This window comes from Pholcus phalangioides, unplaced genomic scaffold (genome assembly GCF_987345545.1).
Source record: "Pholcus phalangioides strain wild (caught in Gottingen) unplaced genomic scaffold, Ppha-v1.0 ptg000011l_1, whole genome shotgun sequence".
Taxonomy (NCBI): domain Eukaryota; kingdom Metazoa; phylum Arthropoda; class Arachnida; order Araneae; family Pholcidae; genus Pholcus; species Pholcus phalangioides.
In genome coordinates this window covers 60,082,754-60,154,842 of record NW_028301604.1, presented here as the reverse complement: position 1 = coordinate 60,154,842, position 72,089 = coordinate 60,082,754, and the positions used below count along the sequence as shown (strand labels likewise).

The 72,089-nt window shown below is 34.0% G+C and overlaps 2 protein-coding genes across 2 annotated transcripts in view; one reads left to right on the top strand and one right to left on the bottom strand.

Annotated features, from left to right (window-relative positions):
• The window catches only part of LOC149080644 (uncharacterized), a 30,167-nt gene extending 187 nt beyond the window's left edge, over positions 1-29,980 (top strand). Inside the window, exons 1-3 of the mRNA XM_089239812.1 lie at positions 1-251; positions 25,136-25,319; positions 29,827-29,980. The exon at positions 1-251 is cut by the window's left edge and continues 187 nt beyond it. Of these exons, the coding sequence (XP_089095938.1) occupies positions 108-251; positions 25,136-25,319; positions 29,827-29,867 (369 nt within the window). The 5' untranslated portion in view covers positions 1-107 and the 3' untranslated portion in view covers positions 29,868-29,980. The remainder of the gene's footprint in view (positions 252-25,135; positions 25,320-29,826) is intronic.
• Positions 29,981-33,252: 3,272 nt separating this feature from the next.
• Positions 33,253-56,537, bottom strand: LOC149080643 (monoglyceride lipase-like). Its single transcript, XM_089239811.1, has 7 exons — positions 56,337-56,537; positions 48,296-48,402; positions 46,785-46,921; positions 43,828-43,938; positions 42,352-42,522; positions 37,041-37,172; positions 33,253-33,466 (listed from the first exon to the last, which is right to left on the bottom strand). Exons 1-7 carry the CDS (start codon positions 56,426-56,428, stop codon positions 33,368-33,370), a joined length of 849 nt encoding a protein of 282 aa, XP_089095937.1. The 5' UTR covers positions 56,429-56,537; the 3' UTR covers positions 33,253-33,367.
• Between the last annotated feature and the right edge of the window lie 15,552 nt (positions 56,538-72,089).

The following is a 72,089-nucleotide window of genomic DNA, read 5'->3' as shown; positions in this document are numbered from 1 at the left end:
AGGTTTTTTCATATTTGCATAAGGCAAAAAAAAAACAAAAAACAAACCTACTTTGGTTCTGTTTCGTTTTCGTTTTTTCCCTTTTCTTTGCTTTTTCAATATAAACAATGATAGACCGCATAAGTATTTGTTGTTTCGGTCTTATGGTTATTTTGACGATCGTATTAGCCAAGGATAAAGATATGAAATCAAAGAGTTTAATCGACTATTTGGTTCAAAAGCCGATTTTCTATGCTGGTGAAATGAGAAGGGTAAGTAATATCTTCTCATATTTCTATATCTTTTTTAACGGTAACTAATATTAATAATTTAAAATATTTTGTAGGGACATGTTTTGATTTTTTACTTTATTCAGAACGTTGTATTGATTTGACAATATTTAACTGACAGCATTCATAAATCAAATATTAATGCTTTTTCTTTTTCAATTTCTCACGATGAACGTAAGTAGTTTATTTCTAAATACAGTCTTTCAAACTTCCCTCTACAGGCTACCACTTCATTCGTAAAAATTCAAGGATAGTCAATTTATTACTTAGATTTTTGTTATGGAAAATGCTGTTTAATTAAAACGAAAAACGATTCGCAAAATTTTTTTTCGAGTGCAATTTAGAAAATATTATTTTTTTAAAAATTATTTTATTAATTACTCTGACCAAATCATACGAGTATAAAATTTACTGTTATGGACAAAATTTTTCGTGAAAAATTCAGATTCTAGCAAAAATAATAGAAAAAAATAATTGAAGATAAGACCTGTGTATATGAATTTTGAATAGTTATAGTTGTCGATGCTTAAATTTCTGATTCAATGATTTGAGATATTGTGATTGCTACACATAACAAAGTAATAGAAGCGATATAAATCATTTCTTTATGTCAGACGCAATGAAAGTCTACAGAAATCTTGAATTATGCAGTAAACGTATTTCGAATTTTTCCTACATTATTACCAGAATTAAAATATTCAAGTTATTTTTCGTTTATGAAATTCTGCTCTAAGACAAACGCCTAATTTTTTTGGGTTCATAAATTCATTGAATATATTAGTGGTATGCAATAACTTAATGTTTTTTATTTCCTTCTATGTTTCGACTGTAAATTAATTATTAGTTATTAGTTTATTGTGGTTTCCATATCTTGATTTAATTATTGGGATGAGGGTTCCTGAACTTTTTATGATATCGTTTTTATCCATTTTCTTAATACAATTGTATCATATTCTATGATGATTAGAGCAAAACGTAAGAATAGATCCAGGAAAGAAAGTTACAAGCATTGAATAAATGAAATGCTATATTTATGATATCTTCATGGGTTCATAGGTTGTTGTAGAGCCTATCTTCGTAAAGAAAAATTTCGATCACTTACTCATGTGAATAGATATATACGTGGTTTTCACGTTGCAAATAGAGAGAGAGAGAGAGAGAGAGTATATAAGGAAAGTCCCTAGGCCACATTTTACTGGCGAACCGTTGATCCTAGAGGCACAATTCCAATTAGAAAATTATCTAAATAACGTGCAAAACTCAATGTCATTCATATTGTAAGGGGTTGTATAGTTATTAAAATAAAAAAAATAACTTATATACGTACACCCTGTCCTCAAACTCAGTTAGAAAGATGTTGCCATGTCTCTCTTGAGTCTCTTGAGGCCAACAAAAGAAATTCTATATTTCTAAGTGCAATATTCCCTGAGGTATTTGAATTAAAAAATCGGAGAAAAGTTGGGAAAAGAACTACATAAACTAAAGGACAATGCTTTTTTCGCTGTTTTTTTTTTTTTTTTTTTTTTTTTTTCAATTGTTTTCCAATTTTCGAATTCAAATATCTCAGTGAATATTGCTTGAGGTCTATATCCGACTTGAGGTCTACATGTTATTTAAATACTTTTCTAATTGGAAGTATGCCTCTCTAGGATTAATGGTTCGCCAGTAAAATGTGGCCTAGAGACGTTTTTTATTACCTTGTATTTGAAAGATATTGCGTCCGTTTTAAAAAAAAATCATTGCATTACCATATGAAATGAGCGCATCGTTGTAGCGACTCATCACGAAGGTAAGCTAGCTTGTAATTAAGCCAGCTGTGTTAGAAACTATAGAAAACACCCTCAGCCAGACAAGTGCTACGATCATTAGTAATTAAGAACACGGATTAGCTAACGCTTTTCAGTGTTGGAGGTAAAGAGATCTGGATGATTGAAATCACAGGGTAACCTCAAAACCACATAAAGCTCATGGGGGTGTACCAGCTTCTAATGCTTATAAAGAATAATCCGAGAGAAACCCGTCATTATAACAAATTTATCTCGAAATACGCATTGAAAGCTGGTACACCCCCAGGATTCTATAAATTTAAAGATATTCGTGATTGTTCTGTTATATTCGATTTAAAAGCAAGACTTAAAAAATCAGAATGAATGATATTTAGAATGATATATAAATACAAAGATCTTTCATTTAATCCTTGATTTCAAACTAATATAGAAAGATTAAAAAAAAGGAAAAAGAAATAGTTATTTGGAAAACACATTCAATGTTTCCCGAATGGAATTCCAATATTGTAAAATACGACATTTGATTTGTTACAATGCAAATAAAATATAAATAAATTTTGCTTTACTTTTAGAATCAGTTAATAACATCGTTTCTCCGCTTTTTCTTATAAAAAGAAGGAAATATTTTCAGCAAGGAAGTTATAAAAACACAATGAAAAAGACCGAAGGGTCGATGAAGAGGGAGTAAAAAAAGATCGATAGTTCTGGCGATTGTTCCAAAGAATTCTTTCTCTTAATACATTTTCGCGGAATATGTGCAATTTGTATTTCATTGGGAGCTCATTGTACCTATTTTATAGCGTACTCATTCCATTACAAAAGAGAAGTTAGAAATGAATTCAATCATGAGTACTATGAATTTTTCTACGAACTCAATAATTTTTTCATAAAATCAATCAAGTTCTACACTTTTAGATAGCAATTTTTATGCATACTTTCACAGCAGATAGCTTAAGCAAAAGCAAAACTTTGAATATTCATATGATTTGTGTAATCATCAACAATTCAACATTCGATTTTTTGAAACGATTTCATTGAAATTGCACCAATTCCTTTGGCGTAATTAAACCAAAAATAGAAATGCGTGCATAATGATGGAGTTTTGGTGAAAAAAATTAAAAATAAAACACTTTTGAAATTTTATTTCATGGTTCCTAGTATACAATCAATCAATCAATGAATCTTTATTGTGTAATAAATTGTATCCTACAAGAGATGGCACACTGTTATTAACATTGTTTTTAAGCTTAGCAAATCAGTTTTAGAAACGGGGATGGAGTATTAGAAAAAACTAAAAAAAAGAATAACCTTTCTCTCTCAAATTAAAATAACATAATACAAATATGAAATTATAATAGCAATTTTCAAGGTTACATAAATGAGTAAGAGTCTGGTTATCCAGGTGTATATGATTTGGATAACGTAGTTCAGACCTCACCTTCTATATTTTAAGTGTATCATTACCCGAACGCTCAATAGATACCTCCATTTCCGATGATTAAAATCGGGTATTATACTCCACAAAAAACAATAATTATATCAATTTTGAGCCATCTATATTACTCAAAATTACTTCGGATACCAATCGCGGCTATTAGAATGATGTGCTGCCTCCTTCTAGATCCATAAACAATGTTTGTCCCACATCTGTGTTCCTTATTTTTCGAATAGGAAGGAAGTTGCTCCTTCTGTCCAGACCCCAATGCTACTAATGACCTTTGTAGATTCTTTGCCGGGCAAAGAAATGAATTTCTAAAACACCCTCGTTGACCGTGGAATAGAGAGAGACAACTTTGCTCTCATTCTCAACTGTCCCACATCTGGAGTTTGTAATAGTCTCTTTAAATACAAAATCGACTAAACAGGCTGTTGATCTGTAGTGGGCAGAACCAAATCTGAATCCAATAATTTGAGTATTTTATTTACAGTCCATGTTTCACCACATACGATTTCCTAATATTTAATGATAATTCTTTTTTATATTCGTTTTAAAAATTTTGTGCCGCTGCTTCAAATTATTTTTTTAATGTCTTATTTGAATAGGGCTGCATGCTTTCCGTATATCAGTTCATTCCGGTTGAGATGAATTAAAAGAGTGGGTAGGATTTTCATTATACTTCTGGTAAACGTTTTATCTCTATTTGCTTCCATTGTTTCAAAAGGTATCTATTCTTTGAGATTATTCATTATATTCGTTTCCGTTGTTTCATAAAATAGGTGATTTCAAACAAATTCCAAAATGACAAAGCAAATGCTCAGGAATTCAGGTGTTTCTAGTTATTTGAGTAATTGCATGGTTGAAGATGAAGGAAAAAAACGAAATAAAAATAAAAATGAAAACATTAGCGACCTCAATTGCTCCAGACGTTGGGTGGAGTAAAGAGAAGCTTCATGAGGTGCGCCTTCACTTTTGTTTCAACTGAAGGGGTGGTTAGCCTTGGTGGAAAAAAACCGAAGACAGGTTACACCATATTTGCATTCACTCATAGCTACTGCTCTTTGGAACCAGCTGCTTGATGAAATATGCAAATAAATGCCTGAGTAAAAGAATAAGAAAATGTGGGAAGTGGTGCAGAGTTGATAGACTGTTTGTTTTGTTGCCATATCCTCACATGACATTCAGATTTTTATACAGACAATCTCACGTCATTTGCGAATGAGTTATAAAGACCTTCACTTAGATATTTTCATTGTATGTTTCATTAATGCAGTACTAATCTGCATATTCGTATTGAATAATCAATATGAACGATATCAATTAAGTGATTTGTTCTTGTAAGAAAGATTCGATTGCAATGAGCATTATGCTCACTGCTCTGATGGTAATTAAAGTAATGAATGCCAATGCATAATAATTAAATAATTATAATAACGTCAGCTAATATCAAAGTAATAAATACTACCACGAGATAATAAATAAATAAATTTGTAATAAATAATAAATAGATAATACCAAGAAGTAATAAATGTCTTACCTTACCGAACGAATGAAAGTTTTATAAAAATTGTATAGAAAAAAGATCCCAACCTTTTAGTCTCATGAAATACTACAGTGCTAAAACATAAATGTTAAGTATGTCAAAAGTTTTCTTGATGTGCAGTTCAACAAATATTGGAACAGTAAAATTAGAAAAAAACCTATGAACAAAAATTTCATAAGATGAAAAACTAATTTTGTGGATTTCTTTTAGAATTATGTTGCTCAAATTATTATTTTTCAACGATTTAAAAGAAGAAATGAAGGATTACAAAGACAAATTACTGTGTAGTTGTTATGTTGCCTTGAATGCTCTTCCAAAGTAATTTGCAACAAATGACTATATTAAACACATTTTCCTTCTAATAAAATTAATATTTTTCCCGATAAACATAAACTGCATTATGATATGTAATCATTTTATAATGAATCATAAACTGCCTCTGGAAAATATGAACACATTTGATTTACAATCAAAAATTTCGAAACATTCGAGATAAAATTCATCCTGAAGTGGAAAATTACACAAATAACAATTTGTATATGAATTTTCAATTTTTCAAAATTAAACCGTTTTAATCATTTTTATCTGCTATCGTAGAGTTTCGAGTATTATGCGATAGATTAACGTATGTGAATTATAATTTTTTTTTATTTGAAAATAACACTGTAAGTACAATCTGATACAAAAAAACAAAAACAAACAAAAAACACATATAAATTCATAGATTAGTAACATTCACTCTGTGACCCCAAGGGATTAAGGTGTCCTTCCAGTAGGTCTACAAAAATAATCTATTGTCTGTTGGCACATTGCAACCGTCATTCATTTTTCATTTTATGTTATTTTTAAAATAATCTTTCATCTTTTTTATTTTAATGTAAAGTACCACAAAGAATTATTTAATATCAAGTTATGTGTACCTCCACTTTACATCTTATTTGTGTAATCGATATTGCATTCTCTTACTGTTATCCATCATTTGTTAAGCATTTTGTTACTGTTATCAATTATCTGTATTTATTGCATGATTTCTTCATAGTTTATATCTTTTGCAAATGAGTAAATATTGAAATTTGAGCTCATATTCGTACGGTTCATTGTATGAAAAACATTTAGTATTTTAGGGGCAATGTAACAGAAACTCTTTTTAAATAATGTTTTATTGACTCCTGGCACTTGATAAATATTCCTATATCGAGTAGATGCTTTTCATGGTTAGCCTTACATTATTTACTGTTACGAATTTTATAATTCTATATATATAGATTTGCGTTTTGTTTAGTGTGTGACATTCTGTTATATTATTGTTAGAGTTAGTACTTGTTATTACAATGATCTAATTTTATTGTAAGTACTATTTAATCCTTTATATATTTGTATCATATGCCCCACCCCAGGCACAAATTCCATATATTATTATTGGATAAATCCATGCGTAAGAGATGTTCTTTAGAAAGTTTTTATCAATCGTGTGTTTGAGTTTATAGAGGATTGCTGCATAGCTCCGAATTTTTTTCAACTATTTTTTCACACTGCAGATTCCATTTAAGATCATCCTGTATTATAATTCCTGAATAGTTATAGTCATAAACTCTTTCAATTTCTTGACAATTGCATTGCAAGCTCAATTGGCACAAGCAGTGATTGTGTATCTTTATGTGTATACAGTATATCAGTTTCATGGTTGATAGTTTTAGTTTTTAAGCAAATGGTTTTTTTTCGAGTATTCAGGTTTAATTTGCTATTATTTAGCCATATATTTATCTTAAATAGGTCCTCTTCAACTTTTTCTTTTAAACTTGTTATTTCTGAATCTTCAACATAAAGGATAGTGTCATTTTATGTTTTATAATTTGTGTATTCATCAAGGATCAATTTTGGTAGCTAAACGCTTGCGAAAAATTATTAATTAGTGCTCCCATATGAGTTAGCTCTCTTCATGCGTCAGTCACTTTCATTATACTTTCTATATAATTTTAAAAACATAATTATTTTTTTCTTTAACAAAGTCATGTTCAAGTTTTTATCGAATCTATCATGCATGTTCCAAACTTTTAAGTCGAACTCAATATTGAAAACGTGTGTACGACAGTAATAGATAATTCATTCCAAATACAATGATGTATATATTTTTTGATAAGTAAAAATATACTCATTCTAGATTGAAACCCATGTGTATTTTTGAGATATTAATCCCTGATTATATGCTTTTATCACAAATTCCAAAAAAGTCATACCATCAAGATATAAGTAAGTTCTGTGGTTTAGTTTGAACTCGCATAGACTACGTACTAGAAAATGCTCTACCAAATGCTTTTTATGCCTATTATATCATAATATAGACATTTGTCTGCCACTCAAGGTTTGAAGGTTCACAACAATTGCACCATTTAAAAGTAAAGAAGACTTCTGCAAGACTATAATTGTTTTTGCGGTTGAAGGTCGTTGGATGAAGGTCATACATTTCTCCTTGACAAAACAATCAAATAAAGTTGTAGACTAAGATGAGGTCTTCCGTGTCCCAGAAACTTCAAGAAAATTCAGGTCTATTACCAACATTAAAAACACCACAAACAAAATATAAGTACCTAACACTGCTGTTATTTTGTTTATCCACGGTCGATTAAGTCTTTTCGCAGCTTTTGACAACAGTGATGATTTTATTATTTGTATTCTGAATTGTATATTTGTCTAACCTACATTTTTTAAATATTCTATATAGCTTCACAAACTCCCGTGTTATCCGATACACTTTGGCACAATACAGCGTGCGAAAAGTATTCTTTCCCACCTTTATGAACCACATATATATTTGATGTTTATTGAATGGTTAAGACGAAACGCAGCTAATCTGTTATAACAGCAGGTTTTAACTAAACAAAAGAGATTTTGAAAGTTCCATGCGGAGCTTTTGTGTGTGTACACGCGGTTTGTTTGTTGACTTCTGCCGGCACGTACACAGTTTCAAGAAACTAATTATTTCCGAATGCGCAGCAAAACTTGTTCATACGTGATCATTCAAAAAACGAAACGTGACGATGCTCCATTAATCATTGTTTTATTTTTTGAAACGAAGAAAAGAAAAAAATAATAATAACAATAATAAAAGTTGAGGTAAGCAACCTTGAAAACACTCAGAGGTGAAAGGATTATTCTTATTCGTTATGACTTTGACCGGCACAAGTTAAAAAGTTCACACAGAATACAAGACTGCTATCCTATCTTACGTTCGAGGAAGCAGCCAAATCATTTTCCGCATACGGCTTCTCAAATTAACCATTATTAACGAGAGCGAGTTTCAAACTATCCAACCAACATCAACAGTAAACATCACGTGACATTGAATGCAATGGACACACGCTCCAATAAATAAAAATATAATTCTCATAACTGGTTCTTCCGCTTATTCTTGCTCATCAAAATCTTCACAATGATTCTAAACGCTTCAGAATAAGAGATGTCCCTGAACATATCTCTATCATTACATCAAAATACGCTTTCTTTGTGTTGATGTTGGCAATGCTAATTTCTTTGTTCCACGGATAGATGATTAACGAAAAATTTCTTGTGTTTAAAAAAACACACATGCACACGTTGTGTTTGACTTGATTAGGCCGACCAGTTTCCATCCAACAGCTACCGATGAGAACAGAATAACGTTCTATGATGACAGTACAGTATATTAATATTATATACAGGGTGATTCTAAATTCATGAGACAAACTTTTATAGGTGACATAAGACTTCTAAAGAAGCATTTTTGGTCACAGGATGTGCGGTCGAATCCCAATAGCAAAGACGGTGGAGGGGTTTTTTCAAGAATGCACAACAGCACTTCACCAATAGCAAATATCATATTTTTCTGATGAATTTGCTGCAGTAAGTGCAATCAACCATTCGAGGCTGCAGGGTATTGTAATATGGTAGGCCTTGTAATGGTGCACTCTGGGTAACGTAAATTCTACCACAAGTCATACCGCTTGATCACTGTTTGGCATGCCCTTTATGGTCCTTGCACCAATAAAAAACAAACTCCAATCCAATCCGAAGGTGCAGATGCATTCTCAAATGGCTGATAGCGCATATTACAGCAAATCTGTCGGAAAAATAAGAGTATGATATTTGTTTTTGGTGAAGTGCTGTTGAGCACTTTCTGAAAACACCCTCTACCGTCTTTGCTATTGCCATTCGACCGCACATTCTATGATGAAAAATGCTTGTTTAGGTTTCTTATATCATTGTATAATAATAACGAATATTTAAACTAAGTATATTTTCAGGTTGTTGAGTTGTATCTACTATAAAAAGTAAATAATTTATTAATTCCACCATAAGTTGAAGTTAAAATGAAAGATAGAAATGCGTTACATAGCTTATATGATTTAGAAAATGATACGCGCGAAAAAAAAAAAACAGCCGTAGAACCTGAGAAAAAAATCGAAGATGTAAAAAATGTGTGAATAATTGGTAAAAACTCGGGTTGAAAAGGTTTTATCTATCTGAAAAAATTCATTGACACAATACAATTACATAAACATAGACTTCTATCGAGGAGAAATGACGAGATATAAAAATGAAAAATTTCCATATTTAGTGAATATCAAGCAAGAATTTGATAAACGTTTATAAGTTCACTCAGATAGTAAAACAAATTAATTCAACTTAATACATGTTGATTGGAACGAGTGCTTGATATTTTTATTGTGCAACACAGTAGTCTACATAACAAAAGCTTTCACCAGTTGTAAAACTATCATAAAAATGAATGATTTTTTTCTCTCGAGGGTTTTTTGTTTTTTTTTGAAAACAAGTTGGAACTACTTGAGAAATAAAATTTAGAACAACACAAAGTAAGAATTTTTTTTTGTCTCATTTACTGAAATAGGTTTTATGACGTTGCTGTGAGAAACTGGTATTATTTAAAAGGAGGAAGTCACACATTCCCAATTCTTTCAGGTGAACAGCGTGGGTTGTTTTTTAAGAGCTCACGTTCTGTTTACGTCTGTCGTAATATTAACTACGCTTCACACAGATTGTTTTCCCTAGAAATGAAACACAGTTCGTATTTCCCATGTGAAATTAAAAAAAAAAAGATGCTTAGGTCTGCGTTAGGTCAAACGACAGTATAGTAGAACTTTCTTTTTTTCTAAATAAAAAAATGCTAAAATTCATTTTTTCCCACCAACATCCGCGCTTCTACCAAACGAAGTCTGTACGACCTTCCAATGTAGCATTCAGGGTGCATAGCTAATATATCACACCGCATTTTACTGGCGAACCGTTGATCCTACAGGCATATTTCTAATTAGAAAAAAGTATCGAAATAACGTGTGGACCGCAGATACGGACCTCAAAAACAGCATAAATAAGGGTAAAACGCGTTTTACACTCGTTTTTATGCTGTACCTCAAACTTTTTCTTCATTTTTGATTTTAAATATCTCAGACAATATTGCACTTAGAAACGTGGAATTTTTTTTAGCCTCAATAGAGACAGAGCCACAACTTTTTAATATGGTTTGTGAGCACTGGATGTCCGTATAAAAAGTTATTTTTTATTTTAATAACTACAGCCAGGAAGTTTAAGGCACTAAAATGGTCGAAATAAGCATGCAAAATGGCACTAAAAATAACTAAAACAGGCAGTTAAAAAAATTCACTTATAATTTGAGGAAGGAAGTAAATATAACTAAAAACTAAGGTTCAAAAAAACTAGCTGAAAAATTGGTTGCACTTAACCCGTCTACTGTTATAATTAATTATAATTTCTAATAACTGATCCATTAAATTGATTTCAAGCCCAAAATAAAATGTTAGTGGACTCTCAGAATTAGCAATTTCAGGGTCACCATTACCAGACGCAGAGCCTGAAGAGAAAATGATCTGTGGAACTCCTTCGAGTTATGAATAATTCTCTTTTATTTGTTGTATTATTTGGAATAATCCTTAACATTTCTGTAGTTGAAACATTAAAAAAATTAAAATTAAAAATGTTTTAACTTTTTTTTATACTGCCACCTTTACGGGACTCCTTCAAGTGCGAGGCCCTGTGCGGCCGTATAAGTTTCACATACCTGAGGGTGACTCCAGTCAATTTAATCGAAAACTAAATATGTGAATAAAATAAATAGCCATAAATAAAATGCACTGCATTTATGGTTTAAAAAAAATAAAAAAAAACATGGGCCCTACAGTCCTGTCTGCTCCTACCCCGACTTGTGTTAGCCATGACGTCAACTGATAGCCGCTTAGTCAGCTATACATAACGCAGTCCCATGCCCGAGCAAGACATAATGTGAGGCACGGAGAAATAAAAATTTCTGGCTTTCTTAACGTGGGCTGCGTTCATCTGAAATAAAATTATTCACGTCTGACACTATCCGGTCAAAGCAAGTTAATGCATGGCAACATCAAGTTCCCTATCTCTTATTAGATCACTTATTCGCTTTTAAATGGTGCTGGAAGGGGAAAGGACACCGACAGCTAGAAAATAAATTTAAACAAAAGCATTATTTTTTTCTCAATGCTTAAAATATCTAAGTTCTACAGAATGTGGCCTCTGAAATTCACTAATAAACTTAAAACTATGTTAAAATGGGCATTTATGACAGGGAATGTTCAAAAAAGGAAATTTTATAAAAAAGTTTGAAAATAGGCAAAAAAAGCATGGCATTTTGCCTGAACTTCCGGGCTCTATTAATAACTATACAACTCCTTACAATATGAATGACGTATATGAGGTTCACACGTTATTTGGGTACTTTTTCTAATTGTAAGTATGTCTCTAGGTTCAACGGTTCGCCAGTAAAATGAGGTACAAGATATCAGTTATGCGCCCTTTATGACTCATCGTTGTTTTCTTGCTAAAATAACCTTAGAGGCAACTTCCATATCTCAAATGTTGTCACCAGTGACCTTAAAAGTCATTTAAGTGAAAATAACTATTTCTTAAAGTAATAAAATTCAAATTTTAATGCAGTTCTTAGGTATGAGCTGTCATACTTGGTAAAAAAATTCTTCATGTTAAACAAAAGAAATCCATAATCTTACGACCATAATTGACCGACTTACGATACTTTTATAAATTTTAGGCATATTATTTATTAGAAAATTCATCATTCCAACCAAGCTTTAGAAGACAGTATCTAAATTGAAATTTAACAAACAATATGATTTTGTCGAGATTTAATTCAATCACGTTACATTTGGAATTTTGATTGACCCCTGATAATATATATTAAATTAGTCAAAATTATTGTCTTGGGAATAGTTTTGTGCAAGATTTTCGGAAGACTGGCTATATCTAGAGATGGTGATGATTCAGGAAGAAAATTCAAAAATCGATTTCGAATCGTATACAGGGATTTAAAAGGATGTATAGAGCCTCAAAACTCGCATATAAACTAAATGTATTGAAGTAATATTACTTTCCAATTACATAACCACCTTCTTTGGGATTCAAACTATAGTAAGAAAAAGATTCGGATTGCAAACTTCAAGGTAAAAAATAAGAATGCAAACAAAACATTTTAACAAATTAGTAAAATCACAGCCACACATGCTCTACAAAAAATTGTAACATCTACCAGCAAATTCAAAACATAAAAGGAAAGAATATGACCAACCTTATGTGCAAAGTGATTCTGAATTTTCATCTTCAAACTGGCTACAGTAATGAACGTTTAAAGTACCCTTTGCACATAATGCAAAGCTGTGCATTTTTGAGGGTTAAAACACCCGTATCTCGAATTTCACTCTCATTCGTTGATTTTTGCGGCCGGTAGAGGCTCGTACACCGGCAGAGTTATTTTGTGAGCACCCTGTAATCTGCAATATTGCCATTTGATGGTTAGTTCAAACATTTTGATGGGTTTTTTTTCTCGTTTACTCCACAGATTAAACGCTTTTTAATATGTGGTAAAGGGTTACTTTTATTTTATCAAAAAAATCAAAAAGGAATAGAAAACTGAATGCATTTTTTTTACAGTCCGTCTCAAAAGTTCAGACACTATAGATTTTTTACTGCACCATGTGAATACCGTTTCAAATTTCGATTTCATTTTTTTGCTGTGATCAGAATGGGCACGGAATTATATGTGTTATGGAGACAAATGGTTCAGTGTCATATTTAGTGATGAAAAATAATGGAACTTGGATAACACCCAGATGGATAGTCTTCCTACTGGTACGATCTTAGACCGGAACCAAGAAATTTTTCAAGCAGATACCAAGGTGGAGTTTTGTTAATAGTATGGGCAGCCTTTGATTTCAATGGGCAGGCTTCCTCAACTTTTATGAAGGCCCGTAAAAATTCTGAGGCTTACAAGAACACCCTCGAGACAAATTTCTACCGATTGGAGAAGATTTAGAAGGACCAAAGTGGACTTTTCAACACGATAACGCGTCTATTCACTGATCAGCAGCAGAGAAACAGTTCCTTGATCATGAAAATGTCTCGTGAAATGTTTTAGATTGACCAGTGATTAGTCCCGACTTCAGTCATATGGGGCATACTTACAAGAACTGTGTGTATAGAAACGGCAAACATATTCGACTCTTGATGACTTGAAGAGATCTATCGAGGAAGCCGATGGCATAATATTGATGCTGGAATGCTGTTTAATTAACTTAATAAGACCCATGGAGGATCGTGTATTTGGCGTTATCACAAAAAAACGGTCTATCAACTATTAAAGGCCTGTAATTTTTGTAAATCTGAATTTTCTCTAAACTTTTGAGACAGCCGTTTTTTGTATTTTTGATATTATACATATTAAATGGAAGGAGCCTATTTTCAAAAGGAAGCATTTCCACTTTTGCTAAATTTATAGAAGTAAAAAAATGTATTCCTCCAGAATACGTTTGCTTTACAAAAGTAGAAATAGCTCAATAGATAGTATATGTAAGTGGTAGAAGAATATTCAAATACTATGTTTCTTGATCAACATTCAAGGGAGTCATCTACATTTTAATTTTGGAAATGATCCATTTTGAAAAAAAAATTAGTGGCAATGTTACCTTTTGATTAAAATTGAAAATTTATACGTTACATGTTAATTCCAGAAGGTTTTACCCATCACAGGATGGTACCCTTACTGCCCTTTCGGCATTAAATTTTAACGGCCAATATTCCCAATCGGGAGGATCGGTTTTATTAATTCGAATAAAATATTTTTTTTACATGAAAGTAACACTTGATTTTTTTCTCCAGTGGGTGAGTTTCCGAAATTAATTTACAAAAAAAAAACCCTATTATTTTCAGCACTTATGACATCAATTTAATTTGTTTAAATCATATAGTTTTGAGGAAAAATAAAATTTAAATTTTCTGTTCTAATGTTGTTTCTATGGACATGGGCAAGTCCAGAAATCATACAAGGAAATTTTTTTTTCATGAACACTTTATGGCTGACATCTCTAAACCAAAGGATCAGAAGTGGAAATATAGTAGGAAAAAATTAAGAAAATCAATATGAAATCTTAATTTGGCCGGTAAAAGGTTAACATAAGAAACACAATCATTCTACAGTGGAACCTCCCATAACAGACACTCCTGTTAGTGAACACCTCTACTAGCGGACACTTTTTTTGAGTTACATCAACGAGACTGAATGTATTTTACTATCTATTAACGGGCACTCCTCGTTGCCGGACAACATATTAGATCTCATGGGTGATCGTTATCGAGAGGTTCTACCAAAAAATGCCGAAGTGAATGAGATGGATATGTTCCCTTTTTTGGTAGAAAAGACTAACTTTACGTTGTGATTTTTACCAAAACTATTCCCATAGGAATGAACCCAATTGCATAATCTGATAGAGCTCATCCTAAAAAATCAGAAACCGTTGAAAAATGAATTTTGAAAAAAAAAGGAAATGTTCCTTTTTGAACATTTGCTCCTCAAATGATCGTTTGTAAAAATATTGTGAACGTAAATGTATATTATGTATATATGTTACGGTAAATGTAATAAATCGGTTGTTATACATAATAACAAGTTATTATGCATACTTACCAATTGTCTTGGTAAGTTTGATAAATTTATCACTTTTTTACTGGTGAATATGCATAATACCCCCTAGTGCAATTGGTGAATTTGATAAATATGGAAAAAAATTCCAAATGAGTCTAGTATGTGTGATGAATCCAATCGGACCCCGATATAATGATAACAAATTTTACGATCATGCCCCGATATAATAATACGATATATGTATGAATTATCATGTATAGTATGCCATATAGTAGGATTTATAATGTTTGCCAAAGATGTGACGCTTGGGTACTATGCATAATCACCGGTAAAAGTGGTAAATTTAGGAAAATTTATCAAACTTATCAAAATGCTTGGTAAGTATGCATAATAGCCGGTTACTATATATATATTAACCACATTTATCACATGTACAGTAACATATAAATGCTTAAAATGTGGCCTGTTTTCGTCACGGGACAGCAATACTTTTCTAGTTTCATGAGCTGAAGATTGATGCAAGTGTATAGGATATCATTAGATTGTATTCAAAATAGGTGACAAAAAATCTATCTGAAAACACCATTGGGTTTTATCTGTTCTGTACAGTGATTGAGATATACGAGTGTAAAATGTAACCTGTGCTTTTGGTATGGTACTGTGCAGCCCACTAATCAAATTTTGAGATGGATTCACGCCAATAGTGCGGTGGGATTTTTCATAACGATTATGCATAATTACCGGTTATTACGTATAATAACCGGATTTATTGCATTTACCGTAACACATATATTTTTTGAATGTAAAATATTCTATGAATGTGAAAATGGTTCAGGTATTGTCCATTAAAAGCTGCAAATTATACACTCCGTATTGTTATTGTTATTTAAAAAAAAAAATTCATTACATTTAAACTTTTGAGACGAACTGTACTTGCATTGCAATGCAAATATCAAAAAAAGGATGAATATCAAAGACGAGAAATAAGGAAATGCATCCCTTTAAATAATGATGATCTTCGTTAGAAACGTATCGTAATATCTTAGCGAGATGCTGATCTCTCTCCCGCTTTGATGTGGACGAGTAAGGTTATTCTTGCAGACTGCTTCATCTTCCCGTTTGACAGCTACTCGCTCGGAAAAGCGTTTTCTCGCTCGGCGTTCTCTCACATCCTTTAAGGCTAAACATTAGTCAACCTGGCAGGTCATACCGAATCCCGCTTACGGATCAGTGAGTTTGCAATTGCCTTTGAAGCGAACCGTGATACTTGAAGGTTATTGGGATCTCTTCGGCTGTTTCCGGTTTGCATTGCCCACTCGAGCGAGCTAGAATTTAGATTTCTAATTTTAGAAGCTACGTCTATTTTACTATTGAGTACATTTTCTGTATGGTTGCATAAATTCAAAAAATTACCCCGATTCAATTGAAACAACTGAGCTTTGCATACGCATTACTTCTAGTTTTTACACGAATTGAAGCGACTAAAGATAAGGAAGGAGAAGTGAAGAAAAACCTCTCGGGCAACGATGCAGTGAAAATAACTTACAATGTTTATACTCATCATTTAAAGTGATCTATGACTTTCATAAACTCTAAGAACCAAACATACTGCTCACAGGAACTACGTGCTACTACAAACTAGAACAAATCGCGACGTATTATGTTCGACCTCGATCTTTGAGAGTTAAAGTTCAGTTTTTATGACTTAGCAAAGAAAAAAAATTCACGTATTTGCACATTTTGGCTCTGAATATAACCCTAATAGCGGTACAATTTAACGACCGTTTCACGATTTTTTCGAAGGAGATACTAATGCGGCTCTTCTATGGCAGTAAATGTGATATGATGAGGTGTTACTTCTGCATACGAGAGCATACCATTATTATTACAGCGAATTCTCGCTAATCTAGCCTTGTGATGGCCCATATAGTAATCCGGCGTTTTAAGGCGGGTTTTCATCGAGAATAGAAGAGGAAAACATGTCTGTGCCCAGAAGTTTAACCTCTTCGCTTAACGGTTTTAACGGTTTTAAATAATTTTCTCTTTTTCAAGTTAAGACATAAGTTACACATATGTGTACCTAACTCAAATGGTCCTAGTAAAGATATCGATCTAAATTAATTAATCAATCAATCAATTAATTTTTTACAGGATATTTTGACATACAGTGAACAAAAATCAATAAAAAAAATTGTTTTATTCAACAGTTTTGCTTCAGATGTGAAGAGGATATTATTCAAATGAACTTTTCAATTGACTTCCAGTAATGCGGCGACCTCGGTAATCCGGCACATCTTAGTCTGATATGTGCCGGATTAGCGAGAGTCTACTATACTTCTAATAACGTGCACCAGCACTGATTTTTCCCTTCTTTAGTACAACCTCTTTCGTTTGGAAAAAATATCGCGCATTCAAAAGCTGCAAGTTCAACAGTATAAAGATTGGACGAGTTTTGCATTGATCAGTAAAAAAAGTGCACCATAGCAAACACGTTGCTTTTCTAACGATTGTAATCAAAACTCCCGTAGTAAATAAGTTGTATACAGAATGACGTGTATTTTATATACCGTTTAAAATTGACAACCCTGTCAGAATGCGTTGAAGGTTGTAACAGTTGAGAGTTGGAACTTGGATGATAAGTTTATCGTACACCGTCGGTCAGTGAATATGCTTATTGCTTGAAAATCTTCCACTTTCAAAGCATTAGGTGAGGCAGAAGACTCTAGTATGATATGCGATTCGTATGTGCGGGATTATTGTAAACTACCTTTTTGAGGATGATATTGGACGTGCAACAAATGACAATGTCGATCACTGATGTGAAATGTAAGATTTCCTCTTGGATTGGATTCCATTTGATTACAACAGGATGACTCAGACATACTTTTCCAAATCCTGTGATTTGACCTCGAATAGAGATTTAACAGTTTCGCGTCCTCTAGAATTGGAAAAAGTCTGTGCATCTAGCATACAGACGATTTGCATAATGAAGGAAAACTTGCATCAGCAGAGAAACGACCACTTTCTCACGTGACCAGCAACAAGTGAGCAACCTCTACTATAAGAGTTTTTTCTCTGCCTTTTTTGTGGTCTGTTTTATTTTTTTCTTAACACTGAAGAAAGAATTTCACATAGTTCTGAAATGCGTGTAGCTGCTATTCTCACCTCTTTTTAGGTGTTTAAAAAGAGTCTCTTACCAGTGAAACGCTATTTCACCGGATATGTTAAAACGTGGTATGTAATTCCTCCCGCCAGGCCCTTAACTATATGGGGGGGGGGGAGGCAAAGGGGGTCAACTGCCCCAGGTGGAAAATTTTAGGAGGACATTAAAAACACTTACAAAATTATTGAATTTTACAGTGGAGGGGGCGGCAAAATATAATTTTATTATAAACACTCACCGCCTTTTCATTTGGAATGATGTTGGTGGACATAATAAGCACCATGGAAGAAGAGTAAATAATCCTTTTCCTGATATAATCACAAAAAAGAACAACGGAAAAAAGCAAACACACCGAAAAATATGATTCGTAAAATTAGTCTTATTCGGTATATTCATCTATTTTCGATGTCCTTGTTTTTTGATAATGCGCACCACCCTGTATACTCAAATTATATAGAAATAAATGTTTAGTACATGATAAAAAATTATAATGTGTTTATTCATCATTCTACTATCAAGGAGTTTGATAGCTTCTCGAATTAAAATGATCGGGAAATAAAAAGAGGGTCTCTGATAATATATCAAAAGAATTACTGTATTCACGATATATAACAACAACATCGTTGTACAATTAATTAATGTACTGTATAATACACTCATGTCCATAAATTAAGGATAACTCGGAATCACACGGAAATCGAAATCTAAAGTAAAAATTTCACGTGTAGAATTATCACACACATCTGCAAGAATGATATGCAAATTTCAGGAAGATAACAGATGATGCCGATAGTACGTCACAATGACGAGAGTGTAAGAGGAGGGTATATAAGGAATGGTGGCAAAGACGTGAAATTGTTCACAATAGTTCTGTAAGGCACTCAGTGCCATAAGCGAATAGTTATGACACAGAGGACGCATGTGGAGGATTTTTTACGTGGTAGAATTATCGGCCGCCTGGAATGTGGGCGTACTCAGATGGAAGTATCCGAGGAACTTGGAATTGCCCTGTCATCTCTAGGCTTTGGCAACGATTCCAAGATAACGGAAATGTCAGTAGACGTTACAGTACAGGTCGCCCCCGAGTTACAACGCCGAATGAAGACCGGTATTTGGCAGTAACTGCCAAAAGAAGCAGACAGAGCACAGCATCCGACCTGTCTCGTCGGCTATCTGCAGCCACGGGTACCACAGTTTCAAGGCAAACCGTGTACAGACGTTTGGGAGATATTGGTCTATATGCTCGCAGGCCTGTCAGATGTGTTCCGCTCACGGCAACTCACTGTCGGCAGCGATTAGCCTGGAGTAGAGAACATGCAATGTGGACATCGTCACAGTGGGCTTGTGTGATGTTTTCCGACGAGTCAAGGTTTAGCTTGCAGTCTGATTCACGTCGGACTTTCATATGGAGAACGCCAGGTACCCGTTACCACCACGACAACATCATTGAACGCAACAGCATGTGTGGGACTTGCTTGGCCGACGAGTTGCAGCCCGTCAACCACCTCCTACATGTGTACCGGAACTTCGGAGAGCATTGCTTGCTGAGTGGAGTGATCTTCCCCAAGATCAGATCGATAATTTGATACTCAGCATGCCTAGGCGTTGTACGGGCTGTATTTCATCGCATGGGAGACATACAATGTATTAACCATCATACCAACCATGTAATAGAAAGTTTTTGTAAAGGAGATATTTTTTACAATTGCTCCAGGGAGCAAAAATCGTAGTTTTTATGAATGGTATCGTACATACACCATCGTTTTTGTTCTTTATCTTTTGTTTAATAAATGGGCTTTATGAACAAGTAACGTTTGTTTTGTTTCTGAACCTTTATTTGCCGGAGCTGGCATTATCCTTAATTTATGGACATGAGTGTATTTCCAGAAGCTTAGAAATTTAGTCACGAGGGACATAATCGTCATCAATTTTCTTTGAATAAGATATGAGAGTTTTCATTATTTTATAATTTTTTTTCGATTTTTCAAGTCCTCCAGGTTCGAACCCTGGTTGTTGATAATATTTTTGTTGAAGGGAATTTTTTTTATCATCGAAAGTAGTAAGGTACAGATAGACGAAAAAAAAAGTAGAATTTCTGGTTAATTCTGGGTTAAAGATCCTCTAGTCCCCTATACATAAAATCAACAGAAAGTGAGATAATGGAAGAAATTCTTTTGAAGACCTTGAAAATAAGAAAGATTACGACGAATATGTTTCCATGAAATGCGTGGTCGTCTCTCTGTTGTGGAATGAAACTGATTTAGCCAACTGTCATAATAATTACATTCTAGAATTTTCTATCAAGAACAAAATATGATTTATTGAAGAATTTTTCTCAATATACTGTCTATATATTTTTATTTATTCATTACGTTTCAATGACAACTTTTGTCATTTCACAACTCAATGCAATTGTTTTTATGTTAATGTTTTTAGAGTATCCCGGCTGACGCGCCATCATTTCCTGCGTATAACGATGCGGTTTTCTGTTTTGTCGATGGCTGTAATTCTTGGAACATTGTAGCTTTGTTTAGCAATTGGAAGTTGATGTTATTACGCTGGCTATAAATAAGAGATAGGACATGTTGAGACACTTTCAACTTCTTTTATTCAAATTAGCTTGCGTCATTCGTTTCTACAAACAAAAAATACAAACAATTACATTAAATTAATGAAAACATATTCCGATGAATTTTTCTAATCTCTTGAAAATATATATTGGAGTAGAATGTGCTGAGTAATTTTTATACATCTTTTTAGTATGTAATGTACAGATAGTTTTAGTTTCGTTTTTCTGTATTTTTGAAGACGGAAATGACGATCAACTGTGTATAAAAAAATATTTTTCTGATTGAAACAATGTTTCTTTATCTAAAGTACTTGGTGTATACGGCATATTCTCCGAGTTAATTATAAAATAACGATGAGCATATACTAATTGAAACCATTTGGATGAAGAAGCACCCACGAATGAAACTCATCTCAATGCGGACAATACAGAAATAACGAATAAAAATAAAATATGTTCGATACATCTAACAGCAACTCAACATTTTTGAAGAGATGTGTAACAAAACTGGCATTGTCAAAATTCATCTGTCAAAAACGTTTAAAATTATCAGAAAGATGAATAATTAATATCAAAATAATTTGTAAAAAAAAGAATCTTTTTAGGATGTTTTTTCAAGCTACCATTCGAATTCCAATATTAAAACAGCACATCACTGGCTTGTTTTAATAATATTATTGGTGCTATTAAGCACACGTTTAATCGGTCGAAACCCATAAAACTTTGAAACTGTGATGTCCCTAATAAAGAACAAACATTATATATATAAAACGCACTCACAATGTCATTGAAATGTTCTAATTTTTCACAAAGTAGATGGAACTGATATAAATTCCAATCAATAGACGGAACGTTCACTCCATAAAATTAAAGGAAAGGACTTTTTTAATTACTCTTGTAATTTCATTTCATTCACTTTGAATTTTCCTAGCAGTTGAGCACTTTCAACATTTATACACATCAAACTGAATAAAGAAAATAAAATGACAGAAGTTCGATTAAAAGAAGAAAGGAGGATTCAAAAAGTATTATACTATTTTTTTTAAAGAAAGGCATTCCAGATTTATTTTAGTTTTTCTTCTAATCTAATCATCCACGAATGCTATAATTATGTTTAATCGACTGAAAAAGTTCACGAGAAAATTGCTTTTTGAATAACATTTAATCCGTTTTTTCGTTCCACTCCTATAAAATGATTTTCCGGGATGTCCACGCTAGGGTGAAACGCAAATTGGATGAAGTGTTCCCTGCATCATACCGTATAAGAAAACGCCCAATGTTGAAGTCCTTATCTTCAGAGTTTAAATTGAAACGCCGATTCAAGTTTTAAAGACACAAATCTCGAATTGTCTTGGAAAACCGACGATAAAAAAAGTTTTAAAAATTTAGATTTCCAAGTTTGACTGCATCAAATTTTTTCCTAGTTACTATTTACGTTTTTCACATGATTAGGCTATATAAGTTTGAAAAGTATCTCCTGTTGGCTGCAGATAAAATTTTTGAATGTAAGACATAACTCCTTTTTCTAACAAAATTATGACAATCACTTTGTGGAAGTGATGCGAGTTTTGAAAAAAAAGTTTACAATTTTTTCATGGACAAAAAATTACTGTTTTTACTGGTCAAATTCATCCTCGGAGACATCAGTGTCATTGGTTGCATTGCCTTCTTTCCGTTCTTTGTAAAATCACATTTGATTCTGTCAGACATTTTCGAGCTAATTCTATCACATTCTAGCATTTTGCACTCTTTAGCGGTAAAAGGTCGGCCGTATACTTCCTGTCAAGAATGAAACAGTTCAAAGATCAGCCTTATTCTTGATCGAGACAATCAGCTTAATTATAGAGGAACTTGATTATCTACGTGATTCTTGCACCAATTGAGAGAACATTTTTTTACATATGACAGAATGCATAACTCAAATCACCAAAAAAAAAAAATGGAGACATCTCTTTTGTGCAGAAAACCCTTCAGTTATAGTAACTATAATTGTTAAGGCGATCTTCAGATTTCGAACGTAATCTCAATAGTAAGAGCTTCCCAACTTTGAATTTGATCGATTGTAATTTCAAGTAAAAGACAACTAAATAATCATTAAAAACTAGTATCTGAATCAAAAGCGTACGTTATTGTCCTTGAACTTAACCTAGCAGCAAAACAAGAGCAACAACATTTCGAAACCTCTGTGCTGGTTCATAACATTTTTGAAATGGTCGACTGGTGTGTACTCCGTCAAAACCAGTTTTTTATTCTTCCTCTTTGCACGTGTGATGACCAGACAGATGATGGAGTGGAATTTAAGGGTAATGAGGTGTATATAAGAGCTGGTATCCTGTGCTAATAAATTGTCCGGCTATCTGTCTATGACATAGGAACTCATTAAAATGAGCGTTTTCTTTTTCTTGCATTTTGAAATTTCTTTCAACGCGTGTAACGCATTAGTGAATGATTGTAGTAATCAGGTACCCAAATAGCTATGCATAAAATGCTGAAAGGATTGGCTTGAAAGCTCTAGGTTCAAGTTCCATTTCAGACATGGACGTCTCCATAACTGCGGAGCACAATAACTTTCAGCGTATAATGCATTCGATGAAATTTTCCACAAGAATCACATATATTTATTCTCGAAGATAGCTCGTAATGTCTTTCACGCCCGATACCTAAGGAAAAACATTCTTTATTTTATTCCGTATTTTATTTGCAAATGAAGCAATTCCTCTGCAGAGACCTCATTCTTGATGGAAAAAGTCAATTTTCATTCGGGTCAGACACTCAGAAAGGAAAAAATGAAAATAGGCTAATGTCATATAAATAACCTACAATTTTAGCGAGTGAATGCTATCGTTTTTATTTGCTTCATATTCTTTTTTATTTGGCTTCTATAGTATAGTACTACCATCTCAGTTCAGTATTCAAGGTATAAGATTCTTATCAAAATAGTAGAAAGCTCATCATTATCTCCAATCTTTTTATACTTTTCAGAATATCATTGCTTTGCAATAGAATCTATATTTATTATTTAGCTCATAGGTCTCTAATAGAATTTATATTTTTTATGAGCTGAAAAAAGAGCTTCTATATGAAATTATTTTTTTTATTTAATAAAAAATTGAACTTACTTGGTATGTTACATTAGGGTATATATTTTTGGACAAGCATCCACCGATATTAGTGATATGAATTTGCATATGTTTAACCTTTAACCAACCAGTTTGCCTGGTGTGGTTTCCAATTTTGTAAATGGTTACAGGGTTTGTAAATGGTTGGTTACAGCAGAATGTGTTTGATAATGTCTCTTTATATATACAAATATACAAATACAACGCCACAACAGGTAAAATGCCCAACGAGGTGGCTGAGAAAAAGATGCCCATAACAAATATGGTTGCCATATAATTCAAAAATACAGCAACCCAATTAAAAACACAATCACAAAAATTATAAACAATATATACACATGATACAATGCCCATAAAGAATATTATGGTTGTCTTATTCCAAGTATGGATAGCTTCTCGATTTACCCCAACATGTTTATCTTATTTCTTTTTAAACGTGTCAATTGTGTTACAGTTTGCTACCTCCGGGGGTAAGCTATTCCATCTATTAACAACCCTATTAGAGAAAAATTCCCTGCGACACCATAACCTCGCATTGTCCCTTACCAATCGATACTGGCGTCCCCTTGTAAAAGCAGTCGATTGGCGGTGTACTAAAAGTTCATGGTCCACGCGTAACTCTTCTCTGCACCCCTTCAACCAAGTCTATGTCCCTCTGTAGGTATCACTTTCTCTGACTAAAACTAAAAAAAATTCCCTGACCAAGACTGCTGAAGAAAGAAATCTAATTTGAAATCTTAACTCCCCAAAATTTGTTTTCTTTCCTTCACAGAATTTTTCCCTGATTTTCATCAAATATTTGCCTATTTTTAGAATTTTGCCAAATATTTTGCATTTTTCCTGACTTGCCCTGATCATTTTTCATTTCCCCGACTTTCCAGGTCATTGGGAACCCTAAATTGAAAAGAAACTGTCAAACAAGAGATTCTGCTCGATCAAATATAAAATTATAAGTGTATAAGTGTTATAATAAGTTATAAGTGTATTTGCTTAACCGAGCTCACAAACTTTATTAATAGTTAAGGAAGAAATATATATTAAATATATAAATGCATTTATAAAGTTCTATTTGGATTGAATTATTTAATTGCATTGTTTGTCTAGAATAATTTTTTTTTAAATTTTAGTTCAGCATTGAGAGGAAAGTATAACATTTACATTGTGTTGTCAAAATTATATACTGTGTTATCATTTAGAAAGAGTTTGCTAAAATTTTCCATGATTGAATAGAATTATATAAATATAGTGTGTTTTTTTTTTTAATTTTTCTTTAGACTGATCGGGAATTAGGAGATCCCTGTCAGTTCAGTTCAGATTGTATCAGTGGCTGCTGCTTGATGACTAAGGGCAATCGTCGTCGTCGATGTGCTAGAAAGAGAGCGTTGAATGAGCGATGTTCAGTCAGTCAAATCAAGTTGGATCTTTATTTAGATTACTGCCCATGTGAAAAAGGAAACAGTAAGTTATATTTTATGGAATGAATCGATAAATTTTTATCGTTGTGAAATTTCTCATTTTTATAACACTGGACAACAATAAAATTGCGTCCGACATGAAATACACGATTCTGAAAGGTTTTTAACCTATTGAGCACGAATATCGCCATGAAAAAGTTCTTGAGGGCCTTTTTTTTGCTTTTGGAGATATATTGCTATGCTAAGTGTTAAAAAAGTTCTTTACGAGCAGTGTCTGTGGACAACAATGTAATTGCCGACATGAAAATATCACAAGTACATAATACAATTCGCCATGTATGAATGAAATGGTTTCTAATAATACTATTATAATTTATTATAGATTTATTGTGTCGTCATAAATCTAATAAATTATAACAGTTATTAAACCGTTTCATTCATACATGGTGAATTGTATTTATGTACTTATGATATTATTATATATATACACGAATTGAATCGTACATTTTTATCTATGATCACCAGTATGGATCATATGATCCCTTGGTGATTTTATTTGTTTTGCCAAATGTACATTATATAATGTATGAATAATGAATAATAAAAAAAAATCCCCAAGTTCGAATGGTTTTTACCTGCTGAACACGAATATCTCCATGAAAAAGTTCTATCGGTTTTTTTTGTGGGATATACAGTTGAACCCGCTTATAACGAAATTGGATATTACGAAGTATCGATTATAATGAAGTTTTTCCGTCTCAATGAACCTGCAATACCAAAATAATGTTAAAAATATCGCTTATAACGAAATTCCATATTTACCAATATCGGATATAATGAAGTTTTTCCGTCTCAATGAACCTGCAATACCAAAATAATCTTAAAAATATCGCTTATAACGAAATTCCATATTTACCAATATCGGATATAATGAAGTTTTGGAAATAATTGAATTTTTTTTGCATAGGATTTTAAGTCTCATAAAATCAAGTTCTCTCTCAGAAACAAAGTCCGAATGAGAAGTATCACTAGACCATTCCAAAAGAGGTGTGCTCCGTCAGTGCCATCCCGCCAATATGCATACAAATCCTTGAGAGAGATTCCACATCAAAATTTAATTTTACTCATCCGAATTTCGTTGAGGTGTGAAAATACACCTTCAAATTTTCAATAATTTTTTTAATAGAGTTATTTCTCTATTTTGCGTAAAAAAAGATACCCCTTATTTTTACAAAATTATCCTTAAAATTTTAGAAAGGAGTGACGTCACTCTCCAAAATTATTTTTTCGTGGTGCCATCTATATCTAAATGATGATCTCCCAGCTATAGATGATCTGTTCAGCTATAGGTTCTGTTCATTTTTAGAACCATTGTGAGTGAAGAGAAACCACATTTTCGTTTATGTCAGCGTTGTCTGTTATGTCAAGATGTCTGTAACAGTTCGATGGACCATTTACAGCAGTGGTTATTAAACGTTTGCCATCCGCGGCTTCCCTGTCTCAGTCAACGTTTATCCACGGCTATCTAGAATAGTCTAGTAGAAAAATGTATTCAAATTTCTTAACAAGCACATTGACAGCTTGCCTCTGACATTGGTTGGTGACACAGACTTTAAGAACTATTGACTTACACTGTATGTGTCTAATATTTTACTCAAGTTCTGTGTGAATATCGTTAATATTTGGGACCAACGTGAATAATTTTCATTACAAATTAATTACAATTAAATTTTCAAGCCTGCCTGAGGACCTTCTATACTATCTGCGTGAACTACCTATAGCGGCCATAGGTTGAGAAACGATGCTTCAAGTGTATTCCTGTCATTAAACTCGATTATTTATCGTGTATCGATTATAACGATTATCGGATATTCAGAATGTTTTTCACATTCCCTTGCAACTTAGTTATATCTGAGCTCGACTGAATTATAATGCAAAGTGCTGAAAAGCGCTTTATGAACTGTTTCTGAAGACAAAAATGAAATTGTCGTCATTAAAATCCAACGTGAAAATCCACAATTACGAATGGTTTTGACCTGCTAAACACGAATATAACCGTGATAAAGGTCTATCGGCCTTTTTATTGGATGTTAAAAATGAATGAACTTATTGTGCCGTAACTGTGTTTCTATGCACTTTTGTTTGTATTTTTATATATTTGTAGCGTGCTTATACGTATTTTTAGATATTAATATCGTGTTTCTATACATTTGCGCGATATTTATATATTTTCGTTGTATTTTTACATATTTATTATTTTTTTTCTATTGTATTTCAATTTGTATTGCACTACTATATACCGGGTGCATAGCCCAGCACGCACTGCATTTTACTTGCGAACCATTGATTCTAGGAGCATACTTCCAGTTGGAAAAGGTATCCAAATAAGATGTAGAACTTAGATGCAATCATTCATGTTGCAAAGGGTTGCATAGTTATTAAAATAAAAAAATAGCTTTTTATACGGACACTCTGTGCTCAAAAACCCAATGAGAAAGTGGTTGCCCTGTCTTTCCTGATACCAACAAAAAAATTCCACGTTTCTAAGTGCGATATTTACTGAGATATTTGAATTAAAAAAACGCGTTTTACCCCCATTCACCTGTTTATGTTGTATATGTTTTAAATGTGCAATTATAAAAAGAAAACCTTAGTGCAATCTAGTTTTTTTGTAGTTATATTAGTGTTCACCAACGGAATTACATAGGAATTGACTGTTTTTATTCAGGTCACAAAAATTTTCAAAATTTGTTGTCTAGTATAATTATTATTTAAATTGGAAACTTTTACCAGATCAACACTTGAGATAAGAAAGGCAAATATATGTGTTCATTACATTCGTACTTTTTGGTTTTTTTTCTTAACGCCCCAAAAACAAAAGAAAAATCTTGACTTTCTTTTAATAACTTGATAGATTAATCAGTAGTGATTAGCATAGAAAAAGGAACATTTCTCATTTATCATTGCATATATATATGTTAACGGTAAATGTGATAAATACGGTTATTATGCATAACCCCGCTGAGCATTTCGGTAAGTTTGACAAATATATCACTTTTACCGGTGATTATGCATACTAATTAAGCATCGTTGGTACATTTGATATATTTCCCTAAATTAATCACTTTTACCGGCGATTATGCATAGTAGTCAAGCGTAGTTACTAAATTCAATTTACTAATTCAAGTACTAAAAGAATTTATAATTTTTACCGGCGATTATATGCATAATACCCAAGCGTCGCATCGTTGGTAAACATGATATTCATTGATGTGATACATAACATGATTTCATTGTATGAAATACAGCGAAACCTCGCTAAAATGATACTCGCTTTTACGATAAATCCCTCTACAACCATAGTTTTTCAAATCACCTATAGTCTAATGATGAACTCCTCTCGATACAACGATATCCGTTACTACGACAAATCCCCCTATACTGATATTTTTAAAGAGATTTTGAAAACTATATTTCATTATATTTCGTTAAAAATCGATTTTAATATATATTTCTAAATTCCTAACCAGTTTTTGTTCTTCTGAGGGCGTGTTTTGTGCAATATGCCCCCGAAAGTGCTAATGAAGTTAGTTTTGAGTAGTGCGCGAAAGTGCAATGCACTATAAACTTCTTTACAGGACAAAACATCTAATTGAATTTTAAATAACTAATTACTTACAATTTTTTGTTGCGAATAAATACTTACAAGTACATTTTCACAATGATAATTCATACATGTATTGTATCATTGTATCGGGATACGATCGTAAAATTTTTTATCACCATTATATCGGGTCCGACTATATTCATCACACATACTAGACTCATTTGAAATTTTTTCTCATCTTTATAAAATTTACCAATTACACTGCTTTACCGCACACCAACTCCAGTCATATATGTGGCAATTCCCAAAACGCTGGAATTAGGTGGGAAATGAAGGCGCCATCTATCGGTGGTTGCCCTAGTAGGTAAAGAGCTTGTTTCCGATGCTCTTGTCTGGATTCGAAGCCTTAGGCATTGACTGTAACCTTCATAGTGGAAGACGGGAATCTTACCACTGCGCCACTCGGGTGCTTATTAGTTACACTACGGTATCATGTATAATCGCAGATAAAGGTGATAAATTTCAATCATATTAAATTTACCAACGACACCTGGTTATTACGCATAATCACCGGTAAAAGTGATAATGTTTTCAGTACTTATCAAATTTAAGACGCTTGGGTATTATGCAAAATATATTTCGGTAAAAAAGTGATAAATTCATCAAACTAACCAAGACGATTTATTTACCGCGTAACATATATACGAGTTTTGTACTAAATACCATCAAATTTATCATTGCGAGAATACGAGTTTTGTGTTTGAACAGGAGTAAATTTAATTATAAGAGACCACCGAATGTCTGCTTTGCTGTTTTCATCGGTATAAAAATTATTATGCTTATTCATTCATTATACAGCATTTAATTCCATTCTTCATTAAATGATGAATAGTTTTATATATTACTAATATTCTTTATGTATATTTTCTTTTTATCTTCACAGAATATTGTTTAGGAGATAATGAGCAAGTGTGTGGAGAGTGAGATATATGAAAAGACCATTATTTATATTTCTTTCATGAATGTGAATTCAAAACCTCATAATACATTTATGTTTCATGACTTTTCATTTAAATAAAACATTTTTTACATTCTTACTTACTTTTATTTATTTTTTATTTTTTGCTTTTCACCCCTCCCCCCCCCCAAAAGAATGAGTTTATCTCAGCAAAAATTTAGATAAAAATCATTTATTCTCCCTCAACTAGAATTTAGTGAAATATACTGTATTGTTCCGTAATTTTTATTTATTGAAAAAAATTGCAATTAAAAGAACATTAAACTAAAATGGTAGATAAAAAACTCGTATTTTTGCAATTCAAACACACATAGTATGTCATCATAATTTTTTGCAACATAATCATCAAGTTTCGTATATTTCCTGAAATAAGGTACATGCCGCTAGAAAAAGATGATAAATTCTCAATACTGCTGCAAGGCTTAAGTTACCCTCTTTTCCAATAGGATAAAAGAAGCCGAAGAACGGGAAGGGCAAAGTTTTTGAATATTTATGCGACCACCTCGTGAAATAGTAGAATTATGCCTGAAGTATGGCATTATTCAGGTCATGTCAGTGCGTTTTGCTGAATCCAGTCAGTTCGTAGAATACGTTAAGCTCCAAACTTCTAAAGTAAATTTTGTACAGCGAATTTAGGATCCAGATACAAAAATCGATGAAGCACAGAGGTTTTATTATTATTTACATTTTATTCGTAGTTTCTATTTTCTTATGGGTATTACTAACAGAAAATGAGAATAAAATAATCGTTGCTGTTTGAACTGAAGTGGTTAGTGCAATAACTAATATCCAGTTCGCATTTATTCATTGCCGATCGATAACTAGAAATTCTGATTGATTTTTGGTAGAGTGTATCCTTTAATATTTTGAAGTCAGTGTAATTAAAGTCAGTGAAACTAAATAATATATAGCAAACAACACTAGAATTGGATAACGGACGTAAAGTGTTCTTTTTTTTTTTTAAAATCTGTCATCATTTTAAAGATACAATACACATAAATAAAAATTTTGGCCAAATTCAAATTTAACGTTAAAACTAAATGAAAACCGCACTCTGTTTTTTTTTTATTGTTTGTCGGTTTTTCACAATTCCATTGCAAATATTTTTGGCTAGAAAAATTTATTTTAAAATATTTTATAACAAAAACGTTAAAAAAAACATCAATTACCCAGGCAAACGTTTAATTGCTTTTTTCTAAAATGTACTGTAAGACCAGATGTTTCCCAGGCGTGATCCCATCGGGATATAAGTACATCACTTCGAAGGGTTGGACCAATGTAAAAAATCTAGTCTAAAATATACTGGATTTCACATTCCTAATAACGTTTGGATCATATAACAATTTAACGTTTAGTGGGAATAAATAAAAGTGGTTCTATATCTGAGATCATATTCTGTTTCCAGCGGACGCAAGGAACCAAGAGATTTTAGTTGCCTTTTCGCAATAAAAACTAAACCCCTTCCTTCAGAAAATCCTGTGAACGCTTAAGTTCGGTGTGTATTAAAATATTTAAGAATTCACTGTGAGTGTGTGTACTCAATACGCTTCTAGTGTTAATGCAACTGTATGCAATGATTCTGGACTTGGCTCTGCTATCTCTCTCTCTCTTTGTGTGTTTGCAATTAACTTATATAATTTTATGTTTATTTCACAAGTGGTAAAAAATGCTCGTTCCGCTGCCTTTGTATTGAAAGCCATAAAAATTATTGCTTCCCCGAGGCGACCGCGAATCCTGACAAAGACTTTTATTATCTTTAACCTTAATTATCTTACCAATGGTCCCCTAGCCCACTCTTGTGGGACGGGGGCATAACTAAACTGATAGTCAAGAACTAGCAGAAACAAACAACTTTCACTATACAATGTGATGTCGGGAAGCAAGCGGCGAGCCACGATAGGACGCCTGCGTGGTGAAAATGGAGACACAGTAAAAACGAATAATAAAGGACAAGGAATCTTTATCATCGAAACCTTCACAACAAATGCCCAAATGAGCACCAACTACAATACAGGCGTCACATCGGCAACGGAGTGAATCGCGTACACGTTGGAAGATTCCTGGTATTTCACGAACGTCTGCAGCTGCTACGCTAATTCGGGTGACAAGGTCCACTGGTGACTGGATCGGCGTTTCGTTTACGACGCTTTTTAGCTGTCCGCAGAGAAAAAAAAATTCAGACAGGACAGTCGAGACGAATATCAGCTGAATGACGGGTTCTGCGAAAGGTGACGTTTAATCCACTTCAGAGAAAGCACCTTCTCGCGGCTCGCCGCTTGCTTTCCGACCCCACATTGTAGGGTCAAGGTTATTTTGGCGAGTTCTATCACCCCTCTGTTCACAGTCCTGACCATTAGGTTAGTTACACCCTGTATATTACCAGATAAAAATGATTCGAATACATTGTACAGAAACGAAGCTTTTTTTCACATCAAAATTACTAACTATACGATGAGTTTGATGAAGCTCCGTCCGAACGAAATAAAGTCCCATGAGTGATTCGAAAAGGGAAATAAAATGGAAAAAACGTGTTGAAAAAAAGATTGCACTAGAACTGCGGTAGTTACACAACATTTTTGACTGTTCTCGATAAAAATGTCAAATTGTCAAGTTTTCACTTACATCATTACCGAAAGGAATTTATCCCATAATATTTGAAGGGAGAACTGTCGAGATTCCGATGATTTGAATTCTTGATTTTCTTCCTTTTTTTTACGATGATCTCCGTATTCTTTTCGAAACCCGTCATTTAAGCACGTAAGTGTGGCAAAAATCCATAATTTTAATCGTGATATCTCGACGAATTTTTAATCAAATTTTACGCGGTAGATTGCTTTAATAATAATAGAAAGATGTAAATTTTTCACTAACTGACATTTTGATTGGGAACCGGCCGCAGATAACGTTTGTAATAAAAGCTGCTCCAATAATCACTTTAGGAGAGTGAAACTCTGTCCCAGATCTATTTCCCGCTTCTTGTTGATATGCTGTTTTAATTTTTCAATCGACTGTGATTTTTTTCTTTTTGGACAGTCTTTAAATTAACAGTGCGTGACGAAGACACCGGAAAATCAAGTAACTTTGTCCAAGGAATGAAAAGAATCCAAAACGATTTTTGTTTTGTATCGACATAGAATCTCAAAGTTTTAATGAAAAAAAAACACCATATGTCAGAGAAAAGATGCAAAAAAACAGCATCTGAATACATATATATACGTACTTTACTTCCAAAACCTTGCGTTCCTGAATGAAAAATATAACTTTTTGTGATACCAGTAATAACAATCGTAAAACAATGAATGCATACTATACAATGCTGTTGCTTTTTTTTAAATGACAGAACGCTTAAAATTAGATAAAATGACTTTTATAAAATGTGAACTGGTGGGGGGGGGGAAAGAAAAATTTTATTCATGGGTTCCGAAATCGGCTTCTGCTGAAGTAACTTGTTCCCTTTTTGAAGTACTCATGTTCTTGCTTCGAGCCAATTTAGGATATCGTTCATCGATTGTTCGGCTATTCCATTCGGTTCCAAAAACAAGGAATGGTAAGCTTTTGGATACATCTGAAAATAGAAATGTAATTATACGAAAAAGTCAAGCAATATGTGCATAACGTTTATAAAAACATACATGTGCTTAGGCGTTTCTTTTTTCTCTTCCTGTGCGCATGCCCTATACAGAGTGTATGTTATTTAAAACCGTAATTTTTTTAAACCGTATTTAAAACCTGAAAATTAATAAAAAATGTAAATTTCAGTGTTTCCTTCGTTTGCAATGCTAGAGATAATTATGAGTTGAGCCCGGTTTATATGCACTAAAAAAGTGGCAAAATATGCTCTAAAAATATGCAAATATGCACTTAAAAATGTAAAAATAATCACTTAAATACAAAATGTGCTCTTAAAATGCCAAAATATGCACTGAAAATTCGAAAATATGCATTAAAAAAACCACCATGGAAAAAAAAGGCAGAGGTGTTTTTAAAAGGCACCTTTTCTATTTCTTAGTGCATATGTATTCATTTACAAAAAGATATCCCCTCACATATATATACCCGCATATGCAAATAACTTCTACATATTTTTTATTCAGGCATTTTTTAATTTTCAGTTTGTTGTAGTTGCTCAATAACAAAAATACCAGTAAGAAAAGAATTTCGACACTGTTTATAAAATAATTTAACACTTTGACATATCTCTAGAAATAGCCTTACAATAAAACAGTTAATATTCGTAAAATACTTTATAAATATGTATTAATTCACAAAATTTCACCTGTGGGAAAAAACATTTTATGAAAATATTATGAACAATATTTATTTGAAAAATTATAAAAAAAATTGAGTGAGCTTAAATGAACCTTCAAAAATATGCACTTATACTGAAAATTCTTTGATTTTATGCATTTATATGCATTAATGCTAAAAAAGGCCAAAATATGCAAATACATATGCACATATGCATTTGCATATAATCCGGGCTCTAATTATGATACCGCCCTGGTTATTTCGAAATCCTTATCGCCCAGGACCAAGTGCAATTCGGGAGACTTTAAAAATATAAAATGGCTATTATGATACAATTATGCACAATATTATTTTTTTTTACGCAACATTATGTATATTTTGTTTCTTAAAAACGTCGGGGTGAATACACGGTAAACATAAAAATGAAAACTTTTTGCCATTTTTCCAACAAAAAAGGTATAAACGACTATTAAGGGTAAAAATTTATGAGAAAACAAAAATGCATCGTAAAATACGAGTGTCACTACAGTGTTCACCGGGTTGAGCAGAACACGTGAATGCGCGATGTGAGAGGAGGCGATTTCTTCCAGTATGGTGTGTATTCAGCTGTTACCTTTGGCAACTTATCGCCAAACGTATAATATATCTATACAGTCACCCCCCCCCCCCCATATTCGCGGGGGTTACGTTCCGGGGGTGACCGCGAATAACCGAAATCATAGTTTCTTCAGTTGGCTCTGCAGAAATGGTTGTGTCTTTTAGCGCACATTGTGGCCAAAAGTTTATCCGAAACGAGGTGACTGTTTCTTTCTTGGGAGCTTCCACGGCTCTAGTGATGACTGTAATGTCATCAGCGAGCCATCCTAAACATGCACAACTCAAATTTTGTAAAGACACATGAATGGCAATTTCTGTGTTGCAAACAAATTCCAATAAAGGGGGAAAAAAACCGTGAATACGGGTGGGGGGGGGGGGAAGCGACTGTACATATAAAATTGAGTTTCTGTCTCTGTGTGTGTATGTGTAGGGGTGTATGTTCTCTATAAAAATTCACAATTTTAAATCAATCGTCGCCAAATTTTGCATATATACGAAATTGGGTCCGACTTGAACGATAGGCTGCTTTAAAAGTTCGTCAGAGCTGGGTAAATGCTCGAAATGGGCAAAACAAACTGCCCAGCAACAATGGTTCGTAAGCCTCAACAATGACTTTCGGAATGTTTACTTGAATGGTACCCTAGCAAAGCGTTTCAGACATGCATATGCCTTTACAATAATTTGCCACTTCTTTAATGCGGCCAGTATATTGTACATTCGTTTATTTCTGTACAATGGTTTGTCACTTCAATCCTCCGAGTAATTGAGGAAAACCCGGCCAGAGCCGGGTATTATAGCTAGTAGAATATATAATATAAGGAGCTATGTTATTAGCAACTTGATGCAGCTTAACCGCATTCAAAGTAAATCAGAAAAAAATGAAAGCATGTTTTAGTGAATCCATCAATGATAGAAGGGCCCAGCTTCGCTGGACGTTCGCTCCACGAACCGTTATTATTGTCAATTTGATGCAGCAGAACCGCATTTGGATTAAATCAGAAAAAAAAGAATGAATTTTTTAGTTCGGGGACAGCCCTGTGTACCCCCGTCTCACCACGTTCACTGTTTGGAAACAACCCCCCTAACCCCGTGCATCTGGCGATTGGTGGTGATACAATACATCACATTTAACCTGTGCAACGGTTTAAAAGTAATAAATGTAATAAATAAATTAAATTTTATTACAAAATTAAAATTAAATACAAATTTAAGATCACACACACATGAAGATGGTAATGAGGAAAAATAAAACCTCAGCTGGGTTTGAAGAAATCAAACCCACAACCTTCGCTACGCACATTCCACGCACTAACCACTGTACCAATTGCGGTTGTTGGTTCCGTGTAGAATTGAGTATATCTAGCATTAAACGTCACCAGGAAATATGTTGGCAACCAACAGTCAGAAGGAAAGCACGCCAATCACGCGCATGTGCGTTCTGACAATGTTCAACATGCTCAAGACTGCAGTGAGACGCTTTATCGTAAAATCGGATCCACTCCCGCAGCACTACGCCACTCTAACCACTCAAAAACCGGTTTTTAGGTGTGGGTGAGGTGATTTTGCCATCAAAAGATCAGTTTTTTGCGTGGCTCGGAGTGGCATAGCGCTGCGAGTGTGGAACCGGCTTAAAAGTGACCACCACTGTGGTGTTCGAACCCGGGACCTCGCGATGCGAGTCCGTCACTATGATCACTCGACCACCACAGCGGGTGTGACGGGACGGGAGTCTGCAACCAAATTTTACTGGTGACCTACTTGACTTTTCACTTACCAAAGATCGACTCCCATGGACTTTTCAAACAAGAGCGATCATAATCAGATGGTGGAAATTCTCATACGAAGTACTTAGACCCGATTGAACCATTGCCGAACAATGTATTTTTGGTGTAATTAAACCGAGATAGATTAACCAAGAGAATCGGATAATATTTTCAACTTGATTTTATTCATTATCACTACAAACTGCCACATATATATACTTTATATATGGGTGAACAAAAAAATATGGGGGTGACAAAATATATATATATATATATATTTTTTTTTGTCACCCCCATATTTTTGTGCAATTTTACTTTTATTCACTACGATTAATTGTAAAATATTCGCACTTACACAATATTTTAGGTCCCAAACTTCTCCTTTAATCAAACCCATCAATAGATAATGTTAGTTTAAATTTATTACTCGCTCACATATTGTGTGAATGGGTTTTGGCATATAATTATACGTCACACTTTAGACTTCATATCTGCAAATAAAAATACAGATTCGGAGAAGGAAACGCAAACCTTTATTTCTTTATCTTTGGACGATGCTTTTTCATACAAGTCCTGCGCACCTTTTGGTTCACAAACTTTATCATCCTGTCCTTGGACAACCAGAAAAGGAAAGGAGACTGAAGATAACTTTCCTGGCAGATCCTGATTAAAAAAGAAAAATATTAGAATGCAATTTCTTTTGTATTGCCTCAAGAAGGAACGGAAACAAATTTTTAATCGAATGGAAAAGTATTCACATTGTTCTTTTGAAACCTATTAATGCCAACCAACTGTAAAATTGAATTGATTTAAAACAACAACTTCTGCATCGCTTCCGTGTCCATAGATGTTATACATGCATCAGTGGCAATAAAACTGATGTTATTTTGTTTTTAAGATAAAAAAATCATTAAATAGTAACTGAATCATGTCTAATGTGAGATAAAAATAAAAATGTAGAATTGCGTGGTCAAGATGGATGAATGATGCGGTTGTTCACACAGAGCGCTCTAGTGGCGGCTCATAATAAAGGCGTGCGCCCTCCCCCCAAGAGAATTTCTTGGCATTAGTTTGATGCCCTAAATTATCTGAATGTAAATTTAATGTCTCAAAACTGATATATATCCCGTGAGTTTTATTACTGTTTGATTCAAAAAATATTCCGAAACGAAATGTCGTTTCCATTTGCACAGGAGAATAATTTAGAACTTTTCGCAAGAGCTCCCCAGTAGCACATCGATATAAACTGAAGAGCCAAAAAAAACTGGTACAGGCATGCGTATGCAAATAAAGAGATATGGAACCAATCAGAGTACGGCGCTGCGGTCGGCAACGCCTATATAACACAACAAGTGTCTGGCATAGTTGTTAGATCGGTTACTGCTACTACAATGGCAGATTATCGAGATTTAAGTGAGTTTGAATGTGGTGTTATAGTCGGCGCACGAGAGATGGGACATAGCATCTCCGAGGTAGCGATGAAATTTGGATTTTCACGTACGACCATTTCACGAGTGTATCGTGAATATCGGGAATCCGGTAAAAAATTAAATCTACGACATCACTGCGGCCGGAAAAAGATCATGCAATAACGGGACCAACGACGACTGACGAGAATCATTAAACGTGACAGACGTGCAACCCTTCCGCAAATTGCTGCAGATTTCAATGTTGGGCCATCAACAAGTGTCAGCGTGCGAACCATTCAACGAAACATCATCGATATGGGCTTTCGGAGCTGAAGGCCCACTCGTGTACCCTTGATGACTGCACGACACAAAGCTTTACGCCTCGCCTCGGCCCGACAACACCTACATTGAACTGTTGAGGACTGGAAACACGTTGCCTGGTCTGACGAGTCTCGGTTCCAATTGCTTCGAGCTGATGGACGTGTACGGGTATGGAGACAACCTCTTGAATCCATGGACCCTACATGTCAACAGGGGACTGTTGAAGCTGGTGGAGGCTCTGTGATGGTATGGGGCGTATGCAGTTGGCGTGATATGGGACCCCTAATACGTCTAGATACGACTCTGACAGGTGACAGGTACGTAAGCATCCTGTCTGATCACCTGCACCCATTCATGTTCATTGTGCATTCCGACGGACTTGGACAATTTCAGCAGGACAATGCGACACCCCACACGTCCAGAATTGCTACAAAGGGGCTCCAGGAACACTCTTCTGACTTTAGAAACTTCTGCTGGCCACCTAAATCCCCAGACATGAACATTATTGAACATATCTGGGATGCCTTGTAACGTGCTGTTCAGAGATCTCCACCCGCTCTTACTCCTACGGATTTGTGGACACACCTGAAGGATTCATGGTGTCAATTACCTCCAGCACTACTTCAGACATTAGTCGAGTCCATGCCACGTCGTGTTGCGGCACTTCTGCGTGCTCGCGGGGGTCCTACACGATATTAGGCAGGTTCTACCAGTTTTTTTGGCTCTTCAGTGTAGAACAACGTAGAAATTTCGATACCGTTCAACGTCGTTAACGATATCGTTCGACGTAGAAATGGCATACATCTGTCGGCGTAGTTCGACATAGGGAGATTTAAATCATTTCAAAAAAGACTAATTATTATACAAGATACTCTTTTTCGAAACGAAATGCTGTAAAAATGAGAGTAAAACTATTTTAGAGAAACTAGAAAATATTTTGGCATTTAAATTGAGTGAATACATTTTTACTATATCGTTCGATATCAGACACATAAAAATGTCCGACCTCTTTCCGACGTTCGATATTTATTCGACGTTCCGACGTCGGACCGGTATCGGTACGATATTCTAACGATATCGTTGTGCTACTAGGGATTCTAGTAAACGACAAGTTCAGTTCATATTTTCGGCGCTCAAGGAGTAGCGGATTGGTCGTGATTGCTCTGTAAGCACGTAGTTTGTTATGTCTTCCCCGGCGCGTTAGATTCCGCACCACAGTGGTGAATTTCCCATATCCGTGGGAAAAATTGGCTAAAATTGATCCACAAAGGAAATTTCTTGACATTTGCGAAAATTTTGATTTCATGAAACAAAAAATTTTATTTTGTTTTTAAATTATACATGCAATTTAATAATTTACTAAACACCTACTTGACTACATATTTTCACCGATAGCAGGCAACACATTTTCCAAAGTGTATGTGGAAAATTTACTCAAAAGATGAATTTTTGAGGGAAATTTTCCTCGAATAACTATCGATAAGATGATCAAAAAGTAACAAAAAAATAATAATTCATTTATTTGAAAAACGTAAACGATTTAGTTTTCACAGAAGGATAGGATTTTATTAAATAAGAAAAAATTGTTGTAAGAATAGTTACCTTTATTGCCGACAGTTGACGCTGAAATTGAAATTATTTTTTACGGTGTCAGAGAGCTGTAGATAACAACTGTGGCCATGAAATTTTTTGTTATTGAAAAAATTCATGCCATTTTGTGAGAAAGCGTGAGGATATCACCCGCGCATACAATGGACGTTATACAAATATGTCGGTTTTCGACTAATATTTTTCAAGGTTTTTTTTCTGCCGTATGTTATATCCAAACTATTTTCTTTGGTTAACCAAATTTGTTTTCTTTTTTGGTTAAGCTAGTGAAAGGCAAACTACGGCCCGCTTAGATGTCTATCCGGCAGATTTCAAAATAATAGCATAGAAGTTTTTAAAAAATTCATTCAAGTTGTTCCATTTTTTGCTTATGAAAAATATAGTTGTGAGAATTAACATAGAAATTGATTTTTAAAAACCCCCTTTACATATGCAAAAAAAAAATTGAACATAATATGCAATAAATATTTTTTACTTATATTTACTTTTTCATAGAAACCAATGTATCTCATTTGCAATTAAACCGTGGCAGTCTTCAAAGTATAGAATACATCCCCACTTCATTTCTAAGCATAAAAATTCCAATTATGAATAAATGGCCGAATATGTCCACCCCACCAAAATTTTTTTTTTTTGTTTTTTGGCCCACTCCTAAAAAAGTTTGCTCACCACTGGGTTAAGTCAATTTTTTACCCTCCGCTACTTTTTCCCTTTTTATGACTTATAATTCCTTCGACTGCGTTGTTTTTGTGTTTTCTCTGGATGAGCACCCATTTTGCAATGATTTGTGAACAAAATCCTCTCCTGGCTCTTTTCAATACTTCTCTATACATACATACACTACACAACTCACGCACATGCACAAACTTGTCTTTCTTCTTCACATACCACCCCTTGTGATTTGTAAGTCACCAGACAGCTTGCGAGGGCCGGGCAGCGACAGAAACGTTCAATTCTGGTCGGGCCAATTTTGTTTTTGGTAATTTATATCCACAGTGTATGTTTTGAGTATGGTATGCTATAACTGGGGTAAAAATATATAGAAGTGAATGTGTGTGTGTGTGGGACAAAAGTCGTAAAACATAAAACCGTATATTATATCCACAGTGTATGTTTTATCCAGTGTGTTACTCGACTTGTATATCGGCGTTGATGAACTGGTTGCACGCATTGCAGGGAAGTCCAAGACATGCCTGAAACCTTCCAGAATGCTCATCGGTATTTCATTCCTTTTTGGTCTGCAGGCCAGATATGTGGTAGTCACTTTCCTGCCGCTCACGGGCCAGAAACCAAAATAAATAATGTGACCTAACTAATTATTAAAATTAATTATAGTCAGAAAAATATATTAATTTCACATATTTGTCAAACATGTACTTTTTATTGGTTGAATTTTTATCAGTAGCGTGTAACAGTAGACCTTTATTTCCACCACTAGCGATATTCCAGCAATTTTAACGATAGTTGGCAACTTTAATTACATTTGACCATTTTTGGCGATAATTCGCAATCTTTCGTATGGGTACCGATTTCCTGTATTTTTCTGAAGAAAATATAGTGGGCCCTTTACAAATTACAAACACAAAGGCCACAACAGACATATTGCCCAACGAGGGAGTTGAAAAAAGATGGCCGTAAAAAAATATGGATGTCAAATATAAACAAAATACAGCAACCCAATATAAAAGCACATATCACGAAAGAAAAACTAATAGTTAACACTATCTAAAGCATATTGCCCATAGTATTACCGATACTTTTCTACCGGCACACCTATCGCTGGACGAATGGAAACCCTGGCGGGCCGCAGGATGTGCACCCATGCTATAGAATGTAATGGAATTCATTCTTTCCTTGAGCTATAATTACCAACTTTATTTTCAACTTTAGTTTCGGATGAAACCCCTTCGTGGGCCGAAGGTTGGGCGACCCTGCGCTAGAGGATTCTGAACACCGTCATTTTATGCCCACCCGGTATAATAGAGTACAAGATATATTTTTATGCGGTGTATATTCTTATACAATTTTTTTGAAACATTTATGAAAAGTTTAACACCTTGAACAGGAAAGGCATAAATATATTTCTTACATTTTCTGACTAACAATAAAATGTGTTTAATATTTTTCCTCAACCACGAATAGAAGAAACTTTGTCTTCTAAAAACATTGTCTATTAATAGACTTATATGGCATTGAAAACAGAAACACAAAAATATATATTTCCTTGAAAAATCTCTCTCTCTCTCTCTCGCATGGTTTACGCAAACCCGAAACTCCCATATGATACTTTTATGAACTTTTCAAAATAAGTAAAACACCACTATAATCATTTAATAGTGCTGAAATAAGATATTTGGAGAAGATAGGGTATAGAAGAATGGCCTCGACCATAATTATGTGATAAAAATCCGCGTTAACCCTCTCTTGATGTATAACCCTACCAAAATTTAATCTTAGAGGGAAAATATCCAATTTGGCGTTGATTATGAAGTTATTTACGTTACCTGGAGAACATCCAAAATGCATGAGGTGAAACCAGCTTTACAGTAGCCGGGTCTAAGTGGATCTTCTTGAATCATTTTCAAATTCTTTGGGCAGCTAGTTACAACGGTATGATCTAGTGCTTGAACAGGCATGTGAGGAAACATCCACTTCAGTATTCGAGCTAGTCTGACCTATTAAAAAAAGAAATGTCCGCCACATAATGTTTTAAACCTAATTTATGATCAACACCCAAAAATTAGTCTTCCATCTAACCTTGAAATCAGTTCTTGCTAAAACACGTTTGTTTATACAAAGTTGAGAAAATAATTTCAAGTATATGTCGATAACATAATGCAGTTATTATCTCTCAGAGAATAACGCCTTTTATTTTTTGAAAAAAATAGACACCGCCGCAAGTTATGACGTGAATACGTTCTTTGTGCCCTGAATCGCGTGGTAGGTATCGACGTAATCAAATGGGTATGATCGGATTTGTGTCAAGAATATCTATCAGACGGTACCATCGGCTTTTATTTTCGTTGCAAAACTCTCGAGATATTGCGGAAAAAAAATTTCGTTACGCATGCGGCAAGCGAGCCTGGTGTCCACACCGGAAAAGGCATTGAAACCAGTGTGGTACCGCATCGGCCGAGTGGCGCAGTGGTAAGATGCTCGTCTTCCACTATGAAGGTTACCACCTAGGTCCCCAGGTTCGAACCCACACAGGAACGTCAGTGCGGTACCTTCGGATTTGTCTTAACAAGATCTATCTGCAGACATCAAAATGATGGGTATGTATTTTGGATAGTTCTTATGACACGATATTTAAAGCATTTCATTATGCAACTTTTTGAGGATGTATCTCGTATCGTTAGATGATTCAAGCCTTTATATCCTGACGGTACTTTAAAGTACCAGGATAGATAATTTGTTTTGAACTAATTGTTTCAAAAACATTGTTTTTTTGCCTTTAATTAGAACTAAAATGGCCTACAAAAAATAATTTACACGATAACTATTTATTATTATCATTACATTCATACTTTTATTTTAATTTATTATAATTTTCTTCTTATTCTACTTTTAACAACGTCGGATATAAAGGGTTAAAAGGGGTATTCACGTCAAAAAGGTTCTAACCTCGTAATTACAAACTACGATTCATGGTTCGACACGTCATTGAGTAGCTTTATATAGAATCAATCTTAAAATACAGATCTTGGTTTGATAAGCCATTCGATTCGATAAAATTTTTGATGAGATAAAATAAATTACCAAATCAAAATATTATTCACCAGTTTATAATCCAGATTTTCATCTCACTATACTATTCCTATGTCGAAGTTAATTTGAAGATTTTGCTTAGCACTGAATATACTTCGATTAAATTCAGACGATACCTAAATTACAAGCTTTTTTTTGTATATATTTTTGTAATATATTTTTCACCGTACCTTACTAGGAACTATCAGGGCAATTATTTATTAAAAAATTACCTTGAATGGAGAAACAATATCAGGATTAACAGAAATCGCTGGACCAATAAGAACGACACCTTTGAATTCTTCTGGTTTCTTTAAGGCTGCTAGAAGACTGATCAGCCCTCCCTGAAAAATATTACCACAATTATATAGTGAGTGTTCATTTGTAAAAATGAAGCTAAAATAAATAGGTTGTGTACAAATCAGCTACATGCCATTTAGAGACCCCCCCCAAAACAAATTTAACCATAACATTATCGGCAATTTTTATGTTAGTGAAAATTTAACATATATATAATATATATATATATATATATATAATGGATTGAAAATCAAACAATATTTTGCAGTATAGTTCACAAGCAATAAGTTGAGCGCACGTGTGAGGAAAGGTGAAGATTCCCAAATTCAATTAATCGAATAATCATTCATCTAAACGAGCTGCATAACTATTAAGGATATCGTAAACAAAAATAAACGATATTACATCGAACAGTTTCCTGTTTCATAGGAAAATTTTTTTTCCTCAAGAGAGATATGCTGACGCAGCTAAGAAAAAGTGAACACGCGTATGGGTAAGCGGAGACAATAACACATTCCCAACAGCTCAAAAAATCCCTTTTTTTCAATGATAAATATTTTTCCATGAATGGTAAAAATGAAAAACTGAAAAAAATAAGAATCCTCATCACATAAAATGCTGAAGTTTGAGAATTATTTTTGAAGACGGAGAATAAAAATTTGGAAAGTGAAAATAAATGAAATCCTTAATAAAAAAATCTGTACGTAGAAAAGGAACTGACTATAAACACTTTTCTTCCTGAAGTAATGAAAAATTTAAAGATATGTAGGTATGCATATGAATTTAGGTTTTCAATTCGCCAAAAACGGGGAAAAACTAATAAAAAATCAAACTATACATCAGAGATAGAAAAATTTTCGAAAAAAAAATGCAAAAACTTGTCTCTCCCTTAAAAACTATTTGAAAGCCATAAATATATTTTTTTACAAATAAAATAAAAGTAACAATTTGTTTTAATAACAATTATATCTTCATGAAACGAAAAGAAAATTTCACTAAATGCATTTCTTTCATTGGTTTCACGGGGGGTACATGACTTAAATACAAATACAAATACAAATACGACGCCACAACAGGCAAATTGCCCAACGAGGTGGCTGACTTAAGAACATCATGGATCCCCGAGCCATTTTTTTGGAGGCCCTACCTACTACTGCTACACCACACATGCACCCCCCCTGCGGAACCCCCCAACGAACCCCCAACGAATCTGTACATGTGGGAATGTACATGTGGGAATGTACATGTGGGAATGTGCATGTACGTGTAGTGCAACCTGACGTAAAGTTTGTTTCTGTGTAATGCTTGTTATGTGTAGTGCTGTCATCTGCCCCCAGTTTTTCTAACTGTGAGTGAAGTGTTATGGTTGAATGATTTACCGTTGTAGGACTGTTGCTCTCTGCTTAAAATGAGTTGTATGTTGTCAACGAGAGAAATAAGCATTTTTTTTAGAAATTTTCTATATGTCCTGGTAATATTCGTAACTAACAATTTTTAACTTGTGGCACGATTTCATGTTGAAATCAGTAAGGTGAGCTTCTCAATTTATATTCAATGAAATTCATATTAGAATACGATTGTTCACATAAATATGTAGACCACAAAGATGCCGAGAACACTAAACGCAAATTTTTTCAACTCATGAGTCCAGAACGCAATAAGTACACAAAGAAAATCATTCGGTCTGACTTTTATAGGTCCTTTATAGGTCCTTTTGCTGCAAAAATCAGACTGCATTTTTTTTCGAGTTCTATTTCAATACCAAAACATAAATGTTTTGAAATCCACGAGGCTTTGTTGAGGCCAAGTCCAGCAAATTAAAAAAAAATCAATAAAACCACGGTAATTTTATTTTCAGTTTTACTTCGTAGCCGTATGTACCGACGCATGTCCCTCACGAGCCGTAGTTTGCCAATCGATATATTATTCATTCTTAAAATTCTTTCGTGAAATACAACGCGATAAGTTTTGATATTCAATGTTTTATATTTTATAACTGCTTTGGAAGAATATTACCAAAACATTCAGAAATATAATAAATTATTACTAAAAAGCAATTTGAAGATCTAAAGCAGTAATGAAAAATTATTCAGTGCGTTGACCTATATATTTATCGTATCTCAACATGATAAGAAAGACAATCGCAAATACACTGAAAAGATTTTCTCTACAACAGCAATTCTAGAATTGATAAAAAAAATTGAGATCACTATTATGTCTAAAAATAAAGTTTTTGTATACTTTGAAAGTTCATCAACGTTTTTTTTCCGTAATAACTGAGGACACACATGAAGCGTTTCTTGAAAATTTTAATACTTCAAACCAATCGAACAATGAAACAATCTTTGACGGTATCGTTAAAGTTGTTGAATAGTTTTATTTATTGCCTTCTAACCTATGATAAAGACGGAAACAAAGCTAGTGATTAATAGTATTTATTTTGAAGTAAATACGTCGCTAAAATTAACTTCTTGATAAAATTGGGGAACATATTCGAAAACTTGAGAGTAATGTGACACGACGAAATTAACCCATTGCATATAATACGCTTCTCACTTCATAAACCCGATGTGTTCAGAGTCAATAGTGAAACTGGTTCTTTGAAGTACCAATATTACACCGATAACGGTTGTATTTGCCGGAGAAAAAAAAGCGGAATTGTTGTACTTGAATTAGTTGAACCCAGTTTAATTACATACAACACACAAAAAAAAAAAAATCTTCAAGTATTTTTCTTTACCTTCAGACAAATGCAGATTGTTCCATATTTGACGCAAAGCGACCATAAGCACGAGCGGAATTCCGCTCGTGAGTGAAAATTGGTTAATTCATATTTGAAATGCTTTTAATACTATATCTAAAAAAAATAAATGCTAAAACGAGTTTTTACCATCGAATGTCCACAAATAAACAAAGGTAGGTCTTGATATTTATTTTTGACTGCTTCCATATGCTGGAAAACATCCTCAATGTAATGGTCAAAATCATCAATATGAACTCTGGAGCCACCACTCTGCCCGTGCCCAACTAGAAAACACATGGGAAATAAACACTAGCTTATTAATTTAGAATTTCAAAAAGTATACTTTCCAATTTAATGTCAAGTATATTTGATTACATTCACGATTAGATTCATATATTCAGAACAAATTTTGATTGAAGACTAAAATACAGAAATTATAGAGCTCGAATGAATATAGCATATATCAATGAATTTGAAATTGACTTGGAACGAATTCCTATAAATCGGGGATCATGATTGAATTTATTTCACTAGATGCAATCATTGTTTGACAAGTAGTGCATAAAATATATATGTATGAACATAATAGTGAACTTAATAACGCAATTTAGGGGTTTAGAAAGATCCAATTTTAAGCATTACTGTATTTAATAATTCGACTTCAGGTTAGCGGAAAAAGAAAACGGGAAAGTGACAATAGACTTCAAATGGTATTTCTAAAAATTAGTATATTAATGTGTCCGTATAGGGACACTATATGTTATGAATATTGGAAGTTCCTCAGACGTTAGCTCTTCAATTGAAATTTTGTTTAGAAGTCAGTATATTTTTTAGACAAAATAGTTAACCTCTTTCTCAGTGAAATTTTATCCCAGTTTATTATCTGTTTTCTTAAATTATATATGAGGCGCGATGACATACGATAAATTCATGGTCATAAGAGCTTTTTAATAGCTTTTGTGTCCACAGATATAACTGTCAACTGTAAGGTACAAATCACTACCATTTTTATACGATATGTACTCGTAGTTTTCTACAAACAACTGTCTCTACAGGGTGATTCTAAATTCACGGGACAAACTGTAAGAGGTGATATAAGACACCTAAACAAGCATTTTTGATCACAGAATGTGCGGTCGAATCGCAATAGCAAAGGCGGTAGAGGGTGTTTTTAGAGATGGTTCAACAGCACTTCACCAAAAGAAAAATATGTATCGCAGCAAATCCGGTGGAAAAATATGATATATGCCGTCAACAATTCGAGGGTGCAGCATATGCACCTTCGAATTGGATTGAGTTTGTTTTTTATTGGTGCAAGGACCATCAAGGTTATGTTGCGCCAAAAAATGATCCAGCGGTATAATGACTTGTGGTAGAATTTTCGCGTTACCCAAGGTTGAATACCCTTAATTTTGATTATCCTTAACCGTAACCAGGTTGCACCATGAGGAGGCCTACCGCATTACAATACTTTGCACCCTTTAATGATTGATTGCAATTAATATTGCAGCAAATACGTCAGAAAAATATGATATTTGCTATTGGTGATGTTGTGCGCTGACCAAAAATGCTTGTGTAGGAGTCTTATATGACCTCTTAAAGTCTGTCCCATGAATTTAGAATTACCCTGTGTATGTGACTAATAAACGAAGTCTTACCATGATCGTGGGCGAAGACGAAATAATTTTTAGAAGCGAGCAATCGGGCAAAGCCATCATAGGGTAGGCAGTGTTCAGCAAAACCATGAGCAACGAAAACTATAGCCCTGAAAGAAATTCATCATTCATAAGCAAAATACGTACATTTTACTTCACTTCTGAATCTTGATTAAGATGTACTTATTAAAAGGTAAATTGAAGAAAAACTGCATACAAATACAAGGTCACAACTGACAAAATTTCCAACGAGGTGGCTGAGAAAAAAATATCCATAACAAATATGGATGTCATATATTTCTAAAATAAAGTATATTAGTGGATAGAGCAATATAATTGAAGCAGCATAAAAGTGTGTATCTTGCACGATATCCGTTACATATCGGAGCTGAGGCATGTCATGGTAGCAATTTTATTTTATAATTCTAAACTGACGATAAATTTCGAAATGTGCAAATGAAAAAAGAAACCGTAATCTGAAAAGCTACTTTTCACTTACAGGAGTTACTTTGTACCAATGCTGAAAAAAAAGGACTCAGCGTTACCTAGCGGTCATTCTAATGAATATTTCTAAACAGTTTTGATTCTACAATTGGACGAGCGACGTTAGTAGACCCAAAATTGCAAAAGGAACCACGGCTATACGCGTTCCGGAACTATATATGAAGTTCCTTCATCTGTAGCAGAAATAAAGAAAATATTATGACACTCCTTATAGCGGGAGTTACTCGCTGTTGTAGACAAAAGAGTCGAATTCAAAATGTCCATCTTTTGTCTACAACAGCGAGTAACTCCGGCTATAAGGAGTTTTATAATATTTTCTTTATTTCTGCTACTGATGAAGGAACTTCATATAGTTCCGAAACGCGTATAGCCGTGGTTCCTTTTGCAATTTTGGGTCTACTAACGTCACTCGTCCAATTGTATTATCTAACCCAAAAGGTAATTCATTTCTAGTTTTGATTCTGTCCAACCAGAGACGTTATCAGTCAACTCATATATTTGAGTTACTGATGCATCCGCTATTTAGGATATCGTTTGATAAATATATCTTTTCTAATCAATTTCAGCTGGAACGTTTGTCAAGACAAAGTTAGATTTCCAGTCACAAAATGGCGAATGCATCAGAAACTGAAATACATGAGTTGACTGATAACGTCTCCTGTGTCGGGTAGAATCAAAACGGTTTGGAAATATTCATTGGAATAGTCGCTATTTAACGTTCTGACAATCCATTTTTCATCATTGTTGCAAAAGTAACTCCGGCAGGTACAAAGTAGCCCTGATCATTATAGTGTAGATAATGGTAATAATAATGTAGGTTCCTCGTACAGTATCAAGAATGGGTGAGAAAGCACAACACGTCGTAAACCTCTCACTCCACATATGTAAATTGACCACGTTGACAGTTTAAAGAAATTTAAAAAGTTATTTTAGCTATATACAAAATAATAATCTGTGAATGGCACTTAAGCTAGATTAAATAAAAATAATTGCAGTTCTTTGGTAATTAGAAAATTGAAAACCTTCCAAAAAAACTAATAAAGATAGGGAAAAGTTTTAAAGCAAAGTGGTAGAGAATCTTTTAATTAGTACAAAAAAACATAGGTGAGGGAAAGCATAGAGAGGTAAAAAAGCTAAAAATAGAAATCTCAATTCCATTTTCCGAGATATGAAATCTGCCTTATTCAAGTTTTATTGGTCTAGACGCCATATGTTTCCACTTCAAGAAAAAGTTTGCCATGTTATGAAGATAAAACTACGGGGAAATAATGGGTTGTAGTAACTTCAAAAGCATATATGGATTCTTTTTCTAATCTCTACAGTGCTTGACTCGGAATGTGCTACGCGTATGTATATTGTTAGCAATCTCTGTGCATTATAATTACCAAATACGTCTTACAAATAAATTCAGGAATTTTCTTGCTTCAAAAAGGTTCTTTTTTATATACAAGATTCCATATTTTAAAGAGTGGAAGATTAAAACTCTAATTTTCGGTAAATAACACAAAAAATAGATTTACAAAGAAGAAAATGAACAGTGTATTTTATTTGGGAATCCTGATCATCAGCCAAAGATATCCCAAATCCTTATACATGCAGCCAAATTTATTCGCAAATATTTAGTAAACGGTATCAGTATTTGATGGCTACGTTATTCTATCGACGTAACAGATATCTATAAATCACGATAAAAGAGCACGACACAAGCACTTTTGAACGATCGTCAAAGCAATTATTACCGATTACCGATAAATTAACACAAAATGCTAATCCTTTTAAACATTGTTTATGGTTCATGATCACAAAGAAAGGGATAAACTATCACAAACTTAGAATGTTACAGAAACCAGGAATTCTTCCGCTTATTTAATTGCTAGGAAAGAATTTCAAAGTTAAGTATTGATGATCGATACTGTAAAACAGTCAATGCAAATACCGTTCACAAACTCTGTTTCGTCTCGTACAATTCTAAAGGGATTTAATTAGCTTTCAGTTTCAGGTAAAAAGACTCGAAATCGCAGAGGCTTTCAATGTGAAACTACGAAATAAATGGCATATCCAAACCGATTTGTCCTAAAAGAGATTGATTATAGAGTAAGATCCTCAGACAATAAAAAAAATTACTGGCAATGGGATCGCTGCTCTACATTTCATGTAAAGGGCATCTAAAAATTTCAGAATCAAGACTTTCTTTCCAATCTTTTTATCAGACTTCCCATCGAGAAAAGCTGTAAAAAGAGAAAAACACTGAAGAGTTATTAACCTTTAAATGCATAGCTTTGCATACGTGCAAAGAGTCCTTTAAATGTTCATTACTGCAGTCAATCTACAGATAAAAATTCAGAATCACCTTTGCGCACACAAGGTGAGGTCATATTATTTCCATTTTATATTTTGAATTTCCTGGTAGATGTCCCAATTAACAAATCTTTGTTTGCTACAGAGCATGTGTGGCTGATTTTCGCTAATTTGTTAATATGTTTTGTTTGAATTTCTTTTTTTTTCTTTTGAAATTTGCAGTTCGAATCTTTTTCTTACTATAGTTTGAATCACAAAGAAGATAGCTATATATTTGGAAAGTAATATTACTGCAATGAATTTATTTAATATGCGATTTTTGAGGCTCTGTATGCCATATTTAAGGCCCTGTACAAGCAGTAAAATTCGAAAAAGATTTTTTAAATGATTTTTCTGGCTTTCTAACTAAAAATTAAATTAAAATTAAAAATTATAACGAAAATATATAACTACTAAAAATATTATAATAATTATAACTAAAAATTAAAACTATTAAAATTTAATTATAACTAACAAAAAATTATCAGAATCAAATTCACAACCTTGACAGTCCCGTAACCAGGCTGGGGCAACCGCGGCAATGCCCCGGTACCTCCACAGGCGAATGCCACCGCCCCCTCCACAAAAAAGTACACTCATTTTTCAAATTTCTTAGAAATTCTTGTTCGAAAAAACCTTCTTTTTCTGAGCACAACCCTTTTGGGGGGAGGGGCAGGAAAAAGTCTGCACTGAGGCCCCGAGAAGGCATACTACGGCCCTGAACCTCGAACTTTATACCATTTTAAGCCACCTCAAATTAAGCTGACTGAATAGGAGTCGAAGAAAAAAATTCGTTCAGATAAAATTGTTTCAATTTTAAGTAAATAAGAAATATGTCGCGATTCATGGCAGCTAGGATTTCATATGTCCAAACGCGCATGTGTTTAAACATCAAAACTCATTTTCAATTTATATTCATACACACAATAAAAATAGACCTTGATGAAAACCTAGAGAACAAAAACTTCAATAAACCGTTATTTGCTCATCGCTCAAAAGAAGGCACCCGCTTACTGCTACTTCTAATATGAGATTTTTTCAGTCTCTCAGCTTCACCTCCCGATCGATACTTTTCAGCCATGATAGATAACTTCAGAACAATAAGAATGCAGCAGAATGATAAACGATGCCTTCAAGTTTCTAAAGTTATTTTTACTGATGGCGTTGCAGGAGAACAGAAACTGGTTCGAAATTTCTCTGTCAAGCCGTCAAATCCTAGAAAACTGATAAGTCGTATGGAAGAGATAACGGCAAAAATTGGAATGACGTTCATGAACTCTGAAGAACAAGGATGTATGAAACTAAATTCAAATTTTGATATTCTCAATACGATTCTTTCACAACTGAAAATATTACTTGAATGTTAATACGGCCGTCTGTCAATGACTATTTCATAGTTACAGCTGACGAATATTTTGTAATGCAGGTGGTTGAATCGGGAGTTATTTAGATTTTTTTGACGTTTGATGAAAAGTTTCGGATGTCAAGTGCTTTGTTTTTAAACGAAGTCCGGGTTACACATGGTGTGTACAGTAGAACCTAAATTATCCGGTCCAATATGGTAAAGAAGGTGATCACGGATAACCGAAAAATACGGTTAAAGCACGGGGGATTGAAAAATAAATAATTTAAAATAATAAAATGGGAAAGAATTCATGTGTTTACTTGCTTGGGATGACTATCCAGTGTATATATTCATATTATCAGTCGAAAAAAGTTTAATTAAAAAAAATTACACTCATTTATACAGTTACGTAGCCACACTACTAAAAAAACTTGGCTTAACTGATGGCAGAATTACAGTAGAACCTCGATTATTCGAGTGGAGAAGGTGATGACGGATAACCGAAAAACACGGTTATTCTTTTCCTGTCAGCTACTCTGCACAGTTCTAAAATGTACAATGAGAATGACACAAATAAGGAATAGCGTTGGCCCACAGATGAGTTATGCAGTCACGCATTTGAAGTTACACCTTCCTTGTATCTTGTCTTTCTGTTGTGAAAAAAGGCAATACATTTCTATGAACACGCTCTTATTATGCTCCTCTATACAGGAGAAGTTTTTTCATGACATCGCGCCTGTAATTGGCTTTAATCTTCAAATGTTCATCGCTTCAGAATAATGTCGGTTCTTATGTGTGCCTATTAATTATGGGGGATGCGTTTCAACGTGTCTCCATTTGACATGGGATTTCACTTCAGAGAATGGGGAGAGGGTCTGTAAAAGAATGAAGAAATCCAGCAGCTCTACGAAATAGAAATGCTTGTTTCCATTTCTTACCTTCACAAAAGCTTACGTAACCAATGAAAAGAAAAAGAAACTAAAATTTTCCTGCCATGGTTAATCTATGCCCGGATAATCAAGATTCTACTGTATTTGCACTCGTGAAATTTAAATAATGATACTAAACAATATATAGAAAATTCATGGTATCAGACTACTTGTATCAAGTGAAATAGAAAATCTCTATCAGTCTTTTAAAAAAATAATATTAGTGGTGAGGTATATTTTAGTCATAGCACCTATATTTGCAACTTAAATGGAAATAATTAGAAACGGATTGAAAATTCAGCTAGGTTAATTCATTTGAGTGTAAAATAAGTTGAACTGCATGAAAGAACTATTTTATACTTGGCCATATTTTAATGTACTGTAAACTGAATCGTAAGGATGAAGAGGAACTTGAAAGTTTAACTGATAGGCAACATTTAATCTTTCCGGGCATAGTAGAAATCACTTAAGCTTATTAAAATTGAAATTTTTTATTGAATTAGCCTTCCTTCCGATTCGCAAACTAAGGAAAATAGAAAAAAGTGTTCCATTGAGAGAAATCAACTTCACAAAATATCTGGGACTGTCAATGCTAAAATAAGTCTTTTAAGGAGCCGAGATATCTCGTCATTGCCGCTTAGAGGGTCAAAACAAGAGTGAATTACTATTATTTAAATAGCAAATTTATAAAGCATGCAATTAAGACATTAATCTAAACCTGTAGGATATTAATTCATTTTTATCGTTAGCATTATATGAATGCTATATGTGTTATCAAGATATTTAATATCAGCGGAAACACGATCTCGTGATAACAAACTTCTGATATTTCTGATAGTCTTGTGTATGGCATAGCTCAATTTTCTGAATGTGATTTTGCATCCCAGATTGAAACTACTGAATTAAATTTGATCTTCGTACTATGCCCGAGAACATGAAATGGCTCACCAGCACGTGAATAATAAGTTTTAGGTCATCATTAGTTACAAAATGACGTAGAAATATATAAATAAACCTTGACTGATAACGTACAATGAACTTTGAATACTCTCATATCACTAAAGATATTTTTTGTTCCCACACGCTTTTCTGACTTCATTAGATAATCTTTTATTTTCATTCACTTTTGTTGTTTCTCGTCAACGCGAGATTCCTATTTGCATATTTTAGAGATTGATCAACAGTTCAAAATTTATATGCATTAAATTAAGTGACAATGCTTTATATTGAATGGTTTGTGTATCATTTTCACCCTATAATTAATTCCCTTAATTGTAATAACATGGGCAATGAAAACAAATTTAAAGTTAAAAAAATTTTACTTAGCATCTATTACGAAGCATCGTGATCATAGACTATTCTGGGTGACAGCATAATAGAATTATTTCAGAAAAGAAGACTAAGGTCTTGAATTGAATGTACAAATTTGAGATTTGCTCATAAACCTTTGAAACTGTGATAGGCCTAAATAACTTCGGTATTCACAAATTGTTTTACAAATCACTCTGTTTGCATCACAAAGTAGGTGATGTGAAATTCATGTTTCATTTTGCAAATCAACACATCACTCAGTCATAATCTGAATAATAAATTTTAGGAGTAAAGTGCGGTAGAAAAACCCGATTTTGTTAAAATTTTGATAGCAAATCACGATCATATCATCGTCAATTTTTGATAAGTTTGATGGAAAATTTATATTACCTAAATTTCGGTCTTTAAAAAATATCTAGACTAAATTATGTCAGAAACGCCCATCTAAATATCGTTTATTGCTTTGCAGGTTTTTATTTTTCATGGAGATTTTCCAGCAAGTTTTTATTTTTATAGAGATTTTTTTGCAGGTTTTGCTTTTATTTTCTTTGAATTTTTGGATCATGTTGAGCGTTATTTTTAATCAGTTCCTATAAAATGTAATCTTGTTGTTGTTGTGAATTTTTTTTTTTTTTTTGAGATTAAACCACGTACGAAAAAATAAAGGAGAAATAAAATCAACTATTCGATGAACCATCAGCTTGTCATTAACTCATTGCGTGGTTTTGTAGATATTCACGTAGAAAATTTTTCATTATCGAGTTTTACTCCTTTTTATGAAATAATACTTAGCTATGACATCAGTATTTCATATTTGGCTGAAAAAAAAACAAGATTTTAAATAACAGTGATAAAACCTAAAGCTTCAGAAAACCAATTTTCAGTACTTATGAATACCCCAAACAAGCACGAGAACGTAGTTGGTATTAATGGTGGTAGTATTCAAGTCTTATTACAGGTCTCACAATGAAGCTTGTAGAGTTACTAATGCCATATAGATTAGATACAGTGTTTTAGTTTGCTGCATTATCGGGTCAAACATATACGTGAAGTTTTTTATTTAGTTCTGCGAACCTTTATTCCATTCACGCAATTTTTCAATCAGTCACACACTCGATTTCTTAAAGAACATAATTAATTGAACAATAGCCGTGTTAACAATAACTCCCAATTAAAAACCAGCATACATTGCACAGCAAACTTCAAAATATTCTTCCTCGAATTAATTTAAAAATTTCTAGCTCTCTTTCAATCAGGAACACAGCGATCCTAGACACAGCGATATTTTTATCTCGTCGTAAAACAACAGAGTCAATAACCTTTTCTTATTGTTATCAACAGATATATTTTATTAACATATTCGAAAGCTCTACCGTAATATATATAAATACGAGTTTCGTTTATTTATCTATTTATTTTTTGTCCTTTGCGTTGTTATAATTGAGCGATAAGAAAAAACAAGCCGTTAATTAAAGAAAGTGGAGCAACTGCAAGAAAACTTTTTCAAAGCATTGCGTAACTCAATCATAATAAAAAATCGTGAAAAAAGAAAAAATCAGGGAAATAATTTGAAGAAGAAATAAAAACGCGAGACACCAACAATGCCCAAAGCACTTACTTTGGTTTGTCCGGAGGTTCCCAGTACTTGCAGAATATTTTTTTATCTCTGTTGTTTACAAATGAAGCCGAGTACGAATTTATTTCCGTCATGGTTTTGTTTACGTCGGCCGAAAGACACGTTTGCAGCCAACAACAACAAGAAACTTAGTTGAAGCGAGACGACCTGTGCCGTCATATTATCATAAGCTTAGCTCACATGAGAATTCCTCAAACGGGAGGGTGCGCGGGCCGCGGCTCTCATTGGTTGGAAACAGTTAACGCTCGCAGCTGCGCCATGTGTGTTGTCAATTTCTTCTTTACGTGTTCATTTTTCTTCTCAAGGATTGATTCCTCTTTTAGTTTTTATTTTAGAAGGAAACGTTATAAAATCGAGTCATAAGCGTGGTTAACTACTAATACAGTTGACGCCATTTATTAGAATAACGGATAATGTGATCAGTCGGGTATTGTTATCACCAGGGCCAGGATTCTGATGACATTTGCACTTTTGCATTTTTCAATCCCTTTTCACTTTTAAGGCATTTTTTCAGGTTTTAGGGCGTTTTTAGGTTTCACTTTTGAAACTTTTTTTCAAAAGAAAAAGGAAGCTAAAATTTTTTTTAAACAAAAAAAAAAAAAACATTACTTTCATCACTTGACTTGTATCTTCTTTTATAGATAACAAACAAAGTTTAGAATCAATTCCAGGTAAATTTAGTTTATTTAGTAAAAATTTCAAGAGCTGGTCACACTTAACAAAACATTAAATGAGAGGGAATTCAAAAAAGTCTGATCCTATATTATATGATATTGAGAGAGAGAAATTTTCATTATATAAAAGAGGGAACATAGTATTTAGCATAGTACTTGCATGTACTACGGGGGGAAATTTTGAAATCTGAAAATTTTTATGTTGAATGATTTTGATCCGTAAGAATACTGCATGGCAGTCAGTGCCGCCTTAACTCATAGTCCCGACCGGGCACTGCCCAGGGCCCCTCAAGAAAAGAGAGGGGTCTCACAAAAATGAGATCTCGTTGAAATTTTCTAGAATTTGCCAGGTAGAGCCTCGAAAAATTATCCCGTTCGCCCATGTTGCTCTTAAGACGGCCCTGCTTGCAGCAAGATTTCGTAAGCTTTGATTTACCTTGGGAATATTGAAGAACTGATGACGCACCTAAGATTTCAGCGTTCTGGTTTCCAGCATTCAGTCCTTGCGGAAAAGTTTGGGGCTTATTAATGCTATCGATAGTGAGTATGCAAAAAGCGGGGTAGGCCAATTTGCTATCATGGAATTTGAAAAGTAATGGGCAAAAAAGCGGTCAGCAGAAAATTTTCTCTTGTCCTTACGGAAACGTCTAAAAGTTTTGAAATTGAAAAGAAATTAACAATGAGTTGATCAGATCCCCCACCAAATATCCTCAAGAACATCTATTGATGTTGAGAGAATTTTATCTTGTCTTTTCATAAATTTCCATTTGGTCTCGTAGATTTCCCAACCCCCACTCATAACTTGTCAATCAATCAATCTTTATTGTATAGGGCCAAATGCCCCGTTACATGGGTCAACAGAAAACATGAATCATTAAAAACAGACAAATTAAATACGAGAAAAATTTTTCCATCATTCGCTTTCCGGACCATTTTCATGATGGGGAGAAAAAACACATACACACACAAAAATATATAAATATTTAAAAAATGATAATATATATATATATATATAGAAAATTTACAACTTGGTGGTAATGTTTGTGTTTGCATGTTAAGAACTAAATAGATATCATTGTGGAGCAGAGTTCTAGAAAAGTATTTTTTCCCGTACAAGTTATAAGTAGGACATTCCAAAATTACCAAAAGGACCAAGTTTCAGGTTTTTTCAAATTGCGAAAATTACAAACGTTGTCTGTAGATATTTCGAAAATCTTGCCTTGTATGAAAATAGAATTTTGCAGTGCTCTTAACTGAAAGGTGATCCTTTTAATTGACAAATTCGTCTTCGAGAGCATATAATCCTCAGCAAAAAAATAAGTTTCAATCAACTTGTAAACCCACTCATAAACTATGAATTGTTTATGGGAAAAATTCTACTGGTAATATTTGGTGAAATATAATGTTGAGAATTAATGTGTTTTTAATAGATACCATGTACAATAATTTTTGTGGAGTTTTTCTTTTAGTTTTTAAGACACTTTTTTGAATTTTTAGGGCATTTTTCACGATTTTTTGGATCAACAACATGCGTGGCCTTGGTTATCACCAAGGACCACATGTTGTTGTCCGAAACTATCCTGAAAAATGAATTTAAAAAAATGCCCCAAAAACTTGATAAAGTGCCCTTAAAAATACCATCAAAATGATAAAACAAAGTTCTCTTAAAAAACGGGTTATGTTCGAAAGTCGAAAGAAAACGTTTTGACAGCATCAAAATCATATGTGTATAAATTTTTTTCTCAAAATGTTTATATTTCATTAAAAATAATTTTTCTAATAAACGAGTCATAATTCCTGAATCGGTTAGAAACACTTTCGTTATGTCCCCCACAAGGATGGGACTGGCAGGTCTCCGGCCCGGGGGCCTGAGATGATTCCCATATATATTTTTTTTTCGTTTTTTCACAATTGACTATTGACAAGCCCGTGAAGAATCTGACTGAGGGCAAGCCTTATTGTTAGATGGGGGGGGGGGGTATGACTGGTGTGCTGGGGAAAAGGGTAAGGCTTTTGCAGTAAAAAACGAAAAATGAAGAAAATATTATGTATGGTTTAGGAAGCCAAAGAACATATTTTTTATTTCATTTTCCAAGCAATCCAATCATATTTTTTCATAAGTGCTCAGAACAATCACTATTCATATAATTTTTTGAATCCTTTCCATTTTCAAAAAATTTAAAAAGTGAAAAAAATATCCTGAAAATACCAAAAATGCCCTGACAGTGAAAAGACGTAGAAAATGCAAAAGATGCAAAATAATATGCAAATGGCATCAAGATCCAGGCCTTGGTTATGACTTTTGCAAGAAACGGAACAGTCCGAGACCATAGCATGGAGAAAAATTCGTTTGTACTTATAGGTACTTCGGATACAGGGCCGGACTTGATCATATAGCGGCCTGTTGCGAGAGCAGTGACTCTCTCTAACATTGAGTGAGAGATGCGATAGGAAGGGGGGGGGGGTTAAGCAAAGAGATCAGCCCATCTTTTCTCTATAAATCCACCGAAATTCAATTTAGGGGGTCCGCTAAAAGTCTTGGAATTCGAATCTGCCAGAAAAACTTTCACGAGGAGGTTTCAGAAAGCAGTGCTGTCTTATCGCATGAGCATACCGGATAGTGCAGGTGAATGAAGTGCTTGCGTTAACGACATGTGCAAAACAAAATAATGTCTAATACATGAAATAGGGCTGTTTACTTGCTAACTAGAAGAAGACGCTTCAATGTCTTCAATATGAGGACTTGAAGGAATCGACTAGGAGTAATGACTTCCACACCTCGTGATGCGGCCTGTAAGTAGTCATGTCTAACACGTGGTGAACGGACGAGGATGGGCTTCCTCCAGCCCACACTGGCCAACGTGGAGGATTAGGCTAGAAACCCTCTGAAAAAGAATCATGAACTCTGTGAATAAAACAAGGCCCTCAGTCCCCACCAGTCCAAGTGTCCCTGGTTACGGCAGCGACCAGCAAGTCATGAAGACAGAGGGTGCTAAGAATCTCCGGGTTGGACCAGGGTGCCATAGGATGATGACCTTGGCAAAGGGCGTACCCAGGATCTGAACTAGAGGGGGAAACTCACGATACTAAATTGATATGTCTGTGCAGTGTGCCAATTGTTACACTTTAATTTCTCTTCTGGGGGGGGGGCAGTTGCCCCCTCTGCCCCTTGCTGGGTACGTCCATGACCTTGGCCACGTATAACGGACAATCTCTTTCATCACAAAATCGTTTACAGGAGTTGGAAGAAGAACTGGAAAAAAAATAATAAATTGGGACATCTTAAGCATCTGTGAAGTGAGAAGAAAAAGAGAGGAGAAAATCGAACTTGCCAGTGGACACGTATTTTACTACAGAGGAACAGATAATGATAGAACTAGTGGAGTAGGATTTCTCCTTTACAAAAAGTGGAAAAATCACATTGTTGAGCTAGTATATATTTGTATTTTACCTTCCATTAGTTTTTCTTATGAGTTCAGAGGCACCTTATATAGGCATTACGTTAGATCAGTCAGCTCCACTGTTGACGATCCCGTATCTTCGCCCATGGGCTTGCTAGTAAATTGCGGTGCCAGCTGTTAGCTATGCGCCCTGTATAGTACCATAAGGTAACTACTTCGAATGCAACGTCCGATAAAAACATTTATTGTCTGTTTATACTAATTGTTGCTTAATAAAACAATGTTTCGGAACTTTTTGAATGACCCCCCCCCCCCAAAAAAAAAACAAAAAAACTGAATCCCATGTATATACCGTACAAAGACCGAAGTGCGTATCTTGAAATAACTAAGGCTGCCACGCGGCATTTAGTATTCTACTTGAAATCACAATGGTGCCACGAATGCAAATATTTTATAGCCTGCCTCACTTTCTTTATTTCAATTTCTATAAAGAACCTGATAATATTTGCACGTTACCGAAACATAATCGCGTAGTGGTGGTGAAAATTTTGATGCGTTACTTAGTTTGTGTATTTTATATAATGTTCTGATTCAGGGGTATGATCTGCAGAAATTTCAGGGGGCTTTTCAGAGAGCGGGTTCAATTCGGGTGATTTGGGTTAGAACAGGGTTTGAAATATTCAAAATTTAATGTAGATAGCGGTATGGGCGGAAACGGTAGAAAAAACATTTTACGTAATTTATATACAGGGTGATTATAAAAAAACTATCCCGACATATGGGCCCCTAACTATCATACCATTCACAGAAACTGAATGAAATTTTGGCATAAGGTATTTTGATGTATGCGCTCAAGAATGATATGGAAAACAACAGTATCACTCTAACAGTTACGGTTACAGTGAGAAAATTTCGAAAATATCAAATGGCAACACCAAGTTTTTTGTATTGGAATGTGATCTCCATTGTGAAAAACCCTAAATGGCGTTCGAACGGCAACTGTAGCATGAAAATCACCGGCGGTAGATAGGCTAAAAGTGAGGAGACAACCAATAAGGACAGAGAAGCAGCATAAAATAAAGCATTTTATTGTGTTTCACAAATTTTCCACATGACCTTGTGGAGGACTGACTAATCAGGCTGGGATCTCAGCCGAAGAAACGGTGTGACGAATGAAACGAACATTAATGCTCTGGTGCACGGCAAAGTCCTTTTTACTTTTTCCTTGCCTAGCTCCGGGGATTTTCGTGCTACAGTTGCCGTTCGAACGCCATTTAGGGTTTTTCACAATGGAGATCACATTCCAATACAAAAAACTTGGTGTTGCCATTTGATATTTTCGAAATTTTCTCACTGTAACCGTAACTGTTAGAGTGACACTGTTGTTTTCCATATCATTCTTGAGTGCATACCTCAAAATATCTTATGCCGAAATTTCATTCAGTTTCTGTGAATGGTATGATAGTTAGGGGCCCATATGTCGGGATAGTTTTTTTTATATTCACCCCGTATATGATTCAGGTGACGTGTGCAAATTATGTTTGTAAATATTAAACCCTATCTGTAAGTGAAAAACATGCTTAGAAAAACGCGTGGTGAATCCGATGCTAAAGTGAAAAGTGAATCATGTTACGTTGTAAAACAATATGTGTTATGTAATATGTGTTATATTAATATGTGTTATGTAATATGTGTTATATTAATATGTGTTATGTAATATGTGTTATATTAATATGTGTTATGTAATATGTGTTATATTAATATGTGTCATATTAATATGTTTCAAACACATGGTCTAGATCAGGGGTGGCCAACTTCTCTCAGTCCGAGGGCCAACATAATGGTCAGGTGCAGGAGAGAACTCCGGCATATACGCCTCACCCAGTTTTCTGATTGATTCCAATGGCATCGCGGCCATAGTTAGGAAGGGATTTATTAACTAATTAACTTAAATAATATTAATGAATTATTAACTAAACTCTTCAGTTTTTGGAAAAGAGTATTTATATGTTCTCTCATAGACATTGAAATCAGCTCAGAAGGAAATCGCGTAAAAAGCTGTAGTGGTGACTACAACTTCTTACCAGAGCAAACTCAAATGTCTACCTCTATGCCCGCCTGATGGTGGAATTACAGACGGGCTAGTAACAGCCTAGGAAGGTGTATTTAATGTACGTCAGTAAGTACAGACGGTCAGTGAGTAAGTAACACCGGCTGCTTCTAGCTCCTCGCTAAATAGAATTTTTCCCCAGATTTCGTCAAAGTCGGTCCACAAAAGTGGACGTGGAGAAAATTTTTGAGGTACACTCATCTGATTTTTTCCATGTTTCTCGGCAACTCATTAGATTCAGCGAAAAAGTCAGTAGGCCCTTTATATGCGGTCTTAGAAAAATTTCCACTGAAGGTTGGATTTTCAACTTTGCTTTCTTTATGGTTGTGAAACTTTTCCCAATTACTTCGCGATAGAAATGTGGTGTTGGTGCAGGGGCGTAGCCAGAAATTTCGTTCGGGGGGGGGGACCAAAGTGACAGAACAATGGATTTTGCCATCTTTTTCCCTTTTTTCGGTCATTTTCTCACATTTCGGGGGGGGGGGGACCAGACCCCCAAGTCCCCCCCCCCTCGCTACGCCCTAGTGTTGGTGTATGTTTTCTCAGAGTTTTCAAACGGGGTGAACTTAATCTTCTCCTGATAATTTTCTGAAATTTTAGCCCTGAAGTTGATATTGTCAGTTTCTCGCAGCTCGGCCAAATCTTTTTTGTGTGTATATTTTTAGTTTGACTTAAAAGGAAAATTTTTGAGGGAAATTTTACTCGTCGAGATTACCATCACTGACCTCCGATGATTGTGCAAGAAAATCTGCTACCGTTACTTCCATAACACACACAGTAGGTTTTTGAAATCGATTATGTAATCTGTGTGTTTAAAGAGGTTTTGTATTCGTGTGTTGAAAATACAAATTGTTTTCGTCAAATAAGATTTTATTTTTTTTACAGTAACCGCAATTTTGTCAACTGAAACTAATTTAAAAATATAATAGTTTTTTCGCCACTTCGCGGGCAGCACAAAATCACCTCGTGGGCCGCATACGACCCACGGGCCACCCCTGGTCTAGATGATTTCACACGGTGACTAATTTCGCTTGAGAGTGAGCTTTCGCACAGTGGGATATATAGACTGCGTCCTGAACCGACGATACATGATTCAGATTCTTTTTGCTGTTATTATACTACAACACAGAAGCTACGAAACAATAGGCTGCATATCTGAAATGTACGGGATTAATTACAAAAGAATATCCACAACTTTAAACAGCTCTAACTCTGTAGTCAAACAACTTAACGTTCGATTCTACAAATCTCATTGTTCTAAAGTTCTAAAGTTGCCTTTGTTTGGCGAGAGGTGTCACTAGGAGCGTGGTTCATCGCACAACGGAAGTTCTGTTTTTTCAGTTCGTGTCAGATGGCAACCAGACAACAGAAGTCCTGATGTAACCTCCCTACGAATTTTTTTTCTACTGTCTTCATAAAAGAACAAGTGTTTTTCTCGACCACTGTCTGCTAACATTGAAGAGCTCAAAACGAGAATAATTCAGCCATCCAAACCGTAAAATCGGGTCCAGATCCACAGCGCTACGCGATGCCGAAAAATCAGCCAAGATCACCTCAGTTACACCTTAAAAATAGGATTTCGAGCTGCTCGGCGCGCGTATAGTAATTATATAACAATATAATATACTTCATTATGGAGTTGACCAGGTCTTACCTAGGCATCATGACATTGAAAAGTGATTAAAATACTAAATTTTGTTTTTCACTGGTTATGTAGAGATATTTTTTTTATCATAAAACTCTTCATTTTCTTACTTAACACAAGCCGTAACAAATTTATCTTGACTGATTTTTTTTATACTTTCTAAGAAAAAACCAAAAACAATCCCATATATCATAAACATACAGTGCCGGATTAGCACATGTTATTGTTTCCAAAACTCAATGGTCTATTTAATTAATTAAATAAATTTCTCTCGCAGCATTACACAACTCGCTCTAAAGACTATTTCCTATAACTATACTTTATAAGATTTTAATAATTATTTGTTATTGACACAGAACTGCTCGAAATATATGAAACATGCGAAAAAATAAGATTTATTTTTTGACTTTCCCAGCACTTTTTTTCCGGATTCCTCATTGATAGTTTTCAACTCCATAACAATGTTGATAAGAGAGAAAAATTCATCCAGACGATTCGTGAAGCTCATATTGTTTGTTAAAGCAAATAAAACAGTTGCAATTAAACACGAGACGAGGAAAACGACTCAAGCGAAGAGGAAAAGAGTGTACATCTTCAAGGACATCAATAACACAACTCAGAAAGAACAAAGAAGTGCAGCTTTTGAAAACCCTAAGTCAACTAGAGGAAAGTTAATTTTAGACAGCTTATGTCATACGATGTCCGTTTCACAGTTTTGGTTTCTGGTTGCGATGTCTGCAGCAACGATCACGCCTCAGCTCCAGCAATTTCAGGTTAGAGACGTATAAACTAGGCTCAGTATCAGTTCTGAAATCCCATGCGAGACATGTCTATAGTTTGAGAGAAATAAAGGTATATATTTATATATCTCTCCTCTAAAAGGTTTATACAAGAAGAGCAGCCGTGGTTGGTAGTTTGATGCAGGTCGGCCCCGTAAAGCGGGCAACCGTAGTAAATCAGTTATCGCGAGACGATATACCGGGGTTCAGACCTTGATCTACAATGCCATATAACAGTGTTTCTCTCAACCTTATGAATCCAAATACTACTCTAAAATTTCTAATATAATTAGATGGACCACTAATTCACAGTTATGTAGGCCTAATTTCTCATTCGATCCTGTGTGAATATCACTATCATTAATTTTATACAATAAAATAATTTTTATTTACTTTGAATTAAATTTATAAGTCTTCCTGCGGACTTCCTACCCCAGCCTCAGGTCCGCGGACCATAGGTTGAGAAACGCTGCAATATAACAATCAACCATATGATCCTGTAGCATATTAAAATTGCTAAAAATAACAAAACTCGTTCTAAAACGATCTTCGATACGGAAGTGGTGGTTTCCTAAAAATATCACATTTGCTGTAACTATATGGTTTCATTTATTTTTAGATTGCTTTAGTTATGACATTCCATCAATCTCTGCTCAAAGTACAAAGAATCGATATCTTGACAGAAAGATAAATTTCAGGTTGAAATCCAAAACAAAAAAAAGTGAAATAAACAAAAACTAATAATGAAATAATTTAAACATATGGGAAGAGAGTAGATAACAAGTTTTTGTTTTTTGGATTGCAAAAAAAGAAAAAAAAATTAGCTTAACAATATCAAATAAATTTGTCTGACATCTTATCATAAATTCCCGAACTTCCATGTGGCGTAATCTGTATGCTTCATTTGATATTTCTAATGATTTGTAATTATGGGGCTGGCGGATCAATGCTGTTGCGATCGTCTGATTTATGCTTTAAAAAATTCTTCCTTGTCCCCTAGACCCTTAAACTCTCTCGAACGGTTTCGATTGTGATTCCACTCGTGATTCCTTGTGAAAAACTAGTATGGAAAAGTGTTTTCGGTTTTTTTTATTTGACCAATAATTATGAAGATATAACGCTTTAAAAATTGATTACGTCACTTCATAATACTACGAAATTCAACGAACGTGCACCACACGTGTAATTTGGCATTTTTTGAAGTTGGTCAAAATTCTATCAACCCCAACATAAATCAATAAAGCTAAAAATGTGTGCAAACCAGTTTTTTTTCCCTTGCAGTTTTCAAATTTTCACGCGGTTGATATATCCAAAAATAAAAATATTTCTACTTCGATCAAAGTTGAACAACGCACTTTTTTTCATTTTTCTCCCGGTTAAATGAATAAAGTGTCACAAAAAAAGTTTTGGAAGATTTACACGTTGAATCATGGTTTTGATTTTAATTCTGCAACACAATTAACTTGATTAACACAATAAGCTTGTTGAATGAAATCGATCACGATGAAGTCTAACAAATACAGTTTAAAATTTCTACGGCTTCTCATCTATGTTATGAGTATATGTATGAAACAATATTCAGAACCATATTTAGAACAACAAAGAGTAACCAGATGGCTTTTACTTGAAAAGTTGAAAGCTAAGGGGGAAGGGCCGATTTTTCGGAAACAAAATTAAGAAACGAATTATAAGAGCATCCCAAAGGGGCAGCAAAATAGTGTGGCCTAGGACGGGGAGAGTCCGTCTCTGCTAAGAGGGCCCGGGACAACCGCTCTCTTATAAATACGCCCCCGAATGAAAAACCATCTAAAAATAATGGCCAGGTTTTGCGCAAACCATGCAAGCTGGAATAAATTTCGAAGTCATCAAAATCTTTCTGGTAAAATGGTAAAGTCCATCCAATTACATGAAAACGAAAAACTTTCGTTGCAACATGTAGAATTCGGTATGAAAAGGTGACTCGATGAATAATCCATAGAAAACATCCGAAACTACTAATTATGTCAATTAATAAAATAAATAGTTTGATTGAAGATTTCTGATTGAATCGTTGCTATTATTTTACGGTTTCCACCAGCCGCCTCCCACAATATATACCATTTTACATTCTTCATTGAAACTTTTTACACGTGACAGTTTTGATGATATTTTGAAATTACTCGAAAAATATTGCCCTGTTTTATCGATCAACATGTGATCTAAATCGAAAGACAGTGTGAAAAAAAACGATCGCGCAGTAAACACTATGCACTGTGTGTGTATGCATCTCCTCTTAAAAAAGATTTCACTTAAACAGTGTTTGAGAGCAAATTACCTGATTTAGTTAAACAATTTTTTCTAATAGATCTCTCATTTATATATTTACACATCTCAACAGGCTGAGCCCAATTACAGAGATGGGAAACACACGGACATAAGAATACGAAAAATACAAGTAATGAAAATTAATAGAAAAGCAAATAATAATAATAATAATTCATCGAATTTACACGTTAAAAATAAAATCATCAACAAGCATAAAATACAAAAATATATATGCGCAACGGAAGCACACATTGAGAATTCAATATGAGGAAGACAAAAACGTCCAATATAAAGAATGAAAAACCGAAAATAGATAAGAAAACAAGAAAATATATACAAATTCATATAGCGCCTAGTAGAACATAGAATCCTTATGAAAAATATCTGGGAATTCACCCGTATTATAATTTTTGCATGTTCGCAAAATTGGGGAAGCATTTAAAATGTTCGTACGTGCACGAGGCAAATAAAAAACATTTGCGGAACTATGAACCCGTCGCTCGCGAGATGACACGGAGATATTAATTAGGCTCGTCAGATAATAGTCATCGATTCTGCCGTGAAGAACTTTGTGAAGGAATGATAGATCTCGCTTTGTACGTCTGCTACCGAGAGATGTTACCTTGAAAAAAAAAAGAAGATCCGAAGTAGGCACATCTGGGACGTACACACCAAAAGTCTTCCGGAATAATGACCTCAAAAACATTTTCTGTACACGTTCAATACGTACACTCATCACTGCAGGAATATGGTCCCATATCACTGAGCCATACTTAAGTGAGGATAAAACATATGCGAAATACAGTCGCACCATCGCTGGAACCGAGGTGAATGGGCCAGACGACGTTACGAGAAAGCCAAGTGACTTGTTGGACTTTGACAAGACACTTTCCACGTGAGCGCTGAAGTTCGAATCACTCTTGAAAATTACACCTAAATCCATTACCATGCTCTTTCTTACTATAGCTGCTGTATAGGTTAAACCATATATCATAATTATTATTTAAAAAAAAATCTTAAAATGTGTTCAGAAATCCCCTTGTACCAGTTTTGAGAGTGAAAATGCAGTGTGTCACAAAATAAAAATAATCAAAATTATTTTTATACCTCCTCTATACCTGTCCTCAAACTGCCAATTAGTAAGTTGTTGCCCTGTCTTTTCTCAGGCAACTAAAAAGTCCCACGTTTCTAAGTGGAATTAAATATTCGCTGAGATATTTGAATTGAAAAATCTTCAGACAACAATAGAATAAATTAGGGAAAGGAGCATTGTCCATTAGTTTATGCTGTTCTTTCCCAACATTTCTCCGATTTTTAAATTCAAATATCTCAGTGAATGTTGCACATAGAAACATTGAATTTTTTGGGGCTCAGGATAGACAAGACAACAACTTTTTAATTAGAAGTTAGAGGACAGGGGACCGAATAAAAATTTAGATTTTTAATTCTATATCACACTATAAACACCCTCGAAACCAACACAAAGTGATTCTTAAATACATTTGAGCATTTTAAAATTGAAACCATACCTCAACGACAAACGGTTCATGAGATAAAAACTGAATTAGGACTTACAGGACATCCTGTATACACGTGTTAGAAAGCTTATGCATAACAATGGTTATGTTAGAAAGAAAACCACTTTAGAATTTGAATCAATTCATAATAATTTTTAAGCTAATTTATACAATATCTTTTCGTCTGCAAAAATTGTTTGAAAAAAAAAAAGTTTTCTTTGATGTGATTGATTAACCGGTTTTTTCATTATGCAAATTAGTAAAAAAGATTGGTTTTCCAAAGAGCATTCTTGTATTAATACTAAGAAAGAGAACAGAAAGAGACAGACAGAAAAAACAACAAAGCCGAGTGAGAGTATAGAAAATATTAATTAGTAAATAAATTAGTATTTTCTAGTATTAGAAAGAGAATATTAGAAACATTTATTTGCATAGGAATAGCGAGATATTTCAGACATATAACTTATAAAATTATAGATGTTAAACTGAATAAACTATGGCATAAATCTTTTAACATAAATCTCTTTCGTTGTTTGGATTGTGTTAAATATTACATGCCATTTTCAGCTTTTGAGTCATGTCTAGAGAATGTACAGTACAGTGCAACGGAAAATTTCCCTTGAACTATTTTATCCTTTAAGAAATTCTCGTTTGAGGATTAGTTTGTGGAAATTTCAGAAATTCTGTTTGATCATGAAAATTATCTGTCGAAAACTGATGCCAACATCACACAAGTAAAAGTCTACCTCTCTCTCTCTTGCTCTCGAAAGGAAGCTAATTTATCACGCATTTTCGAACCTACACATTTATAGTATAAGAAGAAAAGCATTTTTTTTGTCACTGAAAAGGTATAAATGACGATATTCATCAATTCACATTATTTCAGCTATATACTGGGTGCGTAGCCAACAACACGAAAGCAAATTACTGGCGAACCGTTGATCCTAGAGGAATACTTTAAATTAGAAAAAGTTTCCAAACAACGCGTAAACCTCAGATAGGTATTGTAAGGTAAACCTTACATTCATATTGTAAGGGTTTTTTTAAATTAAGAAATTAACTTTCTATACGAACACCCTGTGCTCAAAAACCATATTAGGCCGGGATTACACTGTAAACGTTTTATAAACGTTTTTTATAAAACTACGAAAATGCAACCAATAAGCGTTATCGGTTACATTCGAGGGAGTGTAACCAATAGGCTTATTGGTGGTTTTTTAAAGTTTTGTAAAAGATATTTATCAAACTTTTATAGTGTAATACTGGGCGTAGAATGCTATTGCCCTGTCTCTCCTGAGGCCGACAAAAAAATTTCACGTTTTTTAACTGCAATATTCGCTGAGATATTTGATGTTTCATACGAATCAGATAACAAGATATAGAACATAAATATCATTTGCAAATTCTGAAAAAGTTTTTATAAATTTTGATTGAGAGAGAGTCATATTGCGACATTATGAAAATGATAAAAGCAGGCAAAAAACTAAATCTTCTAAAAAAACTCAGTTAAGGTTGAAATAGTTTTTTGTCATATTGAAAATAATTGAAATTTACATCAGATTTGATAAATATGAATGCAAAATGTTATGAAAAAACTCTGCAATCTATTCTTCTGTCAAGTTTAACGTTTTTTCCTGAATTTTTCAGCGATTTTAACAACAATTAAGGATTTTGCCGACTCGTAGCAACGTTGTTGATGACAATTGGCGGCGTCCCGTATTTTACAGTATTTAAGATTCCAGTTCCCCTTATTTTTCTCAATGAAATATGGTCATCTATTCATTTGAATGATTTTTTTTCCCATCAAATGCTCTTTTATTTACTGCGATTTGTAGCAGCCCATTATTTCCCCCACCCTTCATCCATTTCCTTAGTAATTAGCAAATTTGTCGTAAATTACATCTTTTCGCTACAGTGATATTCCGCATTTAGGGTCGCAATTTCCCGCATTTTCATGAGGTATGGCGAATCTAAGTATGAAAGTTAAATTTTCATTTGAACCCATATGGATATTAGTAATATAAATTGTTGTTGTTAGGAATCATCAGTCGATTTTAACTCTTGGTGACGCTATATATGAGTGGTGCATTGCAGTAGGTCGCATCAATGAACTAAGGGGGTCGCGAGAGATTCTCCTAAATAAAAATTTCCAAATAAGAAATTCCTTTTTATTTAAAAATACGTCAAAATTAAAGAATGCCTTTATTCAACTGAGCTAACTACCATGTATCATACAATGCAATTTTATCAAATTCTACTTGTACAATAATCAATATATCGGCTCCGCCATGCCAAAATCACGAATGTGCAATTATGTCCTTGCAAAAAAAAAGAACATGGAAAATGACGTTTGCATGGTTACTCTATGGAAGTTATTTTCTTAAAATGTTTTGTAACGTGTGTTTCAATAGGGCATTATTGAAAAAAACACACGCATGTTACATTCGAGTTTCGAGCACAACTTACGTAGCAAAACAAGGTATCCAAACAGATAAAAAAAAAAGTAAAATTTCTACATTCGTACTTCTGGCATGCGGTGGACGATATCAAGTTAATACTTTTACGGGGTGACGTGGAGAGAATTACCCGATTTCAAAATTGTATATTTCTTAAAAATTAAAAACACAGAATAGAATGATAAGTCATATGCTAATATACGAAGGAAAATGTGTCTACATTTCATGAACAAATTTTTAAATATTCATTCATTTTTGCATGAACAAATTTTTAAATATTCATTCATTTTTGCATGAACAAATTTTTAAATATTCATTTTTGCATGAACAATTTCGATTTCAAGTGTAGAATCATTTTGAAATAGGATGATTCTTTCTTAATCACCCTGTATGCGAAAATCAAGGACCACACACCTCGTTACACTTCTATCTTGTATAAGGAACACTAAGTAGAACAAAAAACAAAGTAAATATTTGTTATGATATTAAAAAAAATTGAATATCTTTGGAAGTCAATATCACTTAATTAAAATCGATAGAAGCGTTCCGAAAAGGGCTTTCGGGACAGCAACGTTTACTGGCAAAAATTGGGATGTCCTGGAAAACCGGGACATATGGTGATCCCATGTCGGGGTCGCGAAATGGTCAAATGGAGGTTGCGCTTCAAAAAGTTTGCGCACCACTGCTATAGATCATGGCTCTCCAAGCTGGTCTGTCATTAACAGCATGTCTCAGTTGTGCTAACTTCATTCCGGTGGTTTGTAACATCTCTATCCATCTGGTTCTCGGTCTGTGTGTGTTTGTCTTCCTCTTTTTTCCTTCCATTCTTCCAAGCATTATTATTTTTTC

What these genes read in the sequence shown, in the direction of transcription:
- LOC149080643 (XM_089239811.1), bottom strand. Translation starts at nt 56,428, where the DNA reads ATGACGGAAATAAATTCGTACTCGGCTTCATTTGTAAACAACAGAGAT. An exon ending in GAACCTCCGGACAAACCAAA is followed by an intron (nt 48,403 to 56,336) that starts GTAAGTGCTTTG and finishes AATTTCTTTCAG; the next exon opens with GGCTATAGTTTTCGTTGCTC. An exon ending in CCAAAGATAAAGAAATAAAG is followed by an intron (nt 33,467 to 37,040) that starts GTTTGCGTTTCC and finishes TTCTATTTTCAG; the next exon opens with ATGTATCCAAAAGCTTACCA.